We start from the raw sequence: 72,089 nt of genomic DNA, 5'->3' as shown, positions 1-72,089 counted from the left end.
TGACTTGGTTGACCCTATGGCCTCCTTGTAATTTTGTGGTATGTCACAAACTGCTCTATAACAAGAGTCTACACATGTTACCAGTTGGTCTACTGTATCCTCAGTCTCATAATCCTGTAAGTGCATTGGCTTTCTCCTACTGTAGCTCTAGGTGGGTTCTTTCTAGCCTCACTCTCAGTGCCTGGCTGTTCACATTCAGCCACAGAAACATCACCTTGAACACTTTGACCTGATGCATTTCCCATTCTTCCATCAACATTTTCCTCATTGTCAAGGACCCTGGGGTGTACCTCTCTGTCCTGACATTCAATGTGTGACCCAGGTGTCTGTGTTTCTTTCTCTTTGGCTGTCTTGTTTGTGAATTTCACCAACCTGTGTTTTTGGACCTTATCTGTGTCTGGACAGTACACAAGATAAGCTGGACTGTTCTTATCATATCCAATAAAAATGCCCTGCTCACATCTGGAATCTAACTTCCCCTTCTCTTGTGTGTAGGCAAAACACACAGATCCAAATTTCTGAAGTTTGGACATGTCTGGCTTCTTGTCTGTGAGCACCTCATAAGGTGTTTTCTTTGAGCGATTACTGTAACACCTGTTTCTTACATAGGCTACCGTCTGTACAGCATAATTCCACAGTGTGTCTGGCAACTTACTATCTAACAGCATACACCTGCCCATTTCATAGAGGGTTCGCCAACCTCTCTCTGCTGTGCCGTTTTGGTGAGGTGAATAGGGTGCAGATGTCTCATGTCTAATCCTATTTTTGGTTAACAGTGATTTGAATTCTCTATTAGTAAATTCGCCACCGTTGTCTGAACGTAAACATTTTACTTTTCCATAAGGTGCTGAGTCTGCCAAGAACCTCTCTGTGGCATGTATTGCATTACTTTTGGATTTGAGAAAATAAACAGTTATGGCACCCGATTAGTCGTCCGTAAAAGACTGTGCATATTTGTGCCCTTCTAAGCTTGGGGTTCTCATGGGACCGGCTAAATCAGTGTGGACCAGCTGTAAAGGTTCTGTAGCCTTTCTGTCTGGCTCCCTATTCCTTGTCTGGGTGAATTTTCCTTTTGTACAAATTTCACACAGCTGTGCTGGCCTGACTGCACTGCCTCTTATCTCCATGCCTTTTACCACACCCAGTAACTTTTGTACATCCTCATAATTGCAATGTCCCAAAATGTCATGCCAAGTTTGCATGTCGTGGCAAACATTACATTTATCAACATTTTTCTGAACAGTTGGCAAGTAAAACAGATTACCACTTTCATGGAAGTCAAACCGGTTGTTACCACTCTTGGTGATCATGTGGCTGTCCCCCTTCTTGAAAGTGACTGTTGCTCCTCCATTTGTTGCTCTTGCCACTGAGAAGATATCGTGTGGATATGTCGGCATATACAGTGCCTCATGCAGCTGTGCTCTCTGCTGACGTCATCGTTGTCTAGCAGATAGATCAGCGCTGTCCCTCTGCGTTGCGCCATCCCGCTGCATTTGGTCCCATCCGCCAGCTCGATTGAATGGGTGTCGGGCTGGAATGTGTTGTCAAAGCTCTTGAACTTGGCGATATCGTTCACTATGTGGGATGTCGCTCCGGCGTCCACCATGATGCCCTTCTTCTTTACGTTGGCTGATGGCCTCTCGCTGTTTGCCTGCTTGCCCATGAAGCAATGATCCTCGTCGCCGTTGTCCTCCTCTTCTTCCTCTGCAACCTTCCTGGCTCCGTCTTCTTTTCCCTTTTTCCTGCACAGGGACTCTGTGTGTGTGTTGCTCTTGCAGTGACTGCACCACACTTTCTGGGTGGACTTGCTTCTAATGTGTCCTTTTTCTCCATACTTGTAACAAGTCACTGAAGTCAGAGTGGGTTCTCCATTCTTCCTGTGTGTCTTGGTGCATTGTCTACTTTGCCTTGTGTTAGTCTTCATCACACTGTCCATAGATCCAGTCGTCCTCATCTTCTCAGATTCTTCATAGATCCTCAGTCTTCTCTTGAAGTCTTTAAATGTAAAATCATCCTCGTTCTGTGTTACATGGACAGCCAGTGGCCTGAATGAATCTGGCAGTCCATTCAAAATGGTGGCTACAAGCAGCCCATCACTCATGTTCTCTCCTGCATCACGTAGAGCTGCAATTATATTCTCAGCCCTTATCATGTAATCAGTAACAGTTTCATTGTCTGCCATTTGTATGGTGGTCAATGATGTATACAGGTTTAGAATCCTTGGCTTGGTTTTTCCTGAATAGTGCTCCCTCAATAATTTCAGGGCTTTCCTTCCATCATCGGCGGCATCATGTCTTATCAATGACAGGCTCTTATCATCCAGGGCATTCACTAACTGTGCATAACAGTCTTCATTTTTTCCTGGATCTGCAGCTAATGCGGTTTCACCCGTGGGCACTCGCAAAATAGTGTCTTTTAGCTTCAAAATGTGCAAACGGCTGAGGAATGTCGTCTCCCACAGATCATACTTATCTTCTGTTCCATCGAATAAAATCTGCTGGGATGTTCCTGCTCTGGCCATTTTTTACGTTGCATCCACGTTAACACGTCTTCTCTTTATACAGTTCACTTATCTCCAAACATTGGGTTGCGGCTTGTAGAAACACCGTGTTTTCAGTTTACGCGGGAGTCTCTCAGCGCCGTCTTCATCCAGGTCCCACGAGTAGCTTCTCTTGGCTAACAGCTTGTTCTTCTGTTACCTTGTTGCTCTAGACTGGCATTCCTGGGCCCATAACCTGTTATGCGAAGTGCGTTGCGGTGGAGATTTAATAGAACTCAGTAGTAGACAGCTTCCTTTAGCCTTCATTAGGCATATTTATTTATCGTGGTAGGAGAGATGCGGTTGTGCTGCCGCTCAGCTCTCGATCCAAACAACATCTAAATGGATAAGGTAGAGGCCACATGTAGTGCAAGGTATAGTCAGTGACGTCACGTCCTGGACGCACTGCAGACAACATTGCCCTCTGCAGGACACAATGAGCTAGGGCGCACATAATTGTACAACATTTAACACACACAGCTTCCGGTCTTCCTATAACACTTAATGCCGTGAGACTACCAACATAAATACATTGCTTTTAAAATCGTGCTGTGCAACACGAAAAAAAAGGGGAAAGACTACCAATAGAAATACATTGCTTTTAAAATCGTGCTGTGCAACACAAAAAAGGGGAAAATCGTGTTGGTGAACACGAAACCATAGATTAAAAATCGTGTTGGTGAACACGAAATGCCGTGAGACTGGGTTGGGCCACCACCCGGGCGTGTACGCAAACATGACCAACACTGAGGTATTTGAGGCGGACAGAAGGGGCACTTCTGAGGGCTACATCATCCACGTGCAGGATCACAAGACGGCCAAGACATTTGGCGAAGCACAGCTGGTGCTTGAAGGAGTTTAGCTTGGTCATGCGGTGGATGGGGATAAAAGAGGGCTTGTCGGGTCCTCAGAATGAATTCTTCCTTTTCACAACGGGGATGTACGCCTCCAAGAACCTGAACGCTCACTTGAAGAGGGCTTGGGCTGATGCTCTGCTAGAAAAAGCCGTCACCTTCACAATCCTGTGCACTGCCATGGCTGACAATATCAAGCATTACCAAGATCCAGAAAGCAGGTCGATTCTCGCCAGGTTTATGTGTCACGATGTAAGCACGGCTGACCGGTTCTACGGGAATACGCCTGGAATAAAGGAGGCATTGAAAATCCGCTCCATGTTCAGGGCGGCAGCAGCTGCAGCAGCATCATCAGAAGGTGGTCTACCGCCATCAGATACCTCCGAAGAGGGCTCAGAGTATAAAGGCAGATATGGTGCAAAATGCGAGAGCGTGTAAAAACTGATGAGCACTTGCAGAAAATAAATCTGAGCTTGTGTGCATACATTTACACTTGTATAAAATATCCACGTATCTGTGAACCAAATTTGAAGTCACAGAAGAAAAAAAAAATGTTGTAGCTTGTAGAAAAAAAATGAACTTAGTGATGAAATTAAATATATTTTCCATTATAACTGCAACTTGGTTATTACAACCTCTCAAATCAGTCATTACAACTTCACGAATCTGCTCTGTGGCAGTTTAAATCGACTAATCTCCGGCCTTGACTTTTGCTACACGTCTTGCGATGAATGTTTTGCAAAAGTAATTTTCACCTGTAGATGTGGGGGAGGGAGGGGGGTTGGAACGAAGGGGCGGAGCTATCAGAACGACAAGGCTTGGGTCAGTCACACAGTCACAGCCATAGTCAGGTTGTAATAACCAAGTTGCAGTTGTAATGGAAAATATATTTTAAAAATGTATATTTTTGTGCAAGTGAACATTTCATCACTACGTTCATTTTTTTTCTAGAAGCTACGAAAACATTTTTTTCCTTCTGTGACTTCAAATTTGGTTCACAGATACGTGGATATTTTATACAAGTGTAAATGTATACACACAAGCTCAGATTTTTTTTCTGCAAGTGCTCACATCAGGTTTTACACGGTCTCGCATTTTGCACCATATCTACCTTCATATCAGGGGCTGAGAGCAGCAGACAAGACCCCAACGATACCTCTTCTTCAGGGCCGGTTGACACTCGTGAGGAGGGGGCAGGAGCCGTGGACTCAACCTGTTTGCCCCGGTGCACCGTACAAGTTAGACGCCTAATATGGTCCCCGGGCCCCTGCTAATCATGTTTTTGTTGTGTTTACTGTGTATACTGTTTTTGTAAAAATCATGTGATAATTAACACTAGAACCGCCAGAGACGTTTTATACCTAAAACCGCCACCGGGGTCAAATTGACCCGGTATAGGCTAGTTGCACAAGATGGCGTCTATCAACTTCCGGCGGCTGGGTGTGAGCCCGAGTACTTCCGGTCTTCGTTGTGGAGTTGTTTGGGGAGTTAGCGATATACATACAATAGATAGAGAGAGAGAGAGAGAGAGAGAGAGAGAGAGAGAGAGATAGAGAGAGAGAGAGAGAGAGAGAGAGAGAGAGAGAGAGAGAGAGAGATAGATGGATAGATAGCAAGATACATAGCATACAGTTAGCATACAGATAGCGATAGATAGCATAGATGATGAGCGTTAAAGAAAAGCGATTGGCCTTCCAGCGGGTAAGAAAGTCGGCACTACATTGCTGTGTGCCCCTTTGTACAAATAAGTCCCGTTATAATCGGGAGATAAGTTTACATTCATTTCCTATTGATGCTGAGGTAAAGGCTCAGTGGCTGAGTCGGGACAATTTCAGCCCCACAACAAATACCCGTGTGTGTAGTAGGCATTTTCGACCAGGAGACTTATTGGTCACAGCTGGAGGACTGAACAGAGTAAAGAAAGGAGCTACACCTGTTCTCTTTGCTTGGAATAACTACGAGCTACCTACACCAAGACGTAATGTTTGGGAGCGTCGGCCGAGGGCAGAGAATCCCACCCCGGACTTGACAGCTGAGTAGAGGTGGAAACACTTGCGCCGCCGGATCATGACTACTCTGTAAATCCAGCGACGGCGGTGATTAGTGCTGCGTACCGGTACGCCGAACCGGTACTGGACTTGTAAAAAGTTTCGGTTCAAGTCCGGTTAAAACCGGAACGTCAGGAACCGGTACTTACGTATATTCTCCTTTGTGTTCTAAACCATCTAAAACCTTCCATAGATCGAGAAATTTGCGCTGAGAAAAGACGAAAAACATTGTTTTGGCTTCTGATATGGCGGCCATTACTGAGCTCACGAAGTCTCGCAAAATATCGCAACTGCTCGCGAGATCTGTGTGACGTCAAGGGAAACTGGCTTAGACATAGTGGACACTGACAGCGTGGGATGCTGGTTGCCATATTTGGTAGTGTTGCTAAGCTAACTCCTTTGTATGTATGGTGATATAGTGTCTGCCGAAAGAGCAACACTTCACCCAGACAATGTCAATATGCTGTTATTCTTGAACAAGAACACAGACTTTTACTCTTGCATATTGAGTCTTGTATGTACATCACTATGTATGTAGTTGTGTTGTGTAGTTAGTAACACATGTAGAGTTCTAGAAAAGACATGGTGTAGACACAAGTTGGAAGGGGGCACAATAAACCTGACGAGTTTGAATTTGAGTTGATTATGAGTTTATTTTCAATTGATAATTAGCTCACAATAAGTTCACTTTAGTTACTCACACAACTTGACACAAGTCCGGACTTATAAGTCCGGACCTGAACCTGAACCTCTGGACTTGAGTCCGGACCTGAACCTGAATGTGAGTCCAGGAACACAGCACTAGCGGTGATGGCAAATCAGGTGGCCGACGAGAACGAAGCCTTGAAAATCCAGGTTAGGGAGCTCCAACACCAGCTGGAAGTGTTACAACTGAGATCTCGTTTCGGGATACAACGCCTGGCAGGGTCGGACGAGGACATTCGTTTCTACACCAGGTTTGTTTAGAAGGTTGGTTTATAAGGCTATCAGGATGTTGTTATGGCCATTAGTTTGATAAACACTTTTCATTTGGGGAAGCTAATTTAAGAAACAAAACTACGTCTAACATGAACAATATTACATTCTTAGATTTGCCACATACAAGCATTTGCTCGCCTTTTGGAAATTGGTGGAGCCTGCATCCAACACCAAGATGGTGCGGATCACCAACGCCAAGGCATCCTCTGCCAGCAGCTCAGATTCCTCTCAACCATCAACAACGGTAAGCAGCATACAAGCATGGATGTATATTAATAATTATGCATGCTGCGCACTATACCACCATTTAACAAGTGCATCACATCACTCACAAAACACACACAAAATACACGCACGCACACACACACACACACACACACACACACACACACACACACACACACACACACACACACACACACACACACACACACACACACACACACACACACACACACACACACACACACACACACACACACACACACACACACACACACACACACACACACACACACACACACACAAACACACACACACACAGAACAACAAACCCCAGGAAAATGTGTTACAACTGTACCCGGTCTCCCCTATAACAGTATCTACAGCATGCCTAACACTTATTTGTTTTCACAGAAACTTCCACCCATAGATGAGCTGCTGCTGTTCCTCATGCACCTGTCAGTGGGCCTACATCTGAGGGATCTAGCAGAACGGTTTGGCATTCACCGCACCACAGTCAGCAGAATTATTTCCACCTGGACACACTTCCTCTACTAACTGCTTGGAAGCAAACGTCTGTGGATCCCACGCAAAGTTGTCAAAGCTCACCTTCCACCAGAGTTTTCAGCTTTCCCTGACACACAAGTGGTGCTTGACTGCACTGAAGTATTCTGCCAGACTCCATCATCTCTCCTGCTGCAGAGTGAGGTGTTTTCTACATCCAAGTCGCATGCTACATTCAAGGCCATGATCGGCATGGCACCACATGGTGCCATTACATTTGTGTCTGGCCTGTATGCAGGATCTATGAGTGACCGGGAGATCTTCAAGCTGTCTGGCATCGTGAGCCTGCTCACACCAGACATGGAGATAATGGTCGACAAAGGGTTCCTTGTGGACAATCTGGTTGAGTGTAAAGTTTACCGGCCTGCCTTTCTGCACAAAAAAAACCAAATGAGCAGGGAGGATGTCAGGCAGACTCAATCCATTGCACGTCTGAGGGTCCATGTGGAGAGGTGCATCAGAAGAGTGAAAGAGAACAAACTATTTGACAAAGCCATACCACTGTCTGTGTGTGGAAGCATTGAGGAGCTCTTCAATGTGGCTTGCTTCCTGGTCAACTACCAGAACGGACCGCTGGTAAAAGCATGGGCAAGCCTGGGCAGCAATTAGTGATGGGAATTATGGCTCTTTGAAGGGAAAATAAGCGAAATAATCACCAGGATAATGATTGACTGTATTGCCAGACCTAATGTCAATAATCTTCTTTGTAAACATGACACAAGGTAGCGCCATATCCATGTCAGTGAATGTACTACTTTGAATTTACCCTCTGTATGTGTTAAGTAAATAAAGTTGTCTTGCCTGGAATGAAATTCAAGCAACTCTTTATATTAGATACTGTGTTTTTAAGTGGCGATGGAGATTATTTGTTGACCCTGCTTTAAAGGATAGTTTGCCTTTACAAATGGTGCGCTTTATCACTGCCTGGGGTTTGGTTGAAGTGCATCCAAATGCTGCTGCGTTTGGCTCATTTTCCATTTTTCATTTTCAAAAGAATCGGCTAATGAATATAACTAATATATATTATATATAACTAATGAATTATAACCTCAAAACAAATGCATACAAAAATAACATAGGACAATACATAATATAATAAATCCACAATATGATAACATATGATGTAGTGTGGTACACTAATGTTTCATTTCATTTCAAACTTTTATTTATTCAGATTGGTCGCTTGAGATCATAGATCTCTTTTACAAGGGAGACCTGCAGCAATTTAAGTTCCACATGAAACATAAAACAACATAAAAACAAACAATAGAGGATATCATACAACATATTTACATACTTATATACATTTACAAATACCCATAGTTTCAGAAAATATTTCACTTAGACGTGCTTTAAAAACATTCAGAGAAATAAAATTGCTCAATTTCAATTTTAGCTGTAGACTGTTCCAAGCAAGTGGAGCTGCGCACATAAAAGCTGTCTTACCTAAGACAGTCCTTACTCTTGGCACATCTAACAAGACTACATCATGCGATCTCAGACAATACTGTAGCTGCTTGCAACTTTCTGCTTTATCAGTGAACAGATGTAATACGGGAGTTTGTCCAACATAGCTTTATAAATAAATGTGTACCAATGACTGAGCCTCCGTACAGTGAGTGATGGCAAACCTGCCAATGTAGTGTAGTGCATATCACTCCATGTACAAATAAAAATAAAAATGATCTCCTTTCTCCCTAATGGTTTTAGCCACCTCGTAGTCTCTGCAGATACGCTGTATAAGGATATCATCCTCCGCAAAAACGACGAAATCGCACCAATCCATCCCTGTGAGTAGGAGCTGGCCTTGCACCTGCCAATAGTAGCTATGAGACACCGAAGACCGGAAGTACTCGGGCTCACACCCAGCCGCCGGAAGTTGATAGACGCCATCTTGTGCAACTATCCTATTAGAATGCATTGATTTTCAAGTTAAAGTATTGCTTTAAAAATAAAAATGGTCCTGTGGTATTGGTATTTTGACAAGCAATTGTGTTAAATTGTTTAGTTTATTAATGCTACAACATAGCGTTTCGTGAGGCAGTTGTCGTTGTTGGGTGAAAAGCAAACAGCTGTTTGCTGCGGAGCGCAGCGCGAGCAGTCTCCCGTGAGCGGGAGCGCGCTCCTTCACTACAGACTGTCACTATCAATATATCAATATATCTATCTATCTATCTATCTATCTCTCTCTCTCCCTCTCTCAATCTATCTCTCAATCTATAAGGAACCGCAGTAGACAAAAGGCGTTGCACGTCATGTTTGTTTACACGCGAAATCAATAGTGCGAAAAGGGGTGGGGTCAATATGACCCGCTGGGCGGAAATAGGTATATGATTTCTTCAATCTGACTTCATATTGATAATTTTTAACAACATAGGGTGCTACATAACACACTTTCAGGAAAAGTCACGGACTGGGAGACTTTAATATTTTACTTAAAAAAAGTTACATAAAAAACAGCTCTGGGTCAAATTGACCCGATTGGCGGTTCTAGTGTTGAATAAATAATAAAACATAAATAACCTTGAAGGTTCCCAGGGGCAGATAAAGTGCCACTTTCCTGGAGGTATCAGACTATTTAAACAATGTTTACCCAGGATTCAGGCACCTTCCCTGGCTTGTAAAGTGCAGTGATGAGCCCTGGTAGTATTAGACTATTTTAAACAACTTTTCCCCGCCTAATTTCTGGGTTAGCCGGTCATTTTGCACGATATTTTAACATTGACCCTATCCTGAAAATGTACATATTCTGTGCATTTCTAGGAGAGGTTCAATGTTAAATGATATCGTGCAAAATAACAGGCTAAAACTCTCTTCCAGATGTTTAAAAACACTTTTCCCGACCAATTAAATATTATTTCTGGCTTGTAAAGTGCAGTGATGAACCCTGGTAGTGTCAGACTATTTCAAACAACTTTTCCCCACCTTTCAAACACTTATTCCTGAAAAAAGTGAAATGTTTCACTTTCACACACATGTGTCTTCGAGTCAAGCTCACCAGCCTCACTCCTGTACCATCTGTATGAGGCACTATTTTCGGATACTTATTGTTCATTTCCCCCCCTTTTTTCCTGGTTCTCACTGGTTCTCCAAAAAGTTACTTCGACTATTTTGACCCTGGAGGAATGCAAGGGGAGTTGACAGGGGACTCTACCCGCGTTATGAGGCCCCATTTTGGGATACATTTTCTCATTTTCACCTGTTTTGCCTGGTTCTTAAAGAACTTTAACTTTGAAAATGTACCTCTGGAGGAATGCAAGGGGAGTTGGCAGGGGACTCTACCCGCGTTATGAGGCACTATTTTCGGATACTTTTTTAAATTTTCTGCACAGCCTGCTCTCTGGGTTCACGGGTTCACGGGTTCACTCTGCCTCTATTTACACCACTTTTCCCAACGTTTCAAACCCTTTTCCTGGGTAAAATTAGGTCTGTCGCTTTGGGTAACCGCACCACACTCGGACGTCTCCCGAGAGTGGATGTCCATTGCCTCTAAATAGGGTTATCCGTGGCTCCGCCGCCACAACCCGAACATTGACTGGGTGACGGGATCCATCTTAGGATGGAGTTCCTCCTGTCATCAGGTTAGCCTCATGCAGGCCACCGCACCTCAACTATCTGTGGATATGAACCTGGTTCCGGATGTCACAGGGGTTCCGGAAGAATGCGCAGTCCCACATAAAGCCCGGTTGTACTCGCTTTCGGCACCGGAGAGGAAATCCATGGTGACTTACGTCAATGACTCTCTGGCTGCGGGAATTATTCGTCCTTCCATTTCACCCGCAGGAGCAGGGGGTTTTTTTGTGGCGAAGAAGGACAAGACCCTGAGGCCCTGTATTGACTATCGGGGTCTGAACGACGTCACTGTGAAGAATCGATATCCCATGCCACTCATCTCATCAGCGTTCAAGTTACTACAAGGGGCTACAATCTTCATTAAACTGGATTTACGGAATGCTTATCACCTGGTACGAATCCGAGAGGGGGACGAATGGAAGACCGCCTTCAACACCTCTTCGGGACATTTTAGTACCTGGTGATCAGTGGCGTTTTCTCCTGGAGGCCAAGGGAAGCCAGGCTTCCCCTGTTTTTTCGGATTGTAATTATAATTTTAATAAATAAATAAAAACACTTTGTTTAGTTTCGGAAATTCTTTGTTCTGTGTTGCTGCCGGCCCGTCTCGCCCCCATTCTCATTGAGTATTTTAAAAAGAGTGAAACAGCGCCCCTCTAGATGTTATGGTGAAACAGTAGATTGCACTCTCTGTTGCGAGAGGAGGCCAGCCGAAATTGGCTTCCCTTGGTGAAAAAAAATTGAGGGATTGACCAATCAGATGAGGCTCACGTCATGCCCCTGCCAACCGGTGATTGGTCATGGCCATGCCAAGGGAAGCCAGAGGCGGCTGGCTTCCCTTGCCTCACAATCCAATCAAATCGCTTCAACTTAGTGTTGCAGTGACGCGTTCTAAAAGCTGGAAGTAAGCTGCGCTCGGTTTGGTTTCCCTCGACAAAAAAGCAATGGGATTTCTCCACAGGGTTTTGGAAAATAGATCTAAATAAGGTCAGTGGAAAACAAACCTGTTAGATAAATGCACGTTTTGTTCAGTCGGATAATATCCACATGTCTACCCTACTTTTATAATTTTCGAATCATAAATCTAATCAATAGATAGATAGAGTCACTGCATCACTCTCAACGCCGTTAGAAAGTAGCAAGCAACTGAAGCAAGTGCGATTATGGAGGGTGGAGATTTGGAGTATTTAATCAAAAATAATTGGACTAAACTTCCGCTGCAGCAGCAACAACAAATACAATCTGATGACAGGCCAATGCCCAAACTGGAGCTGTGTACAGCGATGAACAAAGGAGCAAACCGGACATAAAACGTTAAAGGTCTCCTGATTTAGTTTGTGAATGAAAGCTTATTAGAGTTTCGGCTGGAGAGTGCGTGCGGACCTGTCGGTCAGATAACAGGCGTGTGTAAATCCTGCATCTGTATGATACAAATGTGTGTAAAATGATACCGGGCGCTGTAATCACTCATCTGGTTAGGTTATTACATTGACCACCACAACCCCGACCCAAAAGAAAGGAAGTATTATTGGCTTCCCCTAATTTTTTCCCCACGCCACGCTACTGCTGGTGATGCCATTTGGACTTACCAACGCCCCTGCGGTTTTCCAAGCGTTGGTGAACGATGTACTCCGGGACATGTTGGATCGTTATGTTTTTGTTTATCTGGACGATATTTTGATTTTTTCAAAGAATCTCAAGGAACACATCCAACACGTCCAGACAGTTCTCCAGAGACTCCTGAAGAATTCGCTGTTCGTCAAGACGGAGAAGTGCAAGTTTCACACTTCTTCGGTCGCCTTTCTAGGCTACATCGTGTGTACAAAGTGTGGAGATGAACCCCTCCAAAGTTTCAGCGGTTACCTTGTGGCGGGTTCCTGATTCCCGGAAGGAGCTGCAGCGTTTCCTGGGATTCGCTAACTTTTACAGACGCTTCATCCGTGGCTACAACACCGTGGCCGCCCCGCTCACCGCCCTGACCTCGTCCAAGGTGATGTTCCGATGGTCCCCTGCAGCCGAGGAGGCTTTTCAGGACCTCAAGGGCTGGTTTACGTCTGCTCCTATCCTACAAGTACCAGACTCCGCTGGTCAGTTGGTGGTGGATGTGGATGCTTCTGACGTAGGGGTGGGGGCCATCCTGTCGCAACGTTCTGGTAAGAACCAGAAGCTCCACCCCTGTGCTTTCTTTTCGAGAAGATTGAGTCCGGCGGAGAGAAACTATGACGTGGGGAACCGGGAGCTTCTAGCTGTCAAGTTGGCATTGGAGGAGTGGCGACACTGGCTTGAGGGGACAGAACAACCATTTCAGGTTTGGACTGACCATAAGAACCTGGAATATATCAGGTCGGCACAAAGACTTAATTCCCGGCAAGCCAGGTGGTCGTTAGTTTTCACCCGGTTAAATGTTTTCCTCTCCTACCGTCCGGGCTCCCACAACGTGAAGGCCGACGCTCTGTCCCGGCAGTTCGGGAGGGGGGGAGACACCTGCGGTATCCCAGACGAGTGATCGGCGTCCTAGCTTGGGAGATTGAGGAGAGGGTTAAGACCGCTTTGGTGGACCAACCCGGTCCTAGTTCTTTTCCTCTCAACCGGTTGTTTGTGCCTCAAGTTTTGAGGGCTGAAGTGCTTCAGTGGGCTCACAGCTCCAGACTTTCCTGCCACCTTGGGATACAACGTACCCGAGGGATGGTCCTGCAACGGTTCTGGTGGGCCACGCTGGAGGCTGACACCCGGGAGTTTGTGAACGCCTGTCCTGTGTGCAATCGGCACAAACCCTCTCACCAAGCGCCTGCTGGCCTCCTTCATCCATTACCAGTCCCACGTCGCCCTTGGTCACATATTTCTTTGGACTTTGTGACTGGTCTACCACCGTCCCATGGAGATACTTCCATCTTGACGGTGGTAGATCGGTTTAGTAAATTGGCTCATTTCATACCCCTGCCTAAGATCCCGTCAGCTAAGGAGACGGCGGAACTTATTCTTCTCCACGTTTTTCGCCTCCACGGACTGGCGACTGATGTGGTTTCCGGCCGGGGGCCCCAGTTCACCTCTGTGTTTTGGAGGGAATTTTGTGAACTGATCAGGGCGACGGTCAGTCTCACCTCCGGTTTCCACCCACAGGCAAATGGCCAGACTGAACGGAAGAATCAGTTGATGGAGACCAGTCTCCGCTGCATGGTGTCCGGTCATCCAACGGCCTGGTCAAAACAACTCCTGTGGGTGGAATATGCCCACAACACCCTCATCAGTTCCACCACTGGTCTTTCCCCTTTCCAGTGTGCCTACGGTTTTCAACCCCCATTGTTCTCTGCATTAGAGAGGGAGGTTACCTGTCCGCCTGTCCAGGCTTTCATCAGACGTTGTCGGAGGACTTGGAGGCAGGCCCGAACAACCCTGCTTCAGTATGCTAACCGGTACGCCACATCAGCGAACCGCCGACGCACCAAGGCAACTGTGTACCAGGTAGACCAGAGGGTGTGGCTTTCCACTCAGAATAATCCCCTTCGGGTGGAGTCTAAGAAGTTAGCGCCCAGGTTTATTGGACCCTTCGAGATTGTGAAGGTTATTAACACTAGAACCGCCAACGGGTACATTTTACCCGCAGCTGTTTTTTTATTGTATGTAACATTTTTTCCATAACATATTAAAGTCTCCCAGTCCGTGACTTTTCCTGAAAGTGTGTTATATAGCACCCTCTGTTGTTAAAAATTGTCAATAGGAAGTCAGATAAATTGCCGTTTATACCCATATCCGCCGGCGGGTAATATTTACCTCATAGAAAATACAGCGTAAACATGACGTGTTGCTATAGCAACGCCTTTTATCTACTGCGGTTCCTTATAGATAGAGAGAGAGATAGATAGATATATTGATAGATAGAGAAAGAGAGAGATAGATATATAGTTATAGCAGTGGCGGCTGGTGGAAAATATCTTTGGTGGGGCTGTTGATATAGTGAGTAAAAACATTTTTTTTGGGAGAAATGACCCCTTAAATTGGGACTTCTGGTGATGTAATGGCCCCATAAAAGCGTGGTTCTAGGGCCAGGAACAACCAGGCAGAGTCGGGCTGAGTATGCTAAACTAACTGCGGTCAAGCCAGCCTCCACTCGGGAAAACCTAGTCAAGCCAGCCCTCACCTGATATTGCGGTGCGCGAATATCCTATGCATTACGGTAGAGTCAAACAAAATCATCCCTCTGTGTTTAGATGAGAATAAAACAAAAACTGTCCAGTATCAAAGACTAATTTCACTCCAGGTTGATAGCAGGACACCCCATCTAGTCACTCAGAAAAAATCAGGACATTCTGATGTACAGTTTCAAAATAAAAGACCTTTGAAGTCTCATATATGAGCTATCATCCCTGTCCCCAAAGGTCTTTTATTTTGAAACTGTACATCAGAATGTCCTGATTTTTTCTGAGTGACTACATGGGGTGTCCTGCTATCACCCTGGAGTGAGATGGATCTATGATACTGGACAGTTTTTGTTTTATTCTCGTCTAAAAACAGGGATGATAGCTCATATATGAGACTTCAAAGGTCTTTTATTTTGAAACTGTACATCAGAATGTCCTGATTTTTTCTGAGTGACTAGATGGGGTGTCCTGCTATCAACCTGGAGTGAGATGGATCTATGATACTGGACAGTTTTTGTTTTATTCTCATCTAAAAACATGGATGATAACTCATACAATAGAGATTTCAAAGGTCTTTTATTTTGAAACTCTACATCAGAATGTCCTGATTTTTTTCTGAGTGACTAGATGGGATGTCCTGCTATCACCCTGAAGTGAAATGAGTCTTTGGTACTGGACAGTTTTTGTTTTATTCTCATCTAAACTCAGAGGGAGGATTTTTTTTTACTCTACCGTAATGCATAGGATATTCGCGCACCGCAATATCACGTGAGGGCTGGCTTGACTAGATTTTTCCGAGTGGAGGCTGGCTTGACCGCATTCTAAACTAGAGAGAGAATCGCTGTCAAAGGGGCTACAACTACAACAAGATGAACATATTTGACCCTGATTTAATTGTAATACACGTTTCAAAATGATGCCGAAGTAACAACATACTGATACCGGATAGTAAAAACCATGAATTAAGGCTTTGACAAGTCTGCAGACAGACGGCTGGCGAAAAACCTTTTAAAATGCGTGTTTTCTAATGGAGATTTGGCTAAGCTAACGTTGTAAATGCTCCGACCGTCCACACTCACAACAACGGCTTATACAGACATAAATAAACCAGCGACTGTATGCGCCATGACACAGACAGTATGTGGTTTGTACTTGTTTAACTTTTGTCTAGTTTCTGAACAGATATGCTAATAGCTAACGGCTGTGTTGTTTTTCTTGGGAGCTCATTGAAGATGAAGTGACGGCTTCGCCTACACTGCGTTACTATAGATACTACCCCAGTTCCTCACGAGTCTAAAAAAACAACTCACGTCAACGCACGTAAGCAACGTGGGCGCCGAGTGAGCGCCCTCGTGACCCAAATATTTGACGGCGCTGATTGGCTGAAATTATGTTTTGGCGGTACAGTTTACTATTGAGACTTTTGCAACGTGCTGGTTGCTGCTGTTTGGCTCGGGGGCAGCGCCCCGTAATGATAAACTAATGCCAAGGGCAAGGCCAGGCAGGAAACATGTGACTTATCAGTAACTTTAGACATCGTAACACAATTTTAAACAAGATTTTATTGTAGATTATACATTTTACTGATACCAATTGTATGATATTTACCTTGTTCATTAAAAATAAAAAATATAAAAAATATATATTTTTGGAAATATATATTTTTTTATTTTATTTATTTTTTAATATTTGTTTTTGTATGTGGGAAGAGGTGGGGCGGCGCCCCTAGCGCCCCTATGGGCCGGCCGCCACTGAGTTATAGATAGTGTAACATCTTGGAGAATACAAGATCTTGGATGACTGAGCTCACGTTGAGGACGTAATGCATGTGTGCAGGTTACGTGCCAGTTGAATAAAGATGGACACTCGGAATGAGAGAAGTAGTCCGCGTCGTCTGTTTATGTAGACAATTATATGTCCATAGAACAGAACATTACAGATGGATCGATAGATAGTTATAGATAGATAGAGAGAGATTTGTACCAAGCGTTTAAATCAGCACTTGTAGCGATATTTTATACTTCATTCTATCTGCACAAACTATATCATATGAAAAGCTGAGAGTCCACAGATTCTATTGGTATAATTGTCATCACTGTGCGATCAAAACCCACTATTCTGTATGATAAATAAATAACATTGTACCTTGCAAATCAATAGCGGGTACATTTGACCCATTGGTGGTTTTAGGTATACAGCAACCTCTGGCGGTTCTAGTGTTAACTAGACCCTCCAGAAAAACGCGGGCAAAAATCCTTGATTATGCGGGCTAAATTCCTTGATTATGCGATTAAACATGCAGGGTTTTTATGTGATTTTATGCGGTGAAATTGCGGGAAGTTGCGAAATATGAGGAAAGTTGCAAAATATGCAAAATATGCTAAATATGCGGGGAAAAAGAATAACAATTTTTTTAAATATTGGGCTGTCTTATTTATTCTCTCTCACACACAACCGGCTAACGTTAAACCCCTTTACTATTCAATTGAACACATTCAATGTTTATTTATTGTAAAAGCAATTGGGCTTTTTTAATCTCACACACACACAAACACCCCCCCCCCCACACACACACACACACACACGCACACACACACACTTCTCCGCCTCATTCCGTTTTCATTTACTTGTTCGTTATCTGACCAGCTTCAATCTTGTAGGCTACTCACTTCGTTTCTTGTAGCCCTCGAAAGGGTTTTGGAGGTGTTTGGCTTTCTTGTCCGCAGCAGCAGAAAGCATTTTCTAATGTTTGAAGGAATCAAAGTGGGTCGTCCCTGTCGATTTTCTCTTATGCTCCAACACACAGTTGCACGGGGTGCAGAATAGTTTCCCCCAACTTTTTGCCCGGTCTTTAGTAGAAATGTTCGTCGGTAAATGAGATGGATTAGATTTTTTCATCTTGGTGTTTTCTCTATCGTGTGAGCTCCACACGTTCACTCTATAGTGTTGTTTACATTCTGTGATGCGCGAGCTGATGACGTCACTTCAAGACGAGTCAACTTTTTTTCCCCTCAACTTTGTGTGGAAAAATGCGGGGATTACGCGGCCTTTTGATAAATATGCGGCCTTTTAAAAAATCTGCGCCATTTTGTTGATTATGCGGTAAATTCTGCGATCGCAGAATCGCGTTTTTCTGGAGGGTCTAGTTAACCCTGCAGCATTCCGACTGAGTTTGCCCAGGAACATGAAGATCCATCCCACCTTCCACGTCTCTAGGATTAAAATTGTCCGGGAGAGTCCTATGATCCCCGCCGCCCCTCCACCACCACCCCCTAGGATGATCGATGGGGGTCCTACTTACACCCTTCGTCGCCTGCTCCGTTCCCGTCGCAGAGGAAGAGGGGTACAAGATTTGGTGGACTGGGAGGGCTATGGTCCTGAGGAGAGGCAGTGGATTCCTGCTCGTCACATCCTAAACCCACAACTCATCTGAGACTTCCACCTGCGATACCCGGAGCAGCCTTCTAGGACCCACGCCCAACCAGTCGTTAAGCCAGGTGGTACTCGTCCGCCACAGACCAGGGGCTTCGTCGAGGAGGAGGGTGAGGCGTCATCGGTCAAGGAGGACGAGGATTTCCAGGAAAGGAAAGCCGAGAGAGCATCTTCAGATGAGTACTAACCCTCCTGTGTCTGTAGGTTTTTGTTTATTTATTTTCTTGTTATTTTCTTGTTTCAGTTTTTGGAGTTAGTTGTAATTTTTCACAGACTTTTCCCACGTCCATTTAAGGGGGGGGGGGGGGCACTTCACTCTCACCTCAGTGCCAGATCGTACTTCGCAGCATGCCAGTCTTTCCCGCATTACCTTCCAGATCAAACTGGTCTCACCAGAATGCGTGACTCCACCACGAAGGTGTCCGCACCACGCAAACCAGCCCAATCTAAAGTGAATGAGGCTCCTTTGTCGTGTTGCACACACGCATTTCTACAAAATCCAGCAGTGAGCTTTTATTCTATAAAACGTTTTTAAAATCTACTTTATAACTTGTAGTAACTCACGGGAGGCTTCTTTTATTTTATTTGCATTCATAATCATTTTTATTTTTATTCAGAATGTATTATGGTACATTAGTTACACATTTTTGTTCTGAAAAAACAGTGGATTGTGTGTAATACAACTGTGATTTTTATTAAATTAGTTAGTTTTTAAGGAAGTCCAGAGCTTCAGCTGTGTCAAATAGATTGTTTTCTTTAGTTAACGTTTTTTTAAAAGATAATTATATTCCTATTTGTTCATGTTCCCTTTATTTATTACGGAGAGCAATGTGAGCGTCCATTCCCATTGGATAACGGAGGATTTTACACCCGGAAGTAAGTATTCTCCTTACTGTCGATTGATTTAATTTACAGTGATAACTGCACTACTCATCAACTCAAAAACACCAGATTATCCTTGTTAATTACACAACATTGATTGGTTCTAATTGTGTACAATGCTTTTGTAATTTCCCCCTTCGATTTGGAGAAACAAATATTTATTCAGAGTTTAAGGTGGCCGAAGACACTACACTACCCAGAATCCTCAGCTATTGTTCAGTTTTGCCTCAAGCTCTGTGATTGGTTGACCTCCAACTGCATTCCATATTAAAAAAAACGTTTCGTAAAAGATAAAATCATATTTTATTCAGCAGTGCTTGCTTTACTCTTTGAAAGTCATCACATGAATGCATTGTAATAAATGGTTTGGCTGCATTACACATCTGTCGTAGTCATACTTGTCAACCCTCCCGATTTTTGCGGGAGACTCCCGATTTCATTGCCCTCTCCCGGTTTCCTCCCGGGGTCATATTTCTCCCGCATTTCTCCCGATTTCTGACAAAATCAGATTTACACACGACTGTTTCCACTCGGACTTTAATACAGCTACACCATTGTTTGGTTTCCATGGTAACACGGCTCTTTAGTAGCGCGCGCAACTCAAAGTCTGAGAGGGTGAGGCAGATATTCACAGAAAACAGAACAAGAATCGACAACTGCTCTACTCTCTGCTCACTCCTTTCCTGTAAAATACAGGTCCAGCCCACACATATGCTCCATCAAGGACGGTGTTACAGGCCGCAAGTCAGTGCACTTACAAATACAAAAAGCATGTTAATGTTAATCTAACAGCTCCGGCGATCCACTAGCACCCCCCTCCCCCCGCCCCTCCAATTTTGCATTTTGAAATGCTCCCGATTTCTGAAGTCGACATGTTGGCAAGTATGGTCGTAGTTCTTTATTTATCTACAGAGATCGGGCACCAGAATAGATCGGAAGCTATTATTTTACCGTTCTGTTTTAATTTCATAATAAAGTTAGTAGCAATAATTTGTTTTGATATTATTGTTTTTTATTAACTACTAGACCGCTGGGCCATGTTAAGACCATCTTTTCTGTGTTGCTGTGGGTTTTTTCCATCGCTTTTGTGTTACAAATATCAAAACAATAACAGCATATATCCGTCGTAAACTAAACCAGAAACAGCACTATATTTTATTTTGTTAACACTGTAAACTTGACAACTTTTTAACCCCCACCTCCTACTGGTTAAAGCACGTTATTACACGTTTAGAGTAATTGCAATGCAGGTAGATTGTGTTGCTTTTTAATGACTGTTTTAAAATTCCTTTTTCTTAATGTCTTTCATTTTTGTAAACCACTTTTCAATGTGTTATATTTGATGAAAACATTTAAATATTAAGAGTGCATACAAAATAGTGGGAAAGTAGAAGTTCAATGATATAAATCTAGAATAGAAAATATCAAGAAGATACTGTAAGTGATCTCTACAATAAAACAGTTTAGTACCTGATAGGTAGGAGGATGTGCAAAACAGACCAGGAAACTAATAAGGCTTTATTTAAACATTAAAGAATACTTTAGGTTAAGGTCTTCTTTTAGATAAGAAAAAAGCTGTGGGGCTATATTAAGCCTGACAAAGTAGTTAACGTCTAATATATTGCATGGTTTGTTTTGGAACTTGACAATCGACTTTCCTGCAATGTTAACTATGTTGAAGCACTTATTTTAACTGATATTATACATATTAATTATACTCTTATAAGATGTATGTAGATAGAATAATACATGTGCAGGTTATGTTTAATGGTGGAGGTATACACACTATCGATCGATGTCTTGTAATGCACTGTTGAGGAACCTGTGACCCAAGTTTTTCCTTCATTGCATAACTACACCGTAGTATATGTCAATAAACCTTAGAAAACCTTGAAATCTTGAAAGGGATGTGCAAAATAGCAATTATATACAGTCTTTAATTAACTATTAGTAGAGAATAACGAGTAATGAAAATACTTTATAGAGATCTGCAGATAAATGTTTAGTCTTCTCAAGCACCAACTATCAAATATCTCTCCTGATTGTTGGCACTTGACAATCACCTTCCCTGAATTTTACTCAGGTGTAACTAAAGTCTGGTTTAAAAATACCAGGTTAACCTTAAAGGAAGCCCTCAGGATAATAAAGACCCCCCCATCACCCCAGCCACACACTGTCCTGTCTGCTGCCGTCTGGCACGACAGCCGCATTCTAGGAGAGGATATGGCTGTTGTGGAGGACTACAAGTACCTGGGAGTGCACTTAGACAATGGGCTGAACTGGAGGATCAACACTGACGCTGTGTACAAGAAGGGGATGAGCAGACTCTATTTTCTGAGGAAGCTGAGATCCTTCCACGTGTGCAGCAAGATGCTGGAGATCTTCTACCGGTCTGTTGTAGCCAGTGCACTCTTCTTTGCTGCGGTCTGCTGGGGGGGGCAGCATAAGAGCCGGTGACACCAGTAGGATCAATAAACTGATCAGGAAAGCTGGGTCTGTCATCGGCATCAAGCTGGACCCCTTTGAAGCTGTGGTGGAGAGGAGGACACTGAACAGGCTGTTGTCCATCATGGATAACCCCACCCATCCTCTCCACCTGCAGCTGGACAGTCAACGGAGCTCCTTCTCCAACAGATTGCTGCAGCTCCGCTGTCACAAGGACCGATACAGGAAAACATTCCTGCCCACTTCAATAACACTGTACAACAAATCACCTCTGGCTGGAAGAGAACTCTCTGTTCCATAGTTTCTCTTGTAATAAAATCTCGCTGTACATTTTACACATATATAATCTGTTCAATATTTAATATTCTATATGTAATATATTTTTGAATATATATATTTGCATATATAATATCTACATTTTGTATTTCAACATGTATATTTTCAATTTTATTTTTATTTTCTTTCTATTGTTGTTTATTTGTTGTTGTTTTTTATTTTAAAATGCCTTGTCTTTTATGCTGCTGCAACAAAAACAATTTCCCAAAGTACCATCTTATCTTATCGTACCGCAGCATCCGGACTAAAACCACCAGGGGCGGGGGGGGATGGGGGGGGGGGTGGTTGGACACGTTCGATTCCTGTTTTGAATAGTGTGCCGTCGATGGGTTTCATTCCATTTCAAAATGCTGTTTGACGCTCGGGGTAAACTTCGCGCACTGCCACTCCAACATCCAATCACAGAGCTTGAGGAAAAATCATGGGGTTTGTCCAGGTCCCTTTCTCATTTCTCTAACTCCCCTCCTCGACTCCCCTCCTCGACTCCTATCCTTGAGACTTAGTCCCGCCCACGGGAGATGCGAGCGGAGGAGCCAAGGAGGGGAGCCGAGGAAAGAGGAGGGGCAGGCGGTTAGAGTAATGAGAACTCCTCTCCTCTGGGCGGTCATTTTAAAGAGACGTCCATTAATGATGATAGGAGGCACAGCAGCCCTCTGTCTGATGGACAGATGTGTTCATGACCACTTATAAAGTGGGGCAAAAAAGTATTTAGTCAGCCACCAATTGTGCAAGTTCTCCCACTTTAAAAGATGAGAGAGGCCCGTAATTTTCATCCTAGGTATACCTCAACTATGAGGGACAAAATGACCAGCCCTTTGCCTGTAATAAAAGTGGTTACCGACTATCCCTGGGTTCCCGTGTGTTGCATTTTGGTTCTCAACTCGTTTGTGACATTTGGTGGCTGTTGCTGCTAGAAAAACTCAAACTGACAGTGTAACAGAGACATTAGACGTGCCACCAAAAAAGGAGCTAAAAGACGCTGAAAAACCTGCAGAATTGGTGAGAAGATTTTAGTCTTTGGAGGCATGATCTGTTTTCCTGTTTCCTGTTTTATTTTCAAAAGGTGTTGCTCTGCATTTGTCACATCTGTTTTAACTTCCTGTGTTTTAGTTTTCCCGCCTGCTGGCCCCACCCTGATTCTCCCCACCTGCGTGTAATCACCCTGCTGCCTTTATGTCCTAACCTACCCTCCTTCGATGTATCTTGTCATGTGATTAGTCCTGTCTGTGTATATTACTTTCTGTCCCATTGTTTCTCTGTCAGTTCGTTGTCAATGTTTCTTGTCGACATTATTCCATTTGTGGTCAGTCTCTCTGTCATTGTTTGATTCCTTGTGTTGCTGCCCTTGTTCCTGTTGCCATGACGGTTCGTGTGACACTTTGAAGAAAAGCATTTACAATCAAACCCTCTAAAACGTCTATATTCAGCCCTTTCTCACTCCCAAGTTGTTGAACAGCAGCATTGCGTCAAACTATGATGCTCCATGTTGTTGTGGGAAGGAAGGTGATAAAGTCAGGATAGTATAAAGTTCAGGAAGTATGCACATTGTGTGGGATTCATTGGTTAAATACACATGACTGTCACCCAGGAGAGAAGTGTTCCTTGTGAACAAAAACTGACCTTTTAGGTAATTTAAAGGATGTAGCCCATGTAAGTTTAGCAATAAGCATATCAAACTCACATAATGGATGTAACTTGTTACCTAATTTAAGCAATGCAACGTAACAACGTAACACATTTGCCTGTTTAACTCAAACCACAAACTTTTAATAAACCTTACCAATTAGTTGCATTGACCAAACCTAACCAAGCTGTTTTCTGCTCAACTTGTATTAAAAGCAATATTTATTGATTTCCTCTATCAGTGTCTTATGTTAACTTTTTTCCTAGTTCCAGACATTTTCAACCCTATATTGCTTGCCAGATTCATGTTTCCTCTTTGGAAAGAATGTATCAGTTGTTGCAGGAATTGTATAATGATGGTCAGGTGTTTACAGGACAGAGCTACTATTTATCTTTGTCATAGCCACATTTACTGTCATTGTCCTTGGTGGACGCAAAGCTACATTTGAACACGTGGGCTTGGTGCCCGCAGCTTTCATAAGTGGTTTGGCCAAAAGACAGGACAAGAGAAGATAAACAATGGTCCACGTCTCGTAGAAAATAGACTAGAACAAAAACAGGACTTTTGGTTGGTTGGATAAGCAACACAATGGGCAAATATGTAAGTGCAACACTGGGCGGGGTGCAAACAGCTTTTGTAAGAGTTTTTCGAGTTATGCTATAGTAGGCCCAGCCAAACCCAACCTAGCTGTAATTGATGGTGCTACTCTGCTTGCTGTTGTCTTTCTAAATTCAGGGGAGGTTAGGTCGAGATAAGAATTTTTTTTGTCTCTAGAGTATGAACTCTGTCACGTCCACAAATGCTTTCAGAAGATCCCAGAAGATTCCAGAGTTTTTAGAGAGTGCAAGAAAAGAAAAATTACGACAAAAACCTAATGGTGGTGCTTTGATTTAGTGCCGGTTAGCTTATAGTGTATGCTCATTTATTTCGTTATTTAGTTTGATCAAACTATTGCTTAAATCTTATCACTGGAATCTCAAATACTATAAAGAACATAAACATGTCTTCAATCAGTACGATATAATAGGTTATATGCAGAGATGGGGTCGTTACTAAAAAAAAGTAATGTATTACATATTACTTTAAAAAAAAAGTAATATATTACACTACTTCGTTACTCTCTACATAAAGTAACTTGTTACTTTACTCGTTACTTTACTCGTTAGGCCTACTTTACTTGCAGGGTCGGACCGCCCCTCCCTACAGGCAGATCACGCAGACTGCGGCGCACCTACAGTGTAAGTGCGCCACAGTTTTGCCTCTGCGAGACTCCACTTGTACCCAATCACAAGTCTTTCTTTTTATAGCCTACCAGCCTACCACAACAAGCGAACAGTCTGTGAAACGTAAAGACACTAATTAATGAAACCAGTTCAAGACGCATTATTCTTATTCTTATCATTCTTTATGAGCGCAGTAACGGTAAGGTATCTAATTACTTATGTATTTAGTATTCCATAACTTAGTAACAGAGATGGTCAAACTAAAGTGGTAGAGACATAGCAGAAATCCTACAATGAAGAGGGACATTGAACTGTTCACCCGTGAGAGGGCAATCAAGACAGAAAGACAGAAGCACAATAACGGCAAGTAGGCTATATTTAGTTTTTTTTTTTGTAAATAACCGACGGTATCAAGAGGAAGTAAAGTCCCCTGGTTTGTCCCTTATACCCTAACTGCCATGAGACAACTCAAAATCAAGTTTCCAAAATCTGACACTGAGGTGGTCTTAACGCACCGGCAGATGACAGCGTTGACAAAGTGTGTTTCCCGCAGCGAGACGCTACAATACTAATTGTGGGCTTATCATGTTGATTCGGCCACAACAGAAAAAAGACAAACAAACTCTCGCTCTCTCCAGAGGGGCATGTCAGCCAAAAAGGCCAAACGGGCCGTTGCCCGGGCAACATTAGCCCGTACCTGCACGTCCATACAGCAGTGGAACAGCTTCTGGCCTGGACACAGTTTGCACCTCACCGTCGCATTCCTGTCTATTCTTCGGACGAACTAAAAATAATGGGCATACCTCCACCCCTCGAAAGTTATCGCTGACTCAGCCATGTTTATGCAGCACTGCACGTGGAGATGTGGACGCGCAAATCGCGCAGATTACGTAGCCTACATATACCCATAATACATTTTACCATAGTACTTGTACCATAGTACCATGTACCATGGTACTTTTGACAGATTGTACCATGGTACAAACCATGGTATGTACCATGGTACATTACTATATGTGTTATGGAACAAATACCATGGTACTATAAAATATACCATGGTACTATCTGTAAAAAAATACTGTGGTACATGTACCGTGGTAAATATACCATGGTACTATAGTACGAGTACTATGGTAACATTTCATATGGCTGTTGGAGGGCTTGACAACCCGCTAACCCTGGCACCATAACAATTACCATGGTAAATACATATGTTCTTGTATTTGTGTCACACCTGTACCAAACTGTAGATACTGTAGAATGTACAATGGTAGGCTATATCAAATACAAATAATGGACTGAGGCAAATACAAATAATACATGGACTCAACATGTATTTACATGTATTAACATTTTTAATTTATACTACCGAACATACAATATTGCATGAAAAAACATAATGGCCTAACGTGGCCGAACAAATTGATTTTTTTTTTAAAAAAAATTCCTTTTGAGGATCTTCGCCGAGTTGGAGAGTTTCTGGCGTATGTAGCCCTTGATCTCCGCCTCTGTCTTCTCTTTGAAGACAGATTTAACTTCACCTAAAGAGAGAAAGAAATAAAGAAAAGGGGAATTAACAGATGAAGAGACAAATTACAAAAACAGACAGACAGTCAGGTAGACAGCAGGGATGCAAACTCATCAGGTATGAAAAAGGTGACAAGGATCCAAGCCCCCCGACCACCCCACCCCATGGAAAATCGGCTTTAAATTTAGGAATAACAAATGATTGTAGCAGTCAGAACAACTAAAGCAGCAGTGTTAATAATAACAGAAACGCCAAAGAGTCACATCTAATAGAAATATATAAAAGCATTTATTTTAATTGTGTAGCAGTCAGTTTATAATTTTGGCAGCACTGTTGAGCATTTTGAAAATGCATTTTCATGCCTCTGTGCAAGGCTTAAAGAGCCTGTGACACGATTTTCCCCCATCATCCAAACCCATCAATTTGAGTAAATATTGTCCCCTTGAAAACCGTTACTGAACTGATTTTGGATATTTGTACTTTGATAACCATTAATCTGCCCTTCAATGTTGACCATTTCCTGGATCTTCTCGGGGATTCTTCAAGTCCCGCCAAATTATGGGTGACGTCAATGCGGGCACAGCGCTCCAGCTGCACCGTTCAGGATCCCAGCATCTGCATGTAAATGCACGATGGCGCACACAGCAGCAACCTCAGACAGCGATGACAGTTTAATTTTGAACGTGTCTGAGAGCTCATATGAGGCTGAAGGATCGGTTTATTTTGTATCTGTTAGAAGTTTAGGAATTAGGTGCGTCAATATGGGCGATCATACGGTCATGTAGCCAGTGGTGGACTGGTATAAAAAATCAGCCCGGGACTCTCGACCGGCCCACTTCGGTACCACTAGTAAATTGTCAACGGGGGGAGTGGGGGATGTGCTAGTGACTTATCCGACCGGCCCACTTCGGTACCGGTCCATCGGGATTCGTCCCGATGGCCAGTCCGCCAATGCACCCAGCCCACGGAAACTGTCAACGGGGGGAACCTCGCTGCGGGGAAACGGTGGACCTAGTGTCCCGATCGGAGTGGGAATAATAATAATAATAATAATAATAATAATAATAATAATAATAATAATAATAATAATAATAATCCGTGCATTTTATCCATTAATTTCCCCAACATTGTTGTAAAAAAAAACACACGTTTAATCCATGTTGGTGTACTACTACAACCAGTGGTGTAGTGGGGATGTTTTTACTGGGTGGACGGGGTGGTGGGTGGACGGGAGACACTATGGACGCGCTCGTGAACTGTCAACGGGGGGGAGGCTTGGGGACCTCTGTGTCGCCTGTCAGCGCAATTTACATGATGCCGTTTAGACAATATAATAATAAAGGGCGGTGCCGGCTGTCAGCGAACCGATCCGGCCTTTCTGCGCGACTATCACTCAAATGCGGGACATAGTCTCAATGTGTGGGACGCGGGACAAATAATAAAAATGCTGTGTGTGCAGTCCCGCACAGTGCGGGACACCTGGTCACCCTACACACACAGTTCTGCCCCTCACACACACACGCTTCAAATCAAGTTGCATAAATGCTTGAGCTACGTTTTTTATTATAATTACTGTGAAATCTGCCTATTATGTTTTCGTCATTATTACAACAAACACACACTTGCAACTGATAACACTGGCAATGATTTTAGATGTATTAGACTATTAAAAAAATAAATCATGCTTCAAATAAGTGGGGTTACGGCGTACCCCCGCATCCAACGCCCACTACACCATTGACTGCAACTACAAAAAGCTAAGGTTTGTTTTCTCCTCAGGAAATGCAGACCGGCTCAAACAAAAGATTTTTAAATCATCATCCTCACGATCATTTAATGTATCATATGTTCGCCGAATTGACATGAAAGCACTAATAAATGTAGTTTCATCCAATTGAGTTTACAAAAATAATCGATTTGTTTTTATATCACATCCGACGGGAGGAAATTCAGCAGCTCTCACTACCGATTTTTAATCCTAATTTAATCATCATCTTCACCACGATCATTTATGTTTATGTTCGCCGAATTGACATGAAAGCACTGACAAATATGAATATACTGTAGTCAACTTCATTAAAACGTTATTAACGTGCCTAAACTCAGTAATTCACCATTTCTACGCATGACAACACACTTTGTCCGTGTTTGGCTCTCTCGCCGCACAGTGAAGCGTTCCCGCATTGACGTCACTTCCGGCTTCCCCCAAAATCTCAAAATGAGTCGAAGGAATTTCCCCGCGATGTTCGAAATTATTGATATTTATCGGAACGGTATCGCTTTTTCTTTTTTAAACTGACGGTTCGAGATTACTAGTAGCCCACTATTTCATTGCACAACAGTTGTTGGGTTCGTGTCACAGGCTCTTTAAGTCTTTCTATCTTTATAGCCACATGGTGTAAAGTAACTAAGTTCATAAACTCAATAAGTACTATACTTGGGCACAATTTTGAGATACTTGTACTTTACTTAAGTATTTCAATGTTTTGCTACTTTGTACTTCTACTCCACTACAGTTCAGAGGTAAATGGTGTACTTCTACTCCCCTACATGTATTTAATACCTTTAGTTACTTCACATATGTGGATTAATTAAGTGAAATATAATCAAGTGTTAATTCAGACTTTAGTTCCACCTGGAGTAAATCCACAAGCTACCCTGCAGTATACAAAGTCATTCAAACTAGCTGCACCTTTAGCAGCTTTGAGAACACTTTCATGATCAATCATTATAAAACATATCATATCTATTATTCTGAAATGGACCAATCTGCACAATGACTACTTCTACTGTCGCTACTTTCACTATATTTTGATGATAATACTTTTCTACTTTTACTTGAGGAACATTTTGAATGCAGGACTTTTACTGTAACAGAGTATTCTGACACTCTGGTACTTCTACTTTTACTCAAGTACAAGATCTGACTACTTCTACTTTTACTCAAGCACATGATCTGAGTACTTCTACTTTTACTTAAGTACAAGACCTGAGTACTTCTACTTTTACTCAAGAACAAGATCTGAGTACTTCTACTTTTACTACAAGATCTGAGTACTTCTACTTTTACTCAAGCACAGTTAAATCAACATACCTTCAATGATGCTCAAAGCATTCCTGAGGGAATAATTCTCCCTCTCCAGTGCAGCAACCCTTTCCTCCAACGTCCTCTGGTAACTATTTTTGTTCACCTCTTGGGCCTATCAAAAAGCACACCATTAAAAAAAAGAAGGTTAGGTTTAAAAGCCAGTGTGGAAAGTTGGTTCTAAATAAATTTACTTGTGTTTTGAGGATTTAGCAGCCAGGTATGTATTGCACAGTTTAGGTACATTTAGGTCACTGCACTTTGGACTTAGTATAAAACAGATACATACCCTCTGAAGATCCTTATATTTTTGGATAATGTCTGTGGATGACGATGACTCCGGCCTTGGTTTTGTGCTTGGTCTCTCCTGAGAACAGACAACAACATATATAAATATTTGTTTTTGTGTGTGATTGTGTGTGTATCTTCATAAAGTGGTGGTGTTTCGATTTTGAATAACTCACCTCTGACTGTTCCACGTCGTCGTCCTCCTCCAGAAAAGGCCTCCTTTTCTTTGCCCTCTTGCCTTTTCCCATCGGCCCGGATTGTTCCAAAGGTTCTTTACCTTCAACCAGCCGGTTCCTCATTTTGAGGAGTGCACCTTTGTCATCTATTGGAAGCAACAAAGATATTCAGCCTATTACTTTGTACAATCCATATATATATATATATATATATAGGGTACATCAACATTTGTATGTGAGTCACATTGTGTGCTTACATGACAATACAGGACTGTCTCAGAAAATTAGAATATTGTGATAAAGTTCTTTATTTTCTGTAATGCAATTAAAAAAACAAAAATGTCATACATTCTGGATTCATTACAAATCAACTGAAATATTGCAAGCCTTTTATTATTTTAATATTGCTGATTATGGCATACAGCTTAAGAAAACTCAAATATCCTATCTCTAAATATTAGAATATCATGAAAAAGTATACTAGTAGGGTGTTCAACGAATCACTTGAATCGTCTAATTAACTCGAAACACCTGCAAGGGTTTCCTGAGCCTTGAAAAACACTCAGCTTGGTTCAGTAAACTAAATCACAAGTATGGGGAAGACTGCTGATCTGACTGCTGTCCAGAGGACCGTCATTGACACCCTCCATCAGGAGGGTAAGACACAAAAAGAAATTTCTCAAAGAGCAAGCTGTTCACAGAGTGCAGTTTCAAAGCACATCCACAAAAAGTCTGTTGGAAGGGGGAAATGTGGCAGGAAACGCTGCACAACCAAGAGAGATGACCGCAGCCTTAACAGCATTGTGAAGAAGAGTCGCTTCCAGAATTTGGGGGAGCTTCAAAGACAGTGGACTGAAGCTGGAGTCCAGGTATCAAAAGTCACTGTTCACAGACGTGTCCGGGAAATGGGCTACAATAGCCGTATTCCCATGGTCAAGCCACTTCTGAACTCAAGACAACGGAAGAGGCGTCTGACTTGGGCTAAGGAAAAGAAGCACTGGACAGTTGCACAGTGGTCCAAAGTCCTCTTTTCAGACGAAAGCAAGTTTTGTATTTCATTTGGAAGTCAAGGCGCCAGAGTCTGGAGAAAGGCTGGAGAGGAGCAAAATCCAAGTTGCTTGAAATCCAGTGTGAAGTTCCCACAGTCAGCGATGGTTTGGGGAGCCATGTCAGCTGCTAGTGTTGGTCCACTGTGTTTCATCAAGCCCAGAGTAAATGCAGCTGTGTACCAAGAGATTTTAGAGCACTACATGCTTCCGTCTGCTGAAAAGCTCTATGGAGATGAGGAATTCATTTTCCAGCATGATCTGGCACCTGCCCACAGTGCCAAAACCACCAGTAACTGGTGTACTGACCATGGCATTACTGTCCTCGATTGGCCTGCAAATTCCCCTGACCTGAACCCCATAGAGAATATGTGGGGTATTGTGAAGAAGAAGCTGAAAGACACCAGACCCAACAATGCTAATGAGCTAAAGGCCGCTATTGAAGCATCCTGGGCATCCATAACACCTCAGCAATGCCACAGGCTGATTGCCTCCATGCCACGCCGCATTGATGCAGTAATCCGTGCAAAAGGATTCCCAACCAAGTACTGAGTGCATTAATGGACATTTTCAAATGTTTGATTGTGTTTTGCTGTTATAAATCTTTTTTTTTTACTTGGTCTGAGGAACTATTCTAATTTTTTGAGATAGGATTTTTGAGTTTTCTTAAGCTGTATTCCATAATCAGCAATATTAAAATAATAAAAGGCTTGCAATATTTCAGTTGATTTGTAATGAATCCAGAATGTATGACATTTTTGTTTTTTTAATTGCATTACAGAAAATAAAGAACTTTATCACAATATTCTAATTTTCTGAGACAGTCCTGTATGTTGGTAATGATACTCTGTATAGGAAAATATAACATATGGTCATGTTACACACATTAGTATACTTATGATACTTAGGTGATAATACCTACTGTATGTAGCCAGGTGATTTAAACTATGTATTAGCGGCAGCTGGTGAAACATATTTTAGGTGGGGCTGTGGAAGATGGGGGGGATGGGGGCCAGGGCCGTGGGAAGTAGAGGTGCTGAGGGTGCTGCAGCACCCCCTGGTGAAGGACAGGGGATCTGCACTTCCACAAGATATAATACAAAAAAAAACGAATTTTCAGCCTTGATGTAACAACATTCATAATTAAGTAAAGATAACACCCTTTTTTCAACCCAGTTACATTTTCCATTTGCCCTGTATGATGGGCGCTGTAGGGATGAAAGTGAGGGATGTTGGCTTAGCAGGCGCCCGCAACTCACAGCCAAAGTGAGAGAGATAGAGAGAGGGGATACCGTGGGGATACGTTATCTCAGTGGGTCTCAAACGTTTTGATCACAATTTATGTAAACAAATATTTCCAAGGCACACCTTTATAATTATTAGGATAAATAAAAACAGGATTGAAATCATTCCAATGTATAGCCTACTATAGGACAGTAAACCAAAAATATCGTTTAAAACTGGAGATTTAAAAATATGCATAAATAAATAAATGTTAACTGGTAAAATAAGATATGAATGAACAACACAAATAAAATAAGTTACATTTATTTGTTATTGGCTATGGTAGGTTATTGGAAATGTTCACATACTTATTTGATTAATAAAATGCAAACCGATCTGTTGTACCCTCTAGATCAGTCGAGTAATTGGGCGCTCAAAGTGCACCAGATTGAAGCATTTGACTTTAAAATGTTAAAAAAAATCTTCCCGAGAGGGCCCCCCGGACCCCCCTAGAGGATGTGAAGTCCACCCCTCCAATTAAAACATGTTATAATACTAAATAACTTTGAAGCCTTGTTATATAAGCTGTCCACCATGTCAATATGTTTCTCTTTTGGTAGTGTATTGGTCTTTTGCAGAGGTTTTTCATTGCCAGCTAAAATCTTGCCTTATAGGGCAGCACATTGGTCAGAACCAGCCCTGGTGTCATCCCCACAGCACCCCCCATTTGAAACATGTTCCCACGGCTATGATGGGGGCATATTTTATACCAGGGGTCTGCAACCTTTTTGAAACTGAGAGTTATACCTGAAGGATAATGAACTATGGAAGGGTGCTTTTTTGATATCATCTAATTACTGTTTCCAATGGGCGACACTTTCTTAGATAAAAAACACTATTTTTTATTTTTAATAATAACTTTAGAACGGATTATAGAGCGCCTTTCATTTAACAGATCTGAGGACGCTGATTGGCTGAAATGTGCTGCCATATTTTTCGGGTAGCAACGGTCAGCGGTTGGCTGCTGCTGCGCTGGGGTGCTTAATTCCCAGACGAGAGAGGGTAATGATTCTAATGAAACATATAACGGTTTAGATTTGATATACTAAACAGTATTGTACTTATTATAAATATAAAACTTTCCATAGCGCCTCTATTGACCAGCCGCCACTGCTATATATTAACAAATAAAACATAGGCCTAACAACTGTTAATAATAATAATGATAAGCTGTAAATGTATGATCTATTTAAATATGCAAACGTACCGCCAGTTGATAACACTTTCGCAGTCCAAGCCGTCTTTTTCCCATTTTGGAGCCACCAGACAAGATACTCCTTGTCCAATTCAGGATCGTACTCCCCCTCAATTAAATTTAACCGGCCAACTTCGATTGTATCATTGCTAAATTCATTGAGCCCGTAAATGTTTGTGTTCAAAAGTAGCTCTAAGTAGTGGCAACAAAGTGATTACAATCCGGAGATTGCAGTTTGCACTGCGGTCTGTATCCTAGCAACGCTAGAGAAGCGGGAAGCGCGAGGCGAAAGTTGGGCACGTCACCACTCACCAGCTACCCTCAGCGGCAGAATAATCCGTGCCTGGAAAAAGTTCTTTAATTTTGATTCTCATTCACAAAAAGAGAGAAAACCTGAGAATGTACAAAAGATATTTGTCAGATTTAGGTAGATATTCACAGCACTACAAAACGGTACCGGAGGACCCGTATGGAGGCACAACTTGTGACAGGTAAGGACGGGTTTTCTTTTCACATTGGACGAACGGGATGAACTGCCAATATAAGACGTATTTCATTTGGTGGTTTTTGTCTCACATTACTGTATTCAACGAATTATAGCAGAGTATATTACAACATTTTGAAACGTTTTTTAGATGTACATGTATAGATTCACTTAGTGTATACTGCTATTATTCCTATTTTGATAGCAGTAGGGCAATATGTAAATTACGTTATAAAACATATAAAATCAATATTGACTCTAAAAAAGCTGAGACATATACAGTATAAACCAACCCTAGCTTTTTGCTGAGATGCCAAATTAAAATGCCCACAATCAATGTGTGTATAAATGTCTGTGTAACAGCTGTGTGATTTTATCAATTTACAGACTCTGACTCATCCAGTGATGAAGCTTCAAATGAAGATCGAATGGTGGGTGAGAGTATACTGTATTACAGTGACGATGAGGTTGTGTTAGATTCATTAAAATCCTATTATCAGGATAGTTATTGTGTAGCCTTTAGCTTTAACTCAGGCTGATCACCATTCTGGCAGGATATCAGATGACAAAGGGGAGGATCCACATCATGAAATTGTAGTTTTTTGCATTGACTGATCCACAGACTTAAGAAATTGTACTCACTGTTGGACTTAACTATGACTCTGCTTCTTTGTCACTGATTTTTTTTTTAATGCATTGCCACTGTGCATTGCCACAAGGTCATCGTTCGTCCGTCATGTACTGTCTTTGTATCCTGTTTGAATGCTCTTTTTATGATGTCTGTCGCAGGAATAGCCCCTCTTTTTTTATTGAATTAATTTGATTTCAACTTTTCTGTCTCCCAGAGTGACGATGAGGTAGAGATGGCTGCAGACAAAGGAACATATCAACAACATGAAATGGTACAACATACACATGCAGGGATTGTTTTACTTATTGAAAAAAAAAATGCATTCTGTTAAAATCCATGACCTTTGCTACATTACAGGTAGCAGTAAGAGACAACACAGTTTTCTATGATGATAAGAATACAGATTTATCCGACACAAAAGAAGTTGGGTTACAAATATTTAACAAAATGTATCAGGAGTTATTTTATAACTTATAGTTAACATTATTTTCACTGTATGCACATATGACTTTCACCCGCAATGCTACCTTCCCATTTAAATATATTTTGTTGTTGCATGCTAACACCTGTTCCCTATGGGCATCAATAAAGATCCATCTTATCTTATAGCCTTTTGCTGTCTCTCAGTCTGGAGGGTCATCAGAGGACGGAGGGGAAGATCCAAACCATGAAATGGTATAATTTGTGCAGGTCCACTTTGTTCCAGAAACACAAACTGGTGTTGCAAAATTTCTTGTAAAAGTAAAGATCTCCAATGAATTGTGTGTATTGACATGTGAGAACATCATAGCTAAATGTATTGCAATTGAACATGGGGGTAAGCTATATGTGATGAAAATGCCTTGGTTTGAGACAAGTCAAATGTTGAGGGCTAGCACAAACTGTTGAGACTCAATTTGTCTGCATATATATGATGATTTAAATGTGTTTTTATTTATGCTATTATTGTTTTTTTATAACTCACTGTTTGATCATTAACTGAATTTTGTAATGTATTTGTGTCTGTGACTGGGTAAATCTGTATGGATATTTCTAAATATGTGAGTAAAACGCCACATTGAAGCGCTGCATGAACTCAGTTGTCTCATTCAATAACAACATTGAGAACATCTTTATCTAAAGTGTAATTCTTTGGCTATTTTGTATGAAGATGTGTTGAAAAAGAAGATGAAAATATATGTTACCTAAAGGGAAACGAAACTAAAACCAGCAATGAAAAATACTAAACAAGGTATAAGACTTGCATTCACATAAAAAAAAAAAAAAAAATGCATACAATGGGACTTGAGTGATTATCATGATGCATACCATGGTAATGTCTGTAGTACCATTTGAATACTCTATGGAGTACCAGTTATCTGAGGTACCGCGGCATGTACTATAGTATCGGAGGTACCATGGTAGGTACCACGGTAACAGCTGTGATACAACGGTATGTACCAGGGTTATACCATGGTATGCATCATGGTAACATCTGAGGTACCATGGTACACTATGGTAACATCTGAGGTACCATGGTAGTACCATGGTGTACCATAGTACGTACCATGGTATACCATGGTATGTACTATGGTACACTATGGTAACATCTGAGGTACCATGGTAGTACCATGGTATACCATGGTACGTACTATGGTACACTATGGTAACATTTCTTATGGGAAACCTGCGGCGGAAACCCCACTTGTCTGTCAGTGTGATTATGACTGACTATGATTTAGTAGGCCTAAGTAACGAAGTAACGCGTGTCGGGGCAATGTTAGTAACTGTAGTGTGATTACTGAATTATAAAAGTAGCGCGTTAGTAGAAAATTCCACTGTAGCGACCGGTATATTAATGGGAAACCCTAAATGTTTGAGCACCCTCTATGAAACGTCAAGCTACCCCAAAGCACCACCAAAATAAATCTCTGGCGCCGCCACTGAGCCTGACTTGTGTTGGGGGGGCCCGACTCTTTTTTTTCTCCAAACCGTGGGCCTGACAGAAAAACCACTGCTGTAGAGAATGCAGCAGAGCAGTCAGACAGCGGAGAAGAGTTGATGTGCATCAGTTTGGGAACCGGTGGAGAGGCCGTGAACACAATAGTCAAACAGTCTCAAAAGGACCCATAGCCTATATGCCAAGATGCAGGCAAAAAAGCAACGTGTCAGAATTCAGGTGGACTGTGGTGCAACATGTAATGTTATCCAAGAAAAGTTTGTTAAAGGTGTCCAACCGGAGCAATGCAGCAGAAAGTTAATAATGTATAATGACACTTCACTGAAGCCCCTTAGAAAGTGCATGCACAGACATTGTTCAATCCACGAAACAAGAAATCTTACAGGCTTGAGTTTGTGGTTGTCAAGCAGAAGAAGCTTAAACTAGGAAGATCTGCAAGTGAATAAATACAATTGATAACAGTACAGCACCACAACATCCTGACTGTGGAAAAAGAAGGAGCTGGGACAGAGGAGCAGATAAAAAAAGAATACTCATGTGTTTTAAGGTGATGGGTGCCTAGAGGGAAAACTAAAGCTTGAAGTGGATCCAACGGTAGAACCAGTTCAACTACCAAAGAGAAGGGTGCCAGTGGCTTTATACAAGCCACTAAAGGAGGAAATTGCAAGTTTATAAGTTAATAAATAAATGCGCCGGTGAAGATGGCCGCATTGTCTTTTGGCTCCTCTCCAACTTTGCCCTTCTTCGTATTTTTTCAGTGTTTATTTACTTTTTGCCGTCTGCTTTTAACATGATTTGCAACAGGCAAGCCGACCGCACCAACTCTGCTATACAATATAGCAGAGAAGAATTTCTTCACATCAGAAACCGTATGGACAATAGCCCACTGACAGACAATGGAGATCTGCCATGGCTACCTGTTGCTGTCCTACCTGAGAAACGCAAGAAGAAGACCAAGCGGGGGTCCCACGCCGGGCTGCTGGTCAGACTGAGAAAACGAGGAAACCGAACCCCTCTTCCGAGTATTCTTCTGGCTAATGTTCAATCGATTGAAAATAAGCTAGATGAACTCAGAAGTCGGATTCTTACTTAAACTTTATTTATCCAGATTGTCCCTTGAGATCATAGATCTCTTTTTCAAGGGAGACCTGCAGCAATTAGGTTCCACATGAAACATAAAACAACATAAAACAATAGAGGATATCATACAACATATTAACAAGCTACGTTTATATACTTATCAACATTTACAAATAGTGTCAAAGAGCATTTCACTTAGACTTGCTTTAAAAACATTCAGAGGAATAAAATTGCTCAGTTTCAATTTTAGCTGTAGACTGTTCCAAGCAAGTGGCGCTGCGCACATAAAAGCTGTCTTACCTAAGACAGTCCTTGCTCTTGGCACATCTAACAAGACTACATTATGCGATCTCAGACAATAGCTGCTTGCAACTCTCTGTGTTATCAGTGAACAGATGTAATACGGGAGTTTACCCAACATAGCTTTATAAACAAACGTGTACCAATGACTGAGCCCCCGTACAGTAAGTGATGGCAAACCTGCCTTGGCATACAGGGTACAGTGATGAGTAAGTGCTTTACAATTAGTGACAAATCTCAGTGTACTGTGATAGGCGGCATCTAACTTGTTCAGGCAATGGGCAGGTGCATTCATATAGACCAGATCACCATAGTCCAGCACAGGTAAAAAGGTCACAGTGACTAGCCTTTTCCTGGCTTCAAAAGAGAAACAGGACTTGTTCCTGTAAAAGAAACCTAGTCTAACCCTCAGCTTTTTAAGCAGGTTATTGACCTGAAGTTTAAAAGTGAGACAATCATCAAGCCAGATACCTAAGTATTTATAACATGCAACCACTTCAAGTATTATCCCTTGCGCAGTTACAATATCCAAAACAGGCTCTGGTGTCTTTTTAGCTTTTGAAAAGAGCATTACCTTAGTTGTTTTAACATTTAAAAGAAGCTTTAGTTCAGAGAGCTGAGTCTGAATAATGTTAAAAACAGCCTGCAATTTAACACCAGCCTCCTTAATGGAGGGACCTGCACAGTACATCATGGTATCACCCGCATAAAAATGTAAAGTAGCGACATCGACATTTTCACCTAAACTGTTGATATATATAGAGAATAAAAGTGGACCTAAAACAGAACCTTGGGGAACACCATTAGCAATGTTCAACCACTCAGAAGTGAGCCCATCAAAGTGAACACATTGGGACCTTTCAGAGAGGTAGTTCACAAACCACCCCACTGCATGGCTGGATATGCCTATACTGGCTAGCCTCTGCTTTAAGATGCGATGATCGACGGTGTCAAACGCTTTGGACAGGTCAATAAATAGAGCTGCACAACTCTGCTTATTGTCTAAGATACTCGTAATGTCATTCACCACTTTCATTGTCGCAGTGATAGTGCTATGTTTCTTTCTAAAACCTGACTGATGTTTAGACAGGATATCACTTTTACATAAAAACTCCCTTAATTGTTCACTCACTCGGCGTTCGAGCACCTTCGCCAGAACTGACCATTTAGAGATTGGCCTTTAGTTGTTTAAAATAGTTGCCTCCCATCCTTTTAGTAAAGGCAAGACATATGCTGACTTCCATACTTTTGGAATTGCATTTGTGCTGAGGGAGAGGTTCAAAAGAGAAGTGAGAGGTGGAGCAATAAAATCTGCAGCTATCTTTAAAAAGAAAGGTTCTACGTTGTTCGGGCCAGCCGGTTTCTTAGGATCTAACTTAGATAATGCTTCATGAACAACATTAACAGTAAAAGGAGTAAAACTGAAAGGGTTTTCCAGACCACATTGTTCAGAGTCACGGATAGGGGTGTTCACAGAAGCAGAGTTAGTCACAGAATCAAACAGAGAACTGCAGGACACAAAATGCTCATTCAAGCAATTTAGCATAGTAGCCCTGTCTGATATAGAGCCAGATGCTGTGGTAAGGCAAGGAGGTAGCTCATTACGGATCTCACCGGTGGAAATCGATTTTATGGCTTTCCAACATTTCCTTGGATTATTTAGGTTCTTTGTGGTAACTGACAAATAATACTTCGACTTAGCACTTTTGATTTGTGATGTGAAGCTATTCCTTAGCTGCCTAAAACGCAGCCATTCTACCTCTGAGCCTGATTTCCTAGCCTTTGCCCAGGTCTTGTTTCTCTCATGCAGGAGACTGGACAGTTCAGCAGAAAACCAAGGATTGTCTCGTCCCTTTACTCTAAATGTACGCAGGGGTGCATGTCTATCGATGATCTCCATAAAACCAAGATAAAAATAAGACCATGCAGTTTCTACATCAGCACACAGATCGATTTTTCCCCAATCAAACCCAAACAGGTCATGTACAAAACCCTGCTCCACAAAATGTCTTATGTCTCTCTTGATGATAATACGAGGTTTAACATTTTGGACCTTAGTGTCCCTAATTGTGGCTACAACACAGTGATCACTCAGATAATTCGCAAATACTCCCACAGATGAATATTTATAGGGATCATTGGTTAGAATGAGATCAATTAGGGAGGGTTTATTTGGGAACTTAATGTTAGGGCGAGTAGGACTGTCAACAATCTGAGTAACATTCCAAGAGATACAAAGGTTTTTTAAATCCTCTGATAATGCAGTTAACCAGTCCCAGTTAAAATCACCAAGTATCACTATTTCCTTGTAGTCTAGACGCGATAAAAAATTTGCTAGCGAAGACAAGGAGTCCTTGACAGCTGAGGGGGGTCTGTAACAGCCCACCACCGTGACCTGTTGCCACTTCTATATTTAAGGCTAAAAATTCGAATTGCTTACTGATAGATTTGGAAACTAATGAGGATACACTGAACTTATTCTTAACATAAATGGCAACACCACCACCTTTATTGGGCCGGTCGGTACGATACCCATTATAACCATTTAAGGCAATGTCAGAGGCCAAAATATAGTTATTTTGCCATGTTTCTGATAAAACAATGACGTCAGCGTCAGTCGAGCTTGCCCAAATGTGGACAAAATCCAGTTTACCTAACAGACTGCGCACATTCAAGTGGATGAGACCAAACCCAGACCTAGCTTTAAAATCAGCAGGAGTAGCGATCTGACTACTACTACTGGGCGGACCATGGTTAGGTTGTACATTTCCTGACAGTAATAAAACAACAAAAAACAGGCATCTTTTCCTCTTAAACGACACACATACATTGTCATCTACTTTATAATCACCGGAAAAGTCTGCAAGAGTGTGATTAGAGTAATAAGCACTCCATCAACGCGGGCAAACAAACAGGTGGGAGCAGGCCTCTGCAACAGCAGAACCAGGACAGGTGGAAAGCAGGCCCCAGCCGTGGCGAATCCTCCTCGGCACAGCAGCACACGCCCGGTGGAAGCAGGCCCCAGCCCGAACGTGGAGCCACTCAGTCTCTCCGCGACGTCTCCGGGGTAAAAACCTCCTCAGCACAGCCGTACTCTACAGGTGGGAGCAGGCCTCCGCAGATCGCAGACACCAGACAGGTGGAAAGCAGGCAGCAGCAGGTGGTGCCGCTCCGTCTCTTCGCGGCGTCTCCGCGGGGGAAAACCACCTCAGCACAGCCGTACTCGACAGGTAGGAGTAGGCCTCCGCAGGTGATTGCTTTTCAACGGGACATTAAGAACTGTAATGTGTCAATTCTCACCGAGACTTGGCTAAACCCCGAAATCCCGGACTCCGCCATTGTTCCTGACGGATTAACTATTTTCCGCCAGGACCTGACAGTTAACTCGGGGAAAAGTAAAGGAGGCGGTGTATGTCTCATGATTAACTAGAACTGGTGTACAGATGTGAGGATTATTTCTTCTGACTGTTCCGCTCATTTAGAGCACCTCATGATCACATGCCAGGCTTTTCACCTGCCAAGAGAATTTACATCTGTTGTGATTACAGCAGTTTATATTCCGCCGCTCGCCGACAACAACACGTCACTCGATCAGCTGTTTGGGATTATCGACAAGACCGAGACTTCACGGCCAGAGTCGGCATTCATTGTGGCTGGGGATTTTAACACCGCTAACATGAAGAAGGTCCTGCCGAAGTACTACCAACACATCAGCTGCTCGACGCGCGGGGGAAACATACTGGACCATTTTTATTCCCCTTTTCGACATATATAATAATGTCCCCCGTGCGTCACGACTCTTTGAAACATCTCTGTTCCCGGAAATGCATCTGTCAGAATCAGAATCAGAATACCTTTATTAGTCCCACAGAGGGGAAATTTGCAGCGTTACAGCAGGAAAGAGCCACAGACAGCTTAGTGTTGCATATCTTAAATGCGTTAAAAAAGTACTAAGTTATAATATAATAAACAAACAACACAACAAAATGCTAAAAAAGTACTAAGTTATAATATAATAAACAATAAACAATATGCTAAAAAAAGATAAAAACATTTTTTTTTTCATAATTTTCAAAAATACAGATCAAAAAACCAATCAAATCTACAAATCAAATCCTGTAGCTGCAGCCCGGTATATTACAGTTATTAAAGATGGCATATGTATATAAAGTATATATTGCGCATAAAGCACATATTGCACATAGTTTGATGGTATTTAACAGCAGCAAGTTACACAATCTACAAAATACAAGATAGATACCTTGTAACAGTAACAAGGGTTTAGCAGCCAGGTATAAATTACAGTTATTAACGGCATATATATATTGATTGATTTAGTGGCCAGGTGTAAATTACACAGTTATTAACTGCATATATATATTGATTGATTTAGTGGCCAGGTATAAATTACAGTCAATATACACTGAACAAAAATATAAACGCAACACTTTTGTTATTATTGCTGGGGGGGTCCGAAAACCAGTCAGTATCTGGTGTGAGGGTTAGGGTTAGGGTTAGGGTTAGGGTTAGGGTAATGTTGTGAATCGAGTGGCCTGTGTTCGTCGTCCATAACATACGCCTGCCCATACCATAACCCCACCACCACCATGGGCCACTCGATTCACAACATTACCCTAACCCTAACCCTCACACCAGATACTGACTGGTTTTCGAACCCCCCCAGACTCCCCCAATAAAGCAAAAATGCACGTTTCAGAGTGGCCTTTTATTGTGGCCAGCCTAAGGCACACCTGTGCAATAATCATGCTGTCTAATCAGCATCTTGATATGCCACACCTGTGAGGTGGGATGGATTATCTCGGCAAAGGAGAAGTGCTCACTATCACAGATTTTTTCAGATTTGTGAACAATATTTGAGAGAAATGGTTATTTTGTGTATATAGAAAATGTTTTAGATCTTTGAGTTCATCTCATGAAAAATGGGAGCAAAAACAAAAGTGTTGCGTTTATATTTTTGTTCAGTGTGTATTGATTGATTTAGTGGTCAGGTATAAATTACACAATTATTATATTATATTGCACAAATTTGGTTTGTATTTAGCAGCAAGGGGTGTTATAGTCTGTGTTGTGGTGTGTGTGTAGGAGGGTCTACTAGGGGCAGTGCTGGTTGTAAAATCTGACCGCTGCAGGAAGGAAGGACATGCGGTATCTCTCTGTGTGACAGGTGGGGTGCAGCAGCCTGTCGCTGAAGGTGCTGCACAGTGAGGACAGGGTGTCCTGGAGGGGGTGGGACATATTGTCCAGCAGGGAGGACAGCTTGGCTGCCATTCTCCTGTCTCCCACCACATCCACAGTGTCCAGTCTGTTCAGTCTCTTCCCGTCCGCAGCCGAGATGCTGCTGCCCCAGCAGGTCACACCATAGAAACTGGCTGATGCCACAACAGAGTCAAAGAAGATCTGAAGGAGTGCCCCCTGCACCCCGAAAGACCTCAGTCTCCTCAGCAGAAAGAGTCTGCTCTGTCCCTTCTTGTACAGAGCAGCAGAATTATCAGTCCAGTCCAGTTTATTGTTCAGATGAACACCCAGTTATTTGTAAGATTTCACAATCTCAATGTCCGCTCCCTGGTGGTTCACTGGTGTCGGGGGGGGAGTGTTGGCGCCGTCTGAAATCCACCACCAGCTCCTTGGTCTTCGCTGCATTCAGCTGAAGGTGGTTCCTCTGGCACCAGAGGGTGAAGTCCTGCGTCAGCTCCCTGTACTCCCTGTCGTCCTCGTTGGTGATGAGGCCAACGATGGCGGAGTCGTCAGAGAACTTCTGCAGGTGACAGGTTGCGGTGTTGTGGGTGAAGTCGGCAGTGTAGAGGGTGAAGAGAAACGGTGCCGGCACCGTCCCCTGGGGGGCACCCGTACTGCTGATTATGGTGTCTGATTGACACTCCCTGGTCCTCACGTACTGTGGGCGGTTGGTGAGGTAGTCCAGGATCCAGGAGGTGAGGTGGTGATCCACCCCCGAGAGCTGCAGCTTGTCCCCCAGAAGCGGGGGCTGGATGGTGTTGAAGGCACTGGAGAAATCAAAGAACATGATCCTCACAGTGCCCCCAGCATTCTCCAGGTGGGAGAGGGACCTCTGCAGCAGGTAGATGACGGAGTCATCCACCCCGATGGCAGGCTGGTAGGCGAACTGCAGTGGGTCCATTGATGGTCTCACAAGGGGCCGGAGGTGTCCAAGGACCAGCCTCTCCAGGGTCTTCATCAGCTGTGATGTCAGTGCCACCGGCCGGTAGCTGTTGAATTCCTTGGGGTGAGGGGTCTTTGGCACAGGTACCACACAGGACGTCTTCCACAGTTTTGGTACCCTCCCTTGCTTCAGGCTCAGGTTGAACAGAAGCTCTACAATCCCACACAGCTCATCTGCACAGGATTTGAGGAGGCTCGTGCTGATGCCATCTGGACCCACCGCCTTCCTCGCCTTACACTTCTGCAGCTCCCTCCTCACCTGGTAGGTTGTGAAGGAAAAGGTGTCGTCTACGAAGGAGCCGTGGAGGACCCATCAGTGTATCCTCTGCAGTGTTGGGCAAGTTACTTCCAAAGTGTAATATATTACATATTACTTATTACTATCTTTTGAAAGTAATAAGTTACATTACAATATTACTGTCTCTGAAATGTAATGAGTTACACTACTTTCGTTACTTTTGAGTTACTTTCACCAAAATAACCGCAAAAGAATGGCTAGGTATTTTAAATGCTGAAATGTAGTTTAGTGCAGCTCATTGCAGACGACTTGAAAGAATATGGCGTTCCACTAAACTTGAAGAATCTCGTTTAATTTGGCATATTACTCTCAATGAATATAAGAAAGCACTGCGTAAAGCGAGAGCAGCCTACTACTCTTCATTAATAGATGAGAATAAGAATAATGCAAGATTTCTTTTCAGCACTGTAGCCAGGCTGACAGAGAGCCACAGCTCGACTGAGCCTTCTATTCCCATAGCACTCAGTAGTAATGATTTTATGTGCTTTTTTAACGATAAAATTGTTACTCTTAGAAACAAAATCAATGACCTCTTGCCTTTGACCAGTATAGTATTATCAACAGCTCCCGGAAACGTAAGTTCTAATATTACACTAGATAGTAAACTAGAATGCTTTTCAGCCATAAACCTTGAACAATTAAATTAAATGATTCTCTCTTCTAAACCATCAACATGTATCTTAGACCCGATTCCAACTAAGCTGTTAAAATAAGTTTTTCCATTAATTAGCACTTCTTTATTAAATATTATGAATATGTCTTTATTATCAGGCTATGTTCCACAATCATTCAAAGTAGCAGTGATAAAACCGCTTCTTAAAAAGCACAACCTCGATCCAGAGGTTTTAGCCAACTATAGACCTATTTCTAATCTTCCGTTCCTCTCAAAAATTCTTGAGAAAGCAGTCGCAAAACAGCTGTGTGATTACTTAAAAAACTATGATTTATTTGAAGATTTTCAGTCTGGCTTTAGAACACAACATAGCACAGAGACAGCTCTGGTTAAAGTCACAAATGACATTCTAATAGCCTCAGACAAGGGACTTGTCTCTATTCTTGTCTTGCTCGATCTTAGTGCTGCATTTGATACTACCGACAATGATATCCTATTGCAAAGACAAGAGCACTTAGTTGGCATACAGGGAACTGCTTTAGGTTGGTTTAGGTCCTATCTATCTGAACGCTCTCAGTTTGTGCTTGTCAACGATGAATCTTCCATGCGAACCAAAGTTAGCCATAGAGTGCCACAGGGCTCAGTGCTTGGACCTATTTTGTTCACACTATATATGCTTCCGTTAGGCAATATTATAAGGAATCATTCTGTAAACTTTCATTGTTATGCGGATGATACTCAACTATATTTATCAATCAAGCCTGATGAAATTAATCATCTAAATAAAATTCAAGACTGCCTCAAGGACTTAAAAATGTGGATGACCTTACATTTTTTGATGTTAAACACGACCAAAACTGAAGTTATTGTACTTGGCCCGAAGAATCTACGAAACAAATTATCTAAAGATATACTAAATGTGGATGGCATTAATTTGGCCTCCTGTGAGACTGTAAGGAATCTTGGTGTTATTTTTGATCAGGTTTTATCCTTTAACACCCACATAAAATCAATTTCAAGGACCGCCTACTTCCATCTACGTAACATTGCAAAAATCAGGCATATCTTGCCTCAAAACGATGCAGAGAAACTAGTCCATGCATTTGTTACTTCAAGGCTGGATTATTGTAACTCTTTATTATCAGGGTGTACCAAGAAGTCAGTCAAGTCGCTTCAGCTGATTCAAAATGCTGCAGCTCGTGTACTAACCAGAGTTAGGAAAAGGGACCACATTACTCCTGTTCTGGCTGCCTTACACTGGCTCCCTATAGAACAAAAGATAGAATTTAAAATTCTTCTTCTGGCCTACAAAGCCCTTAATGGGCAGGCGCCATCTTACCTTAAAAAACTCATTATACCCTACTGTCCTACTAGGGCATTGCGTTCCAAGAATGCAGGGTTGTTGGTTGTTCCTAGAGTCTCTAAAAGTACAATGGGAGCCAGAGCCTTTTCTTATCAAGCTCCACTTTTGTGGAATCAGCTTCCAGTTTGTGTTCGGGCGGCAGACACCCTATCCGTTTTTAAGAGTGCGCTTAAGACCTTCCTTTTTGATCAAGCTTATAGTTAGGGTTGATTAGATTCAGCCCCTAGTTTTGCTGATATAGGCTTAGTTTGTCGGGGGACATCTTACTTCTTCCTTCTCTCTGTCTATACCTGTGTACTCTCATGTTCCGATTAACCCAGCTTCCCCAAATTTCTTTCTTTTTGGTGTCTATATACGCCGGGATCCGGAGTCATGGATGATCCTGCGGTCCTGTGTCATGGATTGCGAGTCCTGGATCTTGAGTCGTGGCTGTGGTCCTGGATCATAAGTCCTGGATGGATATACTCATGGATTCATCTTCCTATTATACACACATGCATTTCCAAACATTTGGACTACCTATGTTGCAAATGTATTATCTTTTCAATTTACACACGGCATCTATTGCACGTCTGTCCGTCCTGGGAGAGGGATCCCTCCTCTGTTGCTCTCCCTGAGGTTTCTCCCATTTTTCCCTTTAAACTGTGGGTTTTCTCTGGAAGTTTTTCCTTGTACGATGTGAGGGTCTAAGGACAGAGGGTGTCGTATTGTCATACTGATATTCTGTACAAACTGTGAAGTCCACTGAGACAAATGTAACATTTGTGATATTGGGCTATATAAATAAACATTGATTGATTGATTGATTGATGATCTGTTACTGATGGTCCGATCATATTTTTCAAAAAAGATTAAACATTATATGTTCTATAGATTTTACTTGGAGAACGTGGTTTGTTAAAATAAATAAACGTGCTATTTTTATGATAATACTCAAGATATATTATTCGTAAGTTGACATAAAGATCTAACATTGTTGACCAGAGGTGGGAAATAGGCTAACTTGTATACTCAAGTACTGTACTTGTGATTTAGAAATAGCCTACTTGTACTTTAGTTGAGTATGTAAATGGTATGTTACGTAGTAGGCTACTTACCCCACTACAATTCAGAGGTAAATTGTGTAATTGTAGCCTACTCCCCTACATTTATTTAATACGCTACCTTTAGTTACTTACTACAGATTCTGATTAATGATGATACATATAATCAAGTCTTAAATCAGACTTTATAGTTACTCCTGGAGTAAATTCACAAGATACCCTACTACAGTATACAAAGTCATTAAAACTAGCTGCACCTTTACCAGCTTTGAGAACACTTTCATGATCAATCATTATAATGAAAACATGTAATATGCACTTTAAGTATATTGTTATGCTAATCATTTTGCGCTTTTACTTGAGTAACATTTTAATGCATTACTTTTACTTGTAACAGAGTATTCCAACATTTAGGTTGGCTACTTCTACTTTTACTTCACACTAGAACCGCCAGGGGTCGCTGTATAGCCTACCTAAAACCACCAACGTGTCAAATGAACGAATGCATTGATTTTCAAGGTACAATGTTATTTTCTTTATCATACTAGAACACAATGAGTGTTGCCACTACTCGCCGTGGCATGTGCCTTGGCATTTGTGGCATCTCCCACAGAGGCCACTACTCTGTGGCATCTGAGGCAAGTATATGCCACAGATGCCACAACTTGCCGTGGCAAGTATATGCCACAACTTGCCGTGGCAAGTAAATGCCACAGATGCCACAACTTGCCGTAAGCATATGCCACAACTTGCCGTGGCATTTGCGCATGCTGAACGGGAGTTGCCACAAGATGCCAGAGTTAAGAGAAGTTTTACGGTAGCTGCCACTCGCCTTCCGTGGCAAATGCTGATATTTAAACTCGTATTTATCGTGTAAAATGTCGCTGGACTATCACAGGACTGATGTGCGATCTCTATTTTTCAAAAAGATAATAAATTATCATTTATATTCAATTTTACTTGGAATAGCCTACTTGGTTTGCTAAAATAAACAAACGTGCGATAGTAGGCTAAACATAGGCCTATATTGTAATAAAAAAAGAAATATTGGCAAGTGAGCGTTGCAACGCAAGCCCTTGGCAATTGTCGCTTCTTGAGGGGAGTTTCCACTGCCTGCTACGATAACCAGGTGTATTGTTACTAGTAAAGACAAATAATTTAAAAAAATATATCTGTATTGACACAGCAACGTGAACAATGGTGTTATTAGACTTGGCTACAGACTCAGGGCAGCTGTAACTGATTGCAGTTGCCACTGCTAGTGAGATGCTAAGATTTATATTTTATAAATGAGGCAAAGGACAGTTATATTTGATTGTACACATGTATAAATGTGTTATTTTAAATCTAGGCATATGTACTTAATTTGTATTATTTTCGTTGTTAATAAACAGATTAATGTCATTGTATCTGTTTTGTTGTTTAATATTTTAATTCTGGTTGAACATTTTTATTTAAATGCTTCAGATTATTCTTATTAGATATTGATATCAGTGAATCTAAACAAACCATGTTATTCCGTTAAGACAATCATGACACTATATTAAAAATCGAGACACAATGCATGCTTTTTTATCCACCCTTTTATTGCGTTTTGAAACTGGCGAACAATTTATATTGTTCGAGTTCTTGACAGAACGCTGAGTCATGCTCATCCGTCTCCCCTTGCCAGCTTTTCAGTGCTTGTAGGCTTTGCGCTTGGTTGTCCTTATCCTTATAGCACAAGTAGGCTATTTCTAAATCACAAGTACAGTAGGCTACTTGAGTATACAAGTTAGCCTATTTCCCACCTCTGGTCAACAATGTTAGATCTTTATGTCAACTTACTAATAATATATCTTGAGTATTTTATCATAAAAATAGCACGTTTATTTATTTTAACAAACCACGTTCTCCAAGTAAAATCTATAGAACATATAATGTTTAATCTTTTTGAAAAATAGAGATCGGACCATCAGTAACAGATCATCAGTCTTGTTTACAGATCAGTCCGATAAAGTCATGCCAAAACAGCGACATTTTACGCGATAAATACGGGTTTAAATATCAGCATTTGCCACGGAAGGCGAGTGGCAACTACCATAAACCTTCTCTTAACTTGTGGCATTTACTTGCCACGGCAAGTTGTGGCATATACTTGCCACGGCAAGTTGTGGCATGGTTGTGGCATATACTTGCCACGGCAAGTTGTGGCATCTGTGGCATATACTTGCCACAGATACCACATCTGTGGCATATACTTGCCACAGATACCACGGAGTAGCGGCCTCTGTGGCAGATGCCGGAAGTACTTGCCACTGCCTGCAGATGCCACGAAATGAGCCAGGCCCTACTGCAAAAACATGTGTGTGTGTGTGTGTGTGTGTGTGTGTGTGTGTGTGTGTGTGTGTGTGTGTGTGTGTGTGTGTGTGTGTGTGTGTGCGTGTGTGTGTGTGTGTGTGTCAATCATACTTGCCAACCCTCCCGATTTTCGCGGGAGACTCCCGCATTTCTACCGATTTCTGACAAAATCAGATTTACTCACGACTGTTTCCACTCGGACTTTAATACAGCTACACCATTGTTTGGTTTCCATGGTAGCGCGTCTCTTTAGCAGCGCGCGCAACTCAAAAGCTGTGTCCCAATTCAGCGGCCGCATCCTCCTGAGGAGCCAGCCTCCTGAGGACCCATCCTCGCAGTCCGCGGAGGACCCAGCTTGGGTCCTCCGCGGACTGCGAAATGTGACGGTCTACGGAGCATGTCCTTGCACGTCACCGGCAGTTACCCCTACATTTTTCCGCCCCCGTCACCTAGCAACCAGCTGCAGTCACAAGTGCTGGTAATAATTTCTGACACTAGGCAAAATATTTTCAAACTGTTTTCAAAATTGTTTTCAAAACTGTTTTCAAAATTGTTTTCAAAACTGTTTTCAAAATTGTTTTCAAAACTGTTCAATATGGAGTCAGATCTATCTGTACTTATTTTGGTGTTATATAATATGTTTAAATTATTTTCCCGAGGTCGCAACAGGCCCCCGTGAAGGAGCCTTCATTCTCCCCGTGCATCTGGATAAATTGCGCAGTCTGCTCCTTGCTCCCTATCAAAACAAAATTGTTGCAGTAAGATTTGTAAAACAAAAGCAGTTAAATAAATAAATTAGCTTTATAATGAATCCCAACAATTTGAAAACCAAACAGGGTTTAGAAATATTTTCACTTCATATTATTTTATGTTTGTAATATAAAGAAGACATCTCCAATTGCCCGTATATTTAAACACACACATTAAATAGGTTTACTTTTCTTTCATGTCGTTTACTATTTAGATGAGTACATTTAAAAACGAATCCAGCTGAAACCGTTGTAGCCGTTGATGGGACGTTACAAGCCATATATTTTTTTTAAAACTCATTCGTCACCGTCACCCGTTGCATCCTGGGATATGGTACACTGCGGAGTGTACATCAGATGTATCCTCTAAATCTGGGGAAAGAAGGCTGCATTTGCGGGCCGCATTCGGAGGAGTCTTGTCTTTTTTTTAAATTGGGACAGCCTTCGTTTGGCGGAAGTGACGTATGCGGTCTCCGAATGCATCCTCAGGAGGATGCGGCCGTTGAATTGGCACACAGCTAATGTCTGAGAGGGTGAGGAAGATGAAAACTGAACAAGAATCGACAACTCGACCCTCTGATCACTCCTTTCCTGTAAAATACAGGTCCAGCCCACACATATGCTCCATGGTGCCACAGGCATTGCCCTTACAACTACAATAAGCATGCAAATGTTAATCTATAGCTCCGGCGATCCACTAGCACCGGAGTCTACCTGACGCAGCCATCCCCTACTGTAGCGTCACCTTGGATACGAGTCTAAACAACTCACAGAAACACTGTCCAGGGCGCTGAAAGGGCGCCCTTTGAGCATCAGATCTGACGACGCTGATTGGCTAAAATTATGTTTCGGCGGCATAGTTTACAGATAGCAACAGTCAGCTTGTTGGCTGCAGCTGCTCTGGCTGAGGGCTCCTTTCTACTGCCCGGACGAGAGAGGGTAGCCTAATTATACACGCTGCGGCAAGGCAGGAAACATGTGACTTATCAGTAACTTTAGACATCGTAAAACAATTTTAAACGACATTTTATTGTAGATTATACATTTTACTGATACCAACTATATAATATTTACCTTGTTCTTTAAAAATAAAAATAAAAATAAAAGATATATATTTTTTGGAAATATCTTTTTTTATTTATTTTTTATTTTTAATGACAATCAAACATGTGGGAAGAGGGGGTCGGCGCCCCTAGCGCCCCTATGGGCCGGCCGCCACGCCAATCACATGAGCGCGCCCCCACAGGGGTAGATTTATTGCGTTCATGACGACACTCTGTCCAACACATCTCCTGCAATACACATGCTGCAGCTGCCCAGCTACTCACTGTTTGTAAAAGTAAATAAATAGTATTTTCATTTCAATAATTTACTTTCTTTACCCTGCTTCATAAACAATACTGACATCCCTGTGCTCCTCCAAGTCTGGGGGTCCGGGGATGTGAGGACAGCGTGAGGACACAGACAGGGAGGCTGCTTTACTTCATAAAGGAAGTGGCGGTCAATATTAACAACACAGGAGCTAAAACGCTTAATAATCTTCATTACGTGTTAAAGAAAGAACATAAGAAAGCCGTTATTTTTTTTGAAGCTCTCTGTCGCCCCGCAAGGGAGGCGCGCCTCACACTTTGAAAACCGCTGTTTTATGGCAAAGCACCTTGTTGTCCCCACTGGAAGGGCAACCTTGAAGGTGATCCGTTAAAAAACCTTAATAAGCCGGTTAGCTGTCTAAGTGTGTCAAAGGCAGTTAAAGGTCACAAGATCAGCTCCTCTTTTAACTGCAGAGTCAGTTTAACACTGCAGATTATATGAAGTGATAATAAAAAACATCTTAAATGCTTATCCGGCAACTGTAGCTCCACACAACTGGACTCACACCACTGGAAGAGGATATTATATTTGACATTTATTGTTGTTGTCTCTTTAGACCAAATGGAATATCACACGCGACGGGGAAAATGATGATTCCGGAATAAATAAATAAAAAATACGAAAGCTCGGAGTAACGTAAATTAAATTTTTCAAATGCAGACTGGTATATAAATGTCAACGCTACTTAAAATAAAAAGAAATAGTCAGAGCCTCATCCACCAGGCAGCAGATGGAAAAGTATGCTGGTTTCAATAAACTGGGCTCCATCATAACTCTTATTATTGTACATTACTTGAGCCAAGCAGAGCACCAATTATAAACACACAGAAATATGAGCCACCTCTCTCTGATTTTAAATGAAAGGTCAGGGGGGAGCTGGCTGATGTGGAATCGGTTCTGTTGTGGTTTAAAGTGTTTTTATTGAGTGTGGTTTCTATTAGCTTCTGTTACAGCTGCTTCACAACAGGAACAAGCTTCTCACTGACGGACTGGCTTATGGATCAATGGATGGGGGGGACTGCTCATGCAACCAATAAAAGGTTTTGAGCAAGTAAGAAAGGGTTACATTCTACAAGGGCCCCAGTCTTCAAACTCAAATAGAGACTTTTTGCAGACGTACAGTACTCCCCAGAACCCCTACTGTTTTTAAAGTGTCTTTTTTTACTTTATGATCCAGTAATGGTAAGTGGCATCAGGATATGAATGAATGAAAGTTATTGTGATGCATATTATATTATTTAATGTTTTTCTCGGCCAAATCTGCATTTTTTCTTTTCCCCTGTTAATTTATTCTGCTTAACCAAACGGCTTGAAAAACATGTGGCTTTACATTTATTTAGATGATACCTCTTAAGGTACAAGAACAACTACCTGAATTACTCCTGAAGGATGGATAACTTGTGTTTCCTTAGCTGTTAAAAGCTCTGCACAACCATACTGGTGTTTTCACTTAAACTGGAAAATTATACCCGTGGTTAGGTCTAAGGTGGTTGGGGTTATGATGGTTAAAAGGAGTTGTCACCGTTGTTCATATACAAAGAAGCGTGAAAAATATAATTTACCCCCCCAACAAGGTGACAAAGATAACAAGGGGTTTATTAACAGGTCTGTCCACCAGTCTGTAGTTACTTCAAGCGGCACTTTTGCACATGAATAACTTTGCTAAAGGGCCAAAGTTATTTATAACGAGAGTAAAGAAAGGATGAAATTGGATTGGATGGATGTCTCAAACACACAGGCCTTTCAACAAGACTACTTATTTAAATTAAAGAGGACATATTGTGCTCAGTCTTCGGTTCAGATTTGTATTATGTACTTTTACAGAGACATGTTTACATGCTTGAAATGTTACCATCTGTTTGTATAAACAACAAATAACTTTTTATAAATTGAATTATTTACGTGTGATTTAAAGATTATGATGACTCTGAATTTTAATGCTAGGCTATTTTTCCTAAAATGGTGGCTATGGGGTAAAGTGAACCATGGGTCTTGGGGCCAATGGAGAAATGAATGAAAGTAGGCCAAGTTGGTAATAAGAGCTCATTGTAGGCTACATTTAAAGTTGAATTTACCCTGTGTTTGATTGGTAAGATGTGTGAAATTGTATCACCATTTGTATGATTACTTTTCCTTTTAACATGTTAAAAAAAATCAATCAATTCAATCGAAATTTATATTAAAAATATTTGAAAAACTAAGCTTGTATTTGGTTTGTTATTTATTGTTTATAGTTACCTTTAAGATTTGTTGTAGGTATGCCCAGGTTTGAAAAGGTATGCCCAGGTTTGAACAATGGTTCAATTTACCCCCTGACCTGGATCAACTTGCCCCTACACTAGGGCAAGTTGAGCCACAATACTTTTTTTTAAAAGAAGTATTATTTTCACTGCCCTTGATCAAATATTAATTATTATCATTGCCATTGATAGGAGACATCCTGAATTATAGGTGGGTGTTTTCATTTTTACTATGTGTAATTTCTCCTTGCTTAGAGGACAGCATAACAAAAAAATGGCTCAACTTACCCCACTCTCCCCTATACATATTAAGCCTGACAAAGTACTAATATATTGCTTTCCTGCAATGTTAACTACTGTATGTTTAAGCACTTATTTTAACTGATATTATACATGTAGTATACTCTTATAAGATGTATGTATATAGTATAAGAAATGTGCAGAATATGACATTTTAATGGTGGAGGTATACACACATATTGATAGATGTCTTGTAATGCACTGTTGAGGAACCTGCGACCCAGGTTTTTCATCTCCGACCTTGTCAGGTATTGAACAATCAATAAATAAAGAACACAGAATTATTAAATATAAAACACAGAATTTGTGTGATTATACTAAATGATTTACAAATAAACACCACTGCATATTTACAACTGTTACACATGCTGATGTAACGCAAATGTTTATTATCTTATCTCTTCGACTCCACTTCGAGCGATATAATTACTAACAAAGCACTTATATACTAATAAAAGACTGGCTTATCTAAAGCCAGTGGAGTAGCACTTGAAATGTTTTAGCTCTATGAAACCTGATGTACTTATATGATTCTGTTTTCTTCTAGTTTGTATCTTGTTGGTCGAACGCACTTATTGTAAGTCGCTTTGGATAAAAGCATCAGCTAAATGCAATGTAATGTAATGTAAGATGATCAATGACTTCTGCCATATTTGCCTCTGAACCTTGACAAGTGCATGTTTCAGGCTTATCAATTAACAACAGGAGGGGTCACAGACATAAGACCAGCTGTTAAATAAAGCTCTTCTGACATTAGCTGTCATGTGGGTATATATTAATGCTGCCCATTATGGGCACAAGCAATTTTCACCCATTTATTAATTATATGTTTTACATTTGAGTGTTTCCTATCCCCTAAACCTCCAGGGATGTACACAGTTTAATACAGGAAACTTCTTATTATGGGAAATACGAAGACGTCTTTTAAAACTACAATTCCCAGTAGAGACGTGCCATAGAGCATGTTGCAAAAGACACAATAGCCAGCATGTGTAGTTCTGGGGACGGGGTGGGGGAGGGGGGGACGGGGGGGACCCTTTCAAATCCAGTTTTGGACAGTCTGTCGTGGTTCCATCCCATTTCAAAGTGTTGTTCGACGCTCGGCGTAACCATCGGCGCACACTCAAACATCCAATCACAGAGCTTGAGGACTATCACAGGGTTTGTCAAGCGAAGCGGAGAGAATACTTACTTCCGGGTGTAAAATTCTCTAAAGCAACTACTATGAGCTGCTCCGACCCTCGGTCCTGACGGACTCCAACTTGTGTTTATTAATCAAACAAATAAATAAACCCAAGGATAATTATGTGTTATTGTTGAGTAAATAACAGTGGGTGGTTTCGAAAAGAATACAAAATTAGAAGGAAAAATCGATGAAACAATACAGATTTCAGTATTCTGAGCCCCTCCTCTCCCCATAACTGACGGCAACAAAAGTCCTACATTATTCAATTAAAATAAAGAAGTAAAAACAATAAGTGTGGCTTGATATTGAGTAAGAAAAAGGTTGACAAACGCTGTGAGAATGGATCTGCGGAGAACATTTCGCCGCGATCCCAACTCCTCTATTACCAACGTTCAGGAAGCTCTATGCAAGTCAATGGGACGCCCTGCCCGTTGAAAACTGACTTCCAAGGGGAGGGGCCCTGACCGTCCGTCAATATGTGACGGGTTGGGAATGAGAACGTGTTGTATATCACCAATGGGGTTGGAGCTAAGAGCCACAAACAGGAAACAAACAGGAAATCCGAAGACATTGAGCGTTGGTGTTATTTACTGTATTGCTAATGTCTCGTAAAAATGGAATCCCTCCAACTCATCCTTTAAAGGGGCCCTATTATGTCTATTTAGGTTTATATTAGTATGTTGCAGTGTTGTAGACTAGTCAACAATTCTCGAGTCCAAGTCACTCTCGAGTCCCGGGCGGTACGTGAACTCGCCTCCCAGCTGCCCACACCGGGCAGAGTACATCAGGACTTGAGAAAAACTTGCTTGAGTCCAAGTCCAAGTCGGATAGTCAATGCGCGAATCCGAGTTCAAGTCCGAGTCCGGCTCTGTGCGAGTCCGAGTCGAGTCACGAGTCCTAAAAGTTGGCACTCGAGTCGAAGTCCAGGACTTGCATACTCAAAATCTGGTATGTTGTGCCTCTTCTGTGACATGTTTCCATGCCTTTGCAGACCATTTACTTGCACAAAAACCTATAAAACACACTACAGGAAATATTACATTCTAATAGGGTATCTTGATATAAACTTCTATACCTGAGTGAGGTACATGAGCTACATAACAAACATACCTGCTTTCTCAAAAACCAGGACCTTTTTCCAAATCAAACCAATAGTTAACAACCACGTGTAGTTTTGAAATGCACAACTGTGTCCCATAGGGGTCTCTCTGTGTGTTTTCTGCTTTCTGGTTTGTCTTTCGTTCCAGGTAATCACCCTGATAACACCGCCACACCGGGACAACTTGATTAAAAGCACCATCAACATTGACTGAGTTTGCGGTCGAGTTGTCAGTTTAGCTTAGGAAGGTTTCTAATGGAGTGAAATTACCCGGAAGTACCTCAGTGGCAGCCATGATAAGAGCTGTTCAAATCCTCTAGTCTAGATGATAGGAAAGGAGCTTTGAAACTTCCTTTATCATCTCCTTTAGTCTAGGAAACACTGGACCTTCCTTTACGAAAGGAAAGGAGAACTGAGGTTACCTACTGTAACCCCAGCTTCTATGAGTAAATGGCGCAGCCCTCTAAGGCTATCGCTATTGGGTAATCCCCCTGTGCCCCCGCGCAGCACTGAAACACTTGTAGTCCACGCCCACCCGCAAGGTGGGCCCCACCCTCGGGCCTCCTTCCGGTATAAATAGGAAGGTGGCCCGGCAATCTGCTCCCATACCAAATAACTTTTCTTCAGCTATTCGTAGAGCCAGTGGGGCCCCACACTTAGAGGACTGCGCCATTTACTCATAGAAGCTGGGGTTACAGTAGGTAACCTCAGTTCTATTTCGTATATGGCTTCGCCCTCTAAGGCTATCGCTATTGGGTTAAGGGCGAAGCATGATGTAGTCTGCGCCCCACTGGGTCCGCCCGGCACTAGAAGCACAGACATACCTGCTCAATAACACCCCCCTGCCTGATGTGCCATGCGTAATGGCTCATCACCGTACCTGGAACATAGCAAAACATGCCTATCTTCCCGACGGGGTGAAGGCTGGGAACAATACATACCGGCCGCTGTGAGAAAGTAGAGACAAAAGTCCCACCTCGTCCTGCGATCGTAGTGGGGGAAAAGCAGCTCTCTGCGTGCAGACAGGCAGGAGAGCGCACAGCTGGATCCCTGACGTCACTCACTCTGACCAGGCACTCCGTACAAAGTGTTTCAGAGGAAAAAGGAACATCCCTCCTATAAGAGGGGAAATGGGCCGCTCTCCGCGTGCCAAAAGGCAGGAGAGAGGCGCACAGCTGGCTCCCTGACGTCACTCACCCCGACAGGACACCCAGTACAGGGTGTGTCAGAGAGGAATGGGAGACATCCCTCAAATAAAAATGAATAAATGAACAAGGGGAAGACCAAGATGCAGCCATGCAAATATCTTCCACTGACATTCCTCCGTGCAAAGCCGTGGAGGAGGAAATTCCTCTGGTGGAGTGCGCCTTGATGTTCTCCGGGGGCTCCACCCCAGGGGAGACATATGCCTGTGACACAGCCTCACACAGCCAGTGTGACAGCCGTTGTGCAGACAGAGGTTGCCCGATCGAGCTCTCTCTATAGTGCACGAACAGGCGCTGAGAACGGCGCCAGGCCGCCGTGCGCGCCACTAGCAGGACAGCGCGCGCACCGGACAGAGGAGATTTAGAAAAATAGCGGGGGTAAAAACCGCGCAAGACACTGTTCCTGGGATGACAGGAGTGTTTCTTGTATCCCATGGAACCGCTGGGGGGAGAGGCTTCTCTGTGAAGTGCCGTAATGGTCTTCATGGTGACGAGCCACGCCATCGCCGCCGCTGCCCGTGAGGCGAAAGGGCTGCGAGGAAACCTCCACACGCTGCGTTTGACTCCGGCTGTCATCATGAGGCGTGTACACGCTCAGGGGATGAGTGGAGGTGTGTGCAGTGCTGTCCCCATGAGGCGTTATACCGGCGCTCATGGGTTATTATGACCGTGTGTAGGAGGTGTATCTCGGACAGGGGAATGCCGCGAGCTCTGCAGGTTTATTAACCAATAGGTTAAAACCAGCAGGCTTCTGCAGGGAGCCCTGCTGTCTACTTAATCAACAGATTAGTGGCAGCCGGCTTAATTACCGGCTCCGCTTCCTCGGAGGCTCTCGCGGAGCCGACCAGGAGCGGGGGAGCTTCACTCCCCTTTGACTCGCCGCCGGGAGACCCTGTCTCTGGGGTGGCGGGGGAGCGGAGACGTGGGACGGAGCCCCTGCAGCCGCCGGGGCGGTTGCTGTGGGCGTCTCTCTGCTTGCGGCTTCCTGTGGACGGCGTGGACCCCGCGGCTGCTGCGGGCGTTGGTGCCGCTGTGGCAGATCAGCCGACTGGAGCCAGCTGTACATGCTGGCAAATGCCGTCCACCTGTTCCGCGGCCGTCTTCATGGACTCCACCATGGCGTGGAACAGGGGTCCGAACAGCCCGTCCGGGCTGATTGGAGTGTCCACTGTCCAATAGCACTTTTCTGGCCGTCTCCGTAACAGACTCCGCCGCGCTGTGGTGACGGAGAAGGGGAAAGCATGTTCGGCCGCCAAGCTGGCACCCTGCTCCGACTCTGTCTCCCCCGTCCGGGGGAGAGGAGGGAGGGGAGAACTGAACGGTGAACCGTGGAGGGCGGCCGGGCATTGCCCTCGCCGCCGCTGCCTGTGAGGCGAAAGGGCTGCGAGGAAACCTCCACACGCTGCGTTTCACTCCGGCTGTCATCATGAGGCGTGTACACGCTCAGGGGGTGAGTGGAGGTGTGTGCAGTGCTGTCCACATGAGGCGTTATACCGGCACTCATGGGTTATGACCGAGTGTAGGAGGCGTATCTCGGACAGAGGAATGCTGCGAGCTCTGCAGGTTTATTAACCGATAGGTTAAAACCAGCAGGCTTCTGCAGGGAGCCCTGCTGTCTACTTAATCAACAGATTAGTGGCAGCCGGCTTAATTACCGGCTCCGCTTCCTCGGAGGCTCTCGCGGAGCCGACCAGGAGCGGGGGAGCCTCACTCCCACTTGACTCGCCGCCGGGAGACCCTGTCTCTGGGGTGGCGCGGGAGCGGAGACGTGGGACGGAGCCCCTGCAGCCGCCGGGGGAGTTTCTGTGGGCGTCTCTCCGCTTGCGGCTTCCTGTGGCCGGCGTGGACGCCGCGGCTGCTGCGGGCGTTGGTATCGCTGTGGCAGCTCAGCCGACTGGAGCCAGCTGTACATGCTGGCGAATGCCGTCCACCTGTTCCGCGGCCGTTTTCATGGACTCCACCATGGCGTGGAACTGGGGTCCGAACAGCCCGTCCGGGCTTATTGGACCGCCAGTAGCACTTTTCTGGCCGTCTCCGTAACAGACGCCGCCGCGCTTTGGTGACGGAGAGGGGGAAAGCATGTTCGGCCGCCAAGCTGGCACCCTGCTCCGACTCTGTCTCCCCCGTCCGGGGGAGAGGAGGGAGGGGAGAACCGAACGGTGAACCGTGGAGGGAGGCGGGGCAGGAGTTGCTTCGGACTCCTGCCCGGCACTCTGCCCCATGGACACGAGGCCCCGTCCGCGGGCTCGTAAGCCTGGACGGGCCAATCGTCCTCCTCGGCCACAGCAGCAAGAGTGTCCGCTCTCCGCTTCCTGTCGACCGAGGGGAGACGAGCGCAGTGCATGCTACCTGCTGGTTTAGAGCCGCGTACGCGTGCTCTGACCCCCGGCAGGATTCGCATACTGCTTTTATCTCTGCAGGTCATAACTCATTATGAACCCAGAGCCACATGAGGGACAACCACGGACGCAGTTGTTGCTCATGATGATTCTCAATTGCTGTGCTTCAGTACTGCTGACGGTTGCTGAAGAAAAGAGGGAGCAGATTGCCGGGCCACCTTCCTATTTATACCGGAAGGAGGCCCGAGGGTTGGGCCCACCTTGCGGGTGGGCGTGGACTACAAGTGTGTCAGTGCTGCGCGGGGGCGCAGGGGGATTACCCAATAGCGATAGCCTTAGAGGGCGAAGCCATGTACGAAATAGAACATGCTGTCCCATAATAACTTGCGACCTCAAAATTTGCCGGGACACAAGAATTGAGATTTGGCTGCTCATGGAAACAAAAGATCGTGACCAAGAAATGCGGATCATGTAAATGACGGTACTTATTTTGCATTTTACAACTTCAGCGTAACTAGCCAAAGTGCTTTGTTTTGAAAGTTCAACGGTATAATAATCAAAAGGAGAAATATGAACATTACTTTTTCACTGTTAAATAATCAAATAAAGTCAACATTTCACACTATTTACTGAGCTGTGTTGGGTTTCTTAAACTTTTTTTATTTAAATTCCAACCTTCGTAATGAAGTAAATATTTGTCACTGTTGTCCACGTAAGTAAAGCCGGCATAAAACTACACCATAAGAACGCGCGGTGCAAAGTATCTAGGTGGGCTTTTTAAAAAAATACAATAACGCACAATCCCAATCAACATACACTGTAAAATGTTTGGCTGTAAAATTACAGTAAATTACTGGCTACTAGTTGCATGGATTTCACAGTAATTTACTATAAATATTTCACAGTAATTGACTGTAAATATTTCACAGTAATTTACTGTAGATATTTTGCTAAATACTGTGACTTTACAGTTGCCATGCCCATGGAATTACTGTGATACAGCAGTACAGAGCTGTGGTATTATGGTACCTTGCTGTACATAAATTACAGTAATTACCTGTATTTTTACACTTTTACTGTAGAAGTAATATAACACATTAGCCAGTAATTTACTGTAAATTTAAAAATGTAAATAATACGATATTATATTGTAAATCTGACTAGTTAACTAGGATTTTAACATAACTACACAATTCAATCAGCTCGATCAACAAAGAAAAACAAAGAAAATGCCCATTTTAACTTTGTATAACTCCATTGAAGTGCAAAGTACATTTCACAGTGTCTTGGACATGTTACGGCCCCAATCTCTACTCCGCGGTAGTGGTGAGACCCACAACATGAAAAGAATACACACAATAACCGGTACTTGGTAACAAGCATTTATTGATAATCAGCCGTTTGCTCACACAAGCGAAACGGGAAACAAAAAGAGGTCTGGAGGACTGGCCAAAAGGAAAAAACAGAAGGAGGGAACCCGAGCCAGCCACACCACGGACCGTAGGACCCAGAGCTCCCCCCCCCCAACCAGAAATCAATTATAAACCCTGTGGGAAATAAAATAAAGCCGCGAAAACTGGACTACCAGGTCCTCCAGGCTAAACATAAACACATCTGCAAAAAGATGGCCTACAGCTCAAAATGGCAAAGGCGTATTCTGAGGAGAGTGTCTCCCGGCGTTAGGATAGGCGAGACATCCTTCTCCTCCAGCTTCTCTTTATAAATACACGGCTGAGTGGAATTTGGAACACCTGGGCAGAGGCGGAGCCAGGGGCAGACCAGGTGCACCTGGGCAGAGGCGGAGCCAGGGAGACAGAAAACAAGGAGGGGAGCACGCATGTCTACACAGACACCCACTCAAAGTCAACAATTTTTCAGAAGAATGTGCTGACATGGGGTTTAAAGCACTCCGGATGCTTGAAAATTGAAATACTTATAAACTGAGAAGTTTCCTCCTTAGAGCACTGTAAACCTCAAAGCCACCCACAGTGTACGTTACACACACACACACACACACACACACACACACACACACACACACACACACACACACACACACACACACACACACACACACACACACACACACACACACACACACACACACACACACACACACACACACACACAAAACTGTGTTGCTTTCCGTAGGTCTCCCTGATCTGGTTCCTGACCCGTACTACATCCAGATCGGCACCTACATCCAAAGAATGCCGATGTACAACCTCCGCTGCGCTGCAGAGGAGAACTGCCTCACCTCGTAAGATAACACATGCCCGGTCTGTATGACTGCCCAAATCTCACCAAGGCAAATAGAACAATAGAATAAATAGTTTGCAGTGAAAGTGAAAGGCTGTTCAAATCAGTTATCAGACTGATATGAAACACACTGGGGCCCTGCAGACTTTTATTATATGCTTTAAGACTTAAGAGGCGGGTGCGTTATAAAGTTGGACCTTTTTGGATTTAAACATGTTGTGACATAATAAAAGTAAAACCCAGTGCGCTTCTTTCCCTATATCCTAAAAGCTAAAATGTTTCCCAAGCACAGAGGACCGATTCTTAATCATCTTCATGTTTGAACGTTTCCTTTATTTAACTTGTAAAACCTGGTTACATTCAATTCCCAATTGATTTAAACCTGGTTCCATGTTATAAGAGTAAATATTCATGTGTCCTCTCCTTGTCGTCTCTCCCTTCTCTCCTTTCCTCATTCATCTTCTATTTCAATTCCTCGTCTCCTCTATATCCCCTCCTCTTTCCTCTCTCCTCTCCTCCTCCAGCTCTTCCAGTTCTGCCAGTGATTATGACACCAGGGTTCTGTTGAGGTTTCCTCAGAGGGTGAAGAACCAGGGAACAGCTGACTTTCTGCCCAGTAAACCCCGATATTCCTGGGAGTGGCACAGCTGTCATAAGTAGGTGTTGGTGTTAGCAGCTTGATATGAGAATTAATGAACTGGAATATAACTTTTGGTCCTTCATGTGTTGTTGTTAGTCACTTCCACAGCATGTATGAGTTCAGTCTGTACGAGCTGCTGGACGCTCAGACTCAGAGTCAGGTAGCTGAGGGCCACAAGGCCAGCTTCTGTCTGGAGGACACTTCCTGTGACCCGGGGTACTACCGCCGCTTCGCCTGCACCTCACACACCCAGGTACCCCCCCTCCCCACACACACACACACACACACACACACACACACACACACACACACACACACACACACACACACACACACACACACACACACACACACACACACACACACACACACACACACACACACAGGGCCGGTCCTAGACTTTTGGGGGCCCTAAGCAAGCTTTGGCTTGGGGGCCCCCTCACTCTAGCGCGTTCTCAAAACACACAACACGGAACCAACTTTTGTCTTATAATGTTAGCATAGGCACACATATTGTATAAATAAGCATGTAAACACCGTGGACCTAACATCGTCTAAGGGGGTCCTCACCTCCTCTAGGGGGGTCCGGGGGCATGCTCCCCCGGGAAGATTTTTTTTTAAATATTGAATTTAAAAGCATCAATCTGGTGCACTTTGAGAGAAACATTAAGAGATCTATGGATACATATCTCAACACCCATATGAAACAGAACTGTAAACAGATTTTTCTTTATGGATAGCTTACAAATCACTTAAACTGTATTCTTGTTTTGTCATATAGTATTTCATAACTCTTTTTCATTTATTCTCTCTGGCTGTCCATCATATAATGTTCACATAGAAACTAGCTGTCAATAGGAATATCATTCAGAAGAATTATAATTTCTTGCAAAAATCTGTCACAAAAAGAGGTTACACATTTAAATGCAGGTGTTGTTATGGCAACGTCAGTGGCCAAACAGCCACATTTACTGCTGCAAATACATTCAAACATGCTGTTGACATGTAAAGCAGTGGCAACTATGCCACCATTTCAGCTGACTTTTTCTCAGAAATACTGTCACATAACATCCATATATTTCAGTGCTAGGTTGATGCTTAGCTAAGCTAACTGTGAAACACTTTAACTGACAGGACTCCGGATCAAATGTGTACTGTAAGCTAGCTTCTAGCTTCATGTCAAACAGTAAGTCAACATTTCCCAGAGAGCTTTCTTTGAAATCACCAGGTAACGCTAAAAAACATTACATTTAGATAATATGACAAAGTGTTTATTTAATATATCTGGCTAGCTATAGCTACTTGCTAACGGTTTAGCTTAACCCCGCGATTCAAAGTAACGTCAACGTAGCTGTAATTTATGCTTTGCTTACATGTTCGCATAACTTGGAAGTTTACTGATATTTACATACCTTGTTTACCTGGCTCAAGTGGTGGCTCTGGGGTTGTTGTGTGAGCCACCACTTGAGAATTGTCGTACTTTTTAAGAAAATGTTTTCTTATGTCCATCTTCAAAAACTCTGAGTCCGACTGACAGTTTATTTTAAACATTGTCACAGCTCACATGATAGGTACCTGTCAGCCAATAAGACAGATGTTTATTTCCATTCAACTCTCTGGTTGGTCTGGTGTCTTGCCTCTGTTGCATTCAGTGAACACGGGAAATTACAATCCTGCCGTCCTCTCTTGTGTCATGATGAGGTTCAGGTAAAGCACGGTTAATGTATTATATTATTGACTCAATAATATAATACATTACTTTGAGAGTAGGCAATCTAGGCATATTAACACAATTAATTAAACATACTTATCACGGCGACGGTGTACTGAGATTTATTTATTTTTTAAATAAAAAATAAAAAGATTTTTATTTATTTTTTGCTAGGGGGCCCCTTAGTGGCTGCGGGGCCCTAAGCGGCCGCTTATGTCGCTTAATGGGTCGGGCCGGCTCTGCACACACACACACACACACACACACACACACACACACACAAAACAAAGAACAGTTAGTACCAGTAAACAACGGTAAACGACCTCATGTCATGACAGCTAATCTTAATCTAGTAGCCTAAATTTGAAAATGTCTCATATGTGGGACGCTGTTTTTTTTTTTTATCCTTTAGCAAATAAACCAGAATGTAGAGGAGCCATATTTCCAGTGTAGAATTATACAAAAATACGATAAAAATGTACTATCAAACGACAGGACATAAATTACAGTATATTGACAACAGCATTAAAAACTTAAAACTACAGAATATGAATAAAACAAACTATAAAATACCTCATAGCAGGTCTTGTTTTCTAGCAATGTGTGGCTCTTTGGATGTCAGTCCATTAATTCTTCAACCTCTTTTAGCGCTCCAATTATTTTACCCTATTGTCATTCTTAGCATGCTGGACTTTTTGGCATTTTCTATGGCTGTAGATGTAGTATGAAGAGTTCACACTAACCCATTTATTCAAACAAAGACTTATGTACAACAAACCCGGAGTCTCCAGAATGCAGAACTAGAACAAGACCGGATTTGCCAAAACAATTTGAACATCTTCTCCACATCTTCGTCTGTTAGTCCTGGTTTTCATTTTGGAAAATATTATCTATGACTTGTTGTCCTGTTGCTTAATGTACAGGATATACTAATTGGTTTTTCACAGTTCTGTAAGGAAGCTGTTCATTGTACCCTGGAGGAACTGCTTGAGCATCTGCTAACTATCAGCTGCTGCATCCACTGTGATGGCATCGTGTCTGCTCATCCGTCATCGCTTATTTCGAGCTCACGGTAGAAGTATTTTTCTAATATTGGAATAAGAGACATTACTTACCTCATCAGTATTTTTGACACTAATAATTTGTGTGCCAAACATATATTTTTCATCCCTTGGTTTAGTAATATATCTCCTTTAACTGCATTGCATTACATTTCATTTGGCTGATGCTTTTATCTTAAGCCACTTACAAGAAGTTAAACTATCCATAAAGGTACAAACGCAGAACAGAAGGTACAGGTACATTCTTTTCAAATAAGCCAAACCAAACCACCAATAAGTGCAGGTGCATTAGTTTAAAATGAATTGTTAGGTAGGTTTAATGGCCAATGTGCAGGTAAAAGGCGGGTTGTATGTCTTAACAGAAGAAGTGTAAACTTCCTGCTGTCCTGATATCCATGGGGAGCTAGTTCCAGCATTTTGTAGCCAAGATAGCAAATAGGCATGTCACAGGGGTTTCTTGGTCCAACAGGGGTTTCTTGGTCCAACAGGGGTATCTGGGTCCATCAGGGGTATCTGGGGTATCTGGGTCCATCAGGGGTATTTGGGTCCGACAGAGCGAAGTGCACTTTCTGGAGTGTATGGTAACACTTGGTTAACCAAGCCCCCAGGAAGAGCGCCAGCAAATTATTGTAGTGGCCAGCGGGGGTACCACACTTAAGTTCTAGTCTGAAGTCATTTGGGCCCAGAGATACTTTTTCCTATTGACTTACATTGGGGAAAATATGCCATCAGTGTATAAGCTAAATAAAATACCAATTACAAACAGTTAACAACTCTTATTTAAATCATGAGGGTCTAAAAGTTGTAAAATGCACTAAATTCCAACAAAGCCTAAATGATTTCCCCTCACCATTAATTTGACTGAGCTGAGAGCGGGAGAAACTCTAGTATGCATGACCTGTAACATTTGTTGAACACTATTAAAAGGTTATCGCTATATTCTGTAGCGGTCAGCTGGGTGTTCATCTGAAGAAAGAGAATATAATGTTCATTAGCATGTTTTCATTAGTGTGTGATCACCTGAAACAAAGAATTGTTGTGTTTTATTTAGTTTAGAGCAGGGGTTCTCAAAGTTTTGATGAGTGAGGGCCAATTTAGGTACCCAATATTGGATTGAGGGCCGCCCAAGATAAAAACGGAACACAAAATTCCAAAACAAATCTTTTCTTTATTGCACACACACACACACACACACACACACACACACACACACACACACACACACACACACACACACACACACACACACACACACACACACACACACACACACACACACACACACACACACACACACACGCACACACACACACACACACACACACACACAGAGAGTATTGCGCTGGAGTTAGTGATATGCTGTGGATTTCCTGTCTTATCAGCGGGGCCCTGTTTCAGAACCAATTCCAGCTACTCAAGCACCACAGGATAGTCTCTGCAAGACAAATACAGAGAGACAGAGAGGGGGGAGGGAGAGAAAGAGACTTTTAAAATAGAAGCTTACCAAAGACCACAATAACACAGTATTCATCATCATCATTGTTATTATTATTGTTGTTGTATTTGTAACACAAATCGGCTATTATTGCCTGTCATCAACATACCTTTTCCTACTTTGAATGGGATTTATGGTGCTGTCGTCTGTTGGCTACTATTCCTTTGATGTCCAGTTCCATCTCCGTTGTTGCTATACGAAGGACAGCATGTAGATGGCCATCCGTCAGCCTGGATCTCAGCTGGGATTTGTTGATGGCCATGGTGGAGAAGGTTTTCTCACAAATGTATGTGCTTCCGAACAGAGAGGCCATTCTGATGGCATGTTGGCGAAGTGCAGGGTACGTAGATGGGGAAAGTCCTTTGTAGAACTCGATGAGATTCTTGTCTCGATATGCTGCTCTGGCCTCAGAGCTCTCCTGCAGGTCGATGAGCTCGAACTGCATTTCTGCAGGCTCTTCTTCGGGTGCACATGTGAAGGGATCTTGGAATAGGTTGAATGACTTCTCGTGGTCACTGAAGTCCGAGAAGCGGTGGTGGAATTCCTCTTGGAGTTTTTCCATGAGGTTGTGGTTCTTGTCTGAACACAGGTGATGTAAAACGTCACATTCACCTGCGAGCACCTTGCAGGCGGGGAAATGGGTTAGATCCCCCTCTCTGAGCTGTCCCTGCACTAGTTGAAGTTTTCGCTGGAAAGCTTTGACGCTTTCAAACAATGTGGAAATGAGCTTCCCATGGCCCTGCAGCTTCACATTGAGATCGCTGAGAAAGGTGTTCAGGTCAACAAGGAACGCTAGGTCACAAAGCCATTCAGTGTCACTTAACTGTGGCAGATCTTGTCCTTTTGATTGCATGAACTCAGCGATTTCTTTCCTCAAATTAAAAAAACGCTTCAGTGTGGCACCTCTGCTCAGCCACCTGACAGCAGTGAAGTATATGACGTCACCAAATTCAGCCTCTGATTGCACCAAAAAAGTTTTGAATTGACGGTGATTCAGACCTCTGGACTTTATGAAATTCACTGTCTTGACAACAATGTCCATGACATGTTTCATTTCAAGCGTATGAGCAGCAAGGGCTTCTTGGTGAATTATGCAGTGATATTTGATTAGGTTCTCACCTCCGTTATTGGCCACTTTGTCGCTGAGCAAAGAGACAGCGCCCGCCTTTCTCCCTACCATGGCTGGCGCTCCATCTGTTGTGACACCGACCATGGATGTCAGCTCCACATTGTATGCATCGAGACTACGACACACAGCATCACAAATGTCGATTCCCCTTGTTCTGTCTTTGATACTCTCCATGCTTAGCAGTTCCTCGCCTATTTCAAAGTCCTCCGTGACCGTTCGAATGAAAATCAGCAGTTGTGCAGTATCAGAAATGTCTGTACTCTCATCCAGTGCTATAGAAAAGGACCCCTTGCCTAGGCCTTCCACACGTAGTCCCAATTGCTCTTTGAGATCATTGGCCAGATCTTCGATTCGTCGTGTCACTGTGTCATTCGATAAACTTATGTCACGGAACTTTGACTTTTGTTCAGGGCATACAATGTCAGCCACTTTCAAAATGCAGTCTCGCACGAATTCTCCATCACTGAACGGCTTGCTCCGCCTGGCAATTTCGTGAGCTACCACATAGCTAGCCTGTGTTACAGCTTCACCGGATTTTGCAAGATTTGTGAAAACTGACTGCTGGGCAGTTAAACCTCTTTGAAGTTGTTCAAGTTTAGTTCTGCGCTCCTTGCCCATGAACTTGTCATACATTTTATGATTGGTATCATAATGGCGTTTTATGTTATACTCCTTGAGCATTGCATTCACCTGCTTGCAGATGAGGCATATCACTTTATCCGACCCCTGAGGTAAAACGAAGTAAGCGTTGCTCCATTTCTCCTGGAACTTCCTTTTCTCCTCACTGACAAAACGTTTTTTACGCGACGGCCCTGGCTCCTCCATCTCGCTTACACAACGAAAACTTCCAACAAATTTTGTTTCCGCTGTTCACGTGAACACTTTGCCGCCTTTCGGACGTGCATCCAATCAGGGAGTGAGTTTGGGGATGCTCGCGCTGGGGGTATTCAGTGGAAATAACAGTGTGCCTGAGTGTGGACAGAGACAGCTTGTTGTTTTATTATTGTATAACCGGACTTTTGTGTGCGTTCATATACTTAACCACACACGCAAACACACACACTCTTTCTCTGCCGTTACATAGCAGACACTACTTTATCTGTCAAGTTGTCTCCGATGCCACCACAACTTCCTGTCAAACACGTTATCTCGCCTTCAAAATAAAAGCATGCAAACGGAACTGGAAGTTAACCTAAATTAAATCCAAAATACACATAAAACTACAACGAAGGCAACAAAAACAATGCAACATCTCCTTCAGTCTCAGAGGACACAAAGTTGGGTTATCTACAGACAGTGACTAGCTAAAATCGCTAGCTAACTCCCGTTTCTGATAACTTACAACAGATTTTCCGCTTAACTGCAACTCGCGAGATTTGCGAGATTCAGGTTACCAAATAAGGAGTGAGAGTGACGCGTAGAGGAACCGGAAGCTGCGCTAGCCTCCGGTGGCTACCATAATGCTATCATTTAGTTTCTCCGATTTTTGCACAAAAATGGATTGATGGACCATCAATAATTTTACTGTACTTGGGGTTTAACAGGTTAACTATCGCGGGCCGCCAGAAACATTTCCGAGGGCCGCCATTGGCCCGCGGGCCGCACTTTGAGAACCCCTGGTTTAGAGTGAACCGTTCAAATCATACATACCAATACCCATATAAAAGTGGCGTAGTGGCACATGTAGCCAATATATTTGGATTGCCATGTATAAAAATTACCCAAATCTTCCGTTTACGTGTAGCCTATCGGGGGTCTCACTAGGGTTTACCTCAACCCCGCCTCCCAACTCCTGGGTCTGGGCCCGCACACATGAATATCTCTCTGGATTCAGCAAATATTGAACTTGCATGACCTAATGATTTAAATAAAGGCTATTTAGGTGTTAATACTTAATGTAAGTCTATTGGAATGTCCTAATGTCCTAATGGGATTAATGGTACCACACGACAAGCCCGGAAGTTGTAATTTCATGGTTTGGCCAGTATGTCAAATCGGCTTCAAAGCCTGGGGCTGTTTGTCAGGTCCATATTCAGAAAGTCCACCATGTTGCACCGTCATGTTTCAACAGGTGCACAGAAGAAACAAACCTAACTCTTAACACTAGAGATGGCCTTTCACATTTGTATGTAACCTAGACCACTGTAGCTCCTCTGAACGCTTGTAAAGGGAGAGGTGAACGAAATGGCTCTTCAGTTGTTTGCAGTCTGCAACCACTGGTCCTTTGAGACTGCATAACAATGTTTGTAAGAGCAAATCATTTAAAGCTGACTTTACTAGGAATTTAAATGTACTGCTGCATCATTTAAAGTGGACCAATCATGCTATATTTGAATAATATAGTGTAGGACCATACCTATATAAGGCATATTTATACTTTTTATTTTTCAAAATACCAAACAGATCATGCATTTTAGCCATTCCTCATTACGCTCAATTTAACACTGTCTTTTCATGGGCTGATTCTGTGAGAACAGCACCATCTACATGCCTGTTATATGTACTACAGCGTCTACAGCGCTTTCTAACGTCAATGTCCGTGGCTGTCTCCTCCTGATTGGTGGAGTTGGCCCAATAGCCGTAGCGCCACTTCTGTGACGTCACAGAAGTGTTCAAATCTGGATCAGTCTGTATCAGATCCGTTGCAGCCCCTTTTTAAGAGATTTGGGTATGGAGTAAAATAGAGAGCATACCTGCAAACCCTACCGATTTGGGCGGTAGTCTACCGCTTTTGACATGTTTCTACCGCCTACCGACTTAGCTGGCTTTCCCTACCGATTTTCAATCTTCCAAAACTATAACAAATAAAAATGACACTCCATATACTGGACTCGACTTTTGGCGGACACCGTTTACAGCGTGTCTGTGATCGCATCATACAAACAGTCCTCTGTGTTTCTGAAAGAGAAACAACGTGCAGACCGGGGGTAACGCTGCGGGAAAGGCAGCGTTACCCCCGACGAGGCATTTGAGCCCTGCAGGATTTCCCCGTTAATATCAGTGTCTCGAAAACACATGTTGGCGACTGAAAGACATCCAGTATTTGGTCTTTTCCGGAAGCATCCTACAGTGTCTCAACTGAAAGAGGACCACAAACACACACAAAATATAATAAAATGTTGAGATTTGGGGATATTTATCTCCCATTCTTTCACTTTTTCTGACATTTTCAACACCAAAAAATTCCGTTAATGTCTCTGTTTAGAAAGCCTGTAGGCCTACATTATTTATATCACACTTTATCAGTAGAAAAATGCAGGAAATGACTTTTTTAATGCAGTATTTTCTGATATATCGCGCAACACAAAGATATTTCGATCTGTGCAAACCTTTGACTCTAATATGTCAACAATATGAAACAAGAATATGAACCTGGCTTTATCCAATGTTCACACAAGAGTTCTACATCCTGACACATCCTTCATCACTGTCTCAACTGAAAGAGGACCAGAAACACATAAAAAATATAATAAAATGTGGAGACTTTGGGATATTTATCTCCCATTCATTACTTTTCGGGCATTTTACAGACCAGACATGTCGTTGATGTCACTGTTT

At 42.8% G+C, this 72,089-nt stretch overlaps 2 protein-coding genes and 1 long non-coding RNA gene across 3 annotated transcripts; 2 read left to right on the top strand and 1 right to left on the bottom strand.

Annotated features, from left to right (window-relative positions):
* Positions 1-26,227: 26,227 nt before the first annotated feature.
* Positions 26,228-33,663, bottom strand: LOC307042144 (uncharacterized protein). The gene is made up of 5 exons (XM_079685875.1): positions 33,471-33,663; positions 29,934-30,079; positions 29,759-29,836; positions 29,479-29,584; positions 26,228-26,397 (listed from the first exon to the last, which is right to left on the bottom strand). The coding sequence occupies exons 2-5, from the start codon at positions 30,054-30,056 to the stop codon at positions 26,291-26,293; spliced, it is 414 nt and encodes a 137-aa protein (XP_079542001.1). The 5' UTR covers positions 30,057-30,079; positions 33,471-33,663; the 3' UTR covers positions 26,228-26,290.
* A 115-nt stretch (positions 33,664-33,778) lies between these two features.
* LOC307045152 lies at positions 33,779-35,640 on the top strand. Its single transcript, XR_013809791.1, has 4 exons — positions 33,779-33,949; positions 34,330-34,373; positions 34,788-34,844; positions 35,183-35,640. It is a non-coding gene; the product is annotated as an uncharacterized lncRNA (long non-coding RNA).
* Positions 35,641-62,392: 26,752 nt separating this feature from the next.
* Positions 62,393-65,922, top strand: LOC307044576 (protein-lysine 6-oxidase-like; the record flags this gene model as incomplete). Its single annotated transcript, XM_079689886.1, has 4 exons — positions 62,393-62,496; positions 63,020-63,151; positions 63,232-63,388; positions 65,770-65,922. Exons 1-4 carry the CDS (start codon positions 62,447-62,449, stop codon positions 65,920-65,922), a joined length of 492 nt encoding a protein of 163 aa, XP_079546012.1. The 5' UTR covers positions 62,393-62,446.
* Positions 65,923-72,089: the final 6,167 nt, after the last annotated feature.

The sequence above is a fragment of the Notothenia rossii genome, assembly GCF_949606895.1.
Source record: "Notothenia rossii genome assembly, chromosome: 6".
Classification (NCBI taxonomy): domain Eukaryota; kingdom Metazoa; phylum Chordata; class Actinopteri; order Perciformes; family Nototheniidae; genus Notothenia; species Notothenia rossii.
Note: the sequence above shows the minus strand (reverse complement) of the source record. Positions and strands in the feature narration are given on the sequence as shown.

Bases quoted from the DNA above. Each gene is read 5' to 3' on its own strand.
- LOC307042144 (XM_079685875.1), bottom strand. From the start codon at position 30,056: ATGAGGAACCGGCTGGTTGAAGGTAAAGAACCTTTGGAACAATCCGGG. The intron at 29,585-29,758 runs GTATGTATCTGT...GCTTTTTGATAG, and splicing joins AATATAAGGATCTTCAGAGG to GCCCAAGAGGTGAACAAAAA. The intron at 26,398-29,478 runs GTATGTTGATTT...TTCTCTCTTTAG, and splicing joins TGCTTTGAGCATCATTGAAG to GTGAAGTTAAATCTGTCTTC.